The following is a 67,589-nucleotide window of genomic DNA, read 5'->3' on the forward strand; positions in this document are numbered from 1 at the left end:
ACTGAATAATATTCCATTGTGTATATGTACCAGATCTTCTTTATCCACTCATCTCCTGATGGACATTTAGGTTGCTTCAATTTCTAGGCTATTGTAAATAGTGCTGAGATAAACATACGGGTGCATCTGTCTTTTTCAAACTGGGCTGCTGCATCACTTAGGGTAAATTCCTACAAGTGGGATTCCTGGGTCACATGGGATTTCTATATTGATCTTTTTAACGAAGCTCCATACTGCTTTCACAATGGTTGAACTAATTTACATTCCTTCCAACAGTGTAGCAGGGTTCCCCTCTCTCCACAACCTTGCCAACATCTGTTGTGGTTTGTTGTTTGGATGGTGGCGATCCTTACTGGTGTGTGGTGATATCTCATTGTGGTTTTAATTAGCATTTCTCTGATGACAGGCGATGTGGTGCATCTTTTCATGTGTCTGTTGGGCACCTGAATTTCTTCTCTGGCCAACTGCCTGTTCAGCTCCCCTGCCCACATTTTTATTGCAATATTTCCTTTTTGTTTGTTGAGGTGTTTTAGCTCTTTATATATTCTGGATGTCAACCCTTTATCAGATCTGTCATTTAGGAATATATTCTCCCATACTGGAGGATGCCCTTTTGTTCTGTTGATGGTGCCCTTTACTGTAGAGTAGCTTTTAAGCTTGATATAGTCCCATTTGTTCATTTTTGCTTTTCTTCCCTGGAGAGATATGTTCACGAAGATGTCGCTCATGTTTATGGCCAAGACACTTTCCCCTGTCCTTCTCTAAGAGTTTTATGGTTTCATGGCTTCCATTCAGGGGTTCGACCAATTTTGAACTTACTTTTGTGTATGGGGTTAGACAGTGATCCATGTTTCCCCCTTTTTTGCAGCCATCAAGTCCGGCTTTGGAGCAGTGACCCAGAACACCAGCTGTGGGACCCGTGGTACATCAGGGTTTGGCAGCACCATCCCAGCGCCCTTGACATCCAGGGTGTCAGCAGGCCCCACTGGCAGTGGAGGCTTTGGGACGAGCGTGGCTGCCCCCCACAGCAGCTCCACCACTGGGGCACTTGGCACTGCCTCAGGACGGAGTGGGAGAACTGGACTCAAGAACCCTTTCTGGGGTGCCTTGGATCCAAGCTCCCTGGGTGCGGCTGGCGAGAGCACACCATCTGCCATCCATGTCGCCAGCACGCCTCAGAACACGCCCGGGTTTTCAGGTGAGGTTTGGAATGGGCTCAGTCTGCAGTGCCAGGCGCTGTCTTAAGTGCTGACACAGTCTCCGCATTCGGAGCTGTATGCTGTGGTGAAGATTTAGATGTTATCACAGAAGTTATCTGTAAACAGCGTCAGGTAGCAGTGTAAGCCATAAACGGAGAAGCTATTTAGGTAGTCAGCGGCAGCCTTTCTGAGACAATAGCAAACTGTTGCCATGGCCGCAGTTCCAGAGTTGGGAGCAGGGACAGAGGCGGGGGTGTGAGGACGTTGCAGGCACAGGAGCAAAGGCCCGAAGGCAGAGAAGAGCTTATGTTTTCATGAGCAGAGAAGAGCCAGGTGTGGCTAGCGGTTATAAAGGAAAGTGGAATAAAATGACATTAAGAGACACGCAGAAAGGAAGATCATTCACGGCCTTTAAAAAATTTTTTTTTTTTGGTATCTATCTACAATTACCTTAGGAACGTTATGTTTATTTGGCTCCCCTCTTCACCAAGTACCCCGCACAAACCCCATTAGAGTCACTGTCCATCAGCTTAGTAACATACTGTAGAATCACTACTCGTCTTCTCTGTGTAGCCTAGCCCTCCCCGTGCCCCACCACATTATACATGCTAATCATAATGCCCCCTTTCTTTTTCCCTGCCCTTATCCCTCCCTTCCCACCCATCTTCCTCAGTCCCTTTCTCTTTGGTAACTGTTAGTCCATTCTTGGGTTCTGTGATTCTGCTCCTGTTTATTTCCTTCAGTTTTTCCTTTGCTCTTATACTCCAGAGATGAGTGAAACCATTTGGTACTTGTCTTTCTCCGCCTCGCTTATTTCACTGAGCGTAATACCCTCTAGCTCCAAGCATGTTGTTGCAAATGGTAAGATTTGTGTTCTTCTTATGGCTGAATTATATTCCATTGTGCATACATTCATCTACTGATGGACACGTAGGTTGTTTCCATTTCTTGGCTGTTGTCAATAGTGCTGCGATAAACATAGGGGTACATCTGTCTTTTACAAAACGGGCTGCTCTATTCTTCGGGTCAATTCCCAGGAGTGGTGTTGCTGGGTCAAATGGTATTCCTACTTTGAGCTTTTTGAGGAACCTCCGTATTGCTTTCCACAATGGTTGAACGAATTTACGTTCCCACCAACAGTGTAGGAGGGTTCCCCTCTCTCCACAACCTTGCCAACATCTGTTGTGTTTTGTCGTTTGGATGGTGGCGATCCTTACTGGTGTGTGGTGATATCTCATTGTGGTTTTAATTAGCATTTCTCTGATGACAGGCGATGTGGTGCATCTTTTCATGTGTCTGTTGGGCACCTGAATTTCTTCTCTGGCCAACTGCCTGTTCAGCTCCCCTGCCCACATTTTTATTGCAATATTTCCTTTTTGTTTGTTGAGGTGTTTTAGCTCTTTATATATTCTGGATGTCAACCCTTTATCAGATCTGTCATTTAGGAATATATTCTCCCATACTGGAGGATGCCCTTTTGTTCTGTTGATGGTGCCCTTTACTGTAGAGTAGCTTTTAAGCTTGATATAGTCCCATTTGTTCATTTTTGCTTTTCTTCCCTGGAGAGATATGTTCACGAAGATGTCGCTCATGTTTATGGCCAAGACACTTTCGCCTGTCCTTCTCTAAGAGTTTTATGGTTTCGTGGCTTCCATTCAGGGGTTCGACCAATTTTGAACTTACTTTTGTGTATGGGGTTAGACAGTGATCCATGTTTCCCCCTTTTTTGCAGCCATCAAGTCCGGCTTTGGAGCAGTGACCCAGAACACCAGCTGTGGGACCCGTGGTACATCAGGGTTTGGCAGCACCATCCCAGCGCCCTTGACATCCAGGGTGTCAGCAGGCCCCACTGGCAGTGGAGGCTTTGGGACGAGCGTGGCTGCCCCCCACAGCAGCTCCACCACTGGGGCACTTGGCACTGCCTCAGGACGGAGTGGGAGAACTGGACTCAAGAACCCTTTCTGGGGTGCCTTGGATCCAAGCTCCCTGGGTGCGGCTGGCGAGAGCACACCATCTGCCGTCCATGTCGCCAGCACGCCTCAGAACACGCCCGGGTTTTCAGGTGAGGTTTGGAATGGGCTCAGTCTGCAGTGCCAGGCGCTGTCTTAAGTGCTGACACAGTCTCCGCATTCGGAGCTGTATGCTGTGGTGAAGATTTAGATGTTATCACAGAAGTTATCTGTAAACAGCGTCAGGTAGCAGTGTAAGCCATAAACGGAGAAGCTATTTAGGTAGTCAGCGGCAGCCTCTCTTAGACAATAGGAAACTGTTGCCATGGCCGCAGTTCCAGAGTTGGGAGCAGGGACAGAGGCGGGGGTGTGAGGACGTTGCAGGCACAGGAGCAAAGGCCCGAAGGCAGAGAAGAGCTTATGTTTTCATGAGCAGAGAAGAGCCAGGTGTGGCTAGCGGTTATAAAGGAAAGTGGAATAAAATGACATTAAGAGACACGCAGAAAGGAAGATCATTCACGGCCTTTAAAAAATTTTTTTTTTTTTGGTATCTATCTACAATTACCTTAGGAACGTTATGTTTATGTGGCTCCCCTCTTCACCACGTACCCCGCACAAACCCCATTAGAGTCACTGTCCATCAGCTTAGTAACATACTGTAGAATCACTACTCGTCTTCTCTGTGTAGCCTAGCCCTCCCCGTGCCCCACCACATTATACATGCTAATCATAATGCCCCCTTTCTTTTTCCCTGCCCTTATCCCTCCCTTCCCACCCATCTTCCTCAGTCCCTTTCTCTTTGGTAACTGTTAGTCCATTCTTGGGTTCTGTGATTCTGCTCCTGTTTATTTCCTTCAGTTTTTCCTTTGCTCTTATACTCCAGAGATGAGTGAAACCATTTGGTACTTGTCTTTCTCCGCCTCGCTTATTTCACTGAGCGTAATACCCTCTAGCTCCAAGCATGTTGTTGCAAATGGTAAGATTTGTGTTCTTCTTATGGCTGAATTATATTCCATTGTGCATACATTCATCTACTGATGGACACGTAGGTTGTTTCCATTTCTTGGCTGTTGTCAATAGTGCTGCGATAAACATAGGGGTACATCTGTCTTTTACAAAACGGGCTGCTCTATTCTTCGGGTCAATTCCCAGGAGTGGTGTTGCTGGGTCAAATGGTATTCCTACTTTGAGCTTTTTGAGGAACCTCCGTATTGCTTTCCACAATGGTTGAACGAATTTACGTTCCCACCAACAGTGTAGGAGGGTTCCCCTCTCTCCACAACCTTGCCAACATCTGTTGTGTTTTGTCGTTTGGATGGTGGCGATCCTTACTGGTGTGTGGTGATATCTCATTGTGGTTTTAATTAGCATTTCTCTGATGACAGGCGATGTGGTGCATCTTTTCATGTGTCTGTTGGGCACCTGAATTTCTTCTCTGGCCAACTGCCTGTTCAGCTCCCCTGCCCACATTTTTATTGCAATATTTCCTTTTTGTTTGTTGAGGTGTTTTAGCTCTTTATATATTCTGGATGTCAACCCTTTATCAGATCTGTCATTTAGGAATATATTCTCCCATACTGGAGGATGCCCTTTTGTTCTGTTGATGGTGCCCTTTACTGTAGAGTAGCTTTTAAGCTTGATATAGTCCCATTTGTTCATTTTTGCTTTTCTTCCCTGGAGAGATATGTTCACGAAGATGTCGCTCATGTTTATGGCCAAGACACTTTCCCCTGTCCTTCTCTAAGAGTTTTATGGTTTCGTGGCTTCCATTCAGGGGTTCGACCAATTTTGAACTTACTTTTGTGTATGGGGTTAGACAGTGATCCATGTTTCCCCCTTTTTTGCAGCCATCAAGTCCGGCTTTGGAGCAGTGACCCAGAACACCAGCTGTGGGACCCGTGGTACATCAGGGTTTGGCAGCACCATCCCAGCGCCCTTGACATCCAGGGTGTCAGCAGGCCCCACTGGCAGTGGAGGCTTTGGGACGAGCGTGGCTGCCCCCCACAGCAGCTCCACCACTGGGGCACTTGGCACTGCCTCAGGACGGAGTGGGAGAACTGGACTCAAGAACCCTTTCTGGGGTGCCTTGGATCCAAGCTCCCTGGGTGCGGCTGGCGAGAGCACACCATCTGCCGTCCATGTCGCCAGCACGCCTCAGAACACGCCCGGGTTTTCAGGTGAGGTTTGGAATGGGCTCAGTCTGCAGTGCCAGGCGCTGTCTTAAGTGCTGACACAGTCTCCGCATTCGGAGCTGTATGCTGTGGTGAAGATTTAGATGTTATCACAGAAGTTATCTGTAAACAGCGTCAGGTAGCAGTGTAAGCCATAAACGGAGAAGCTATTTAGGTAGTCAGCGGCAGCCTTTCTGAGACAATATCAAACTGTTGCCATGGCCGCAGTTCCAGAGTTGGGAGCAGGGACAGAGGCGGGGGTGTGAGGACGTTGCAGGCACAGGAGCAAAGGCCCGAAGGCAGAGAAGAGCTTATGTTTTCATGAGCAGAGAAGAGCCAGGTGTGGCTAGCGGTTATAAAGGAAAGTGGAATAAAATGACATTAAGAGACACGCAGAAAGGAAGATCATTCACGGCCTTTAAAAATTTTTTTTTTTTTTTGGTATCTATCTACAATTACCTTAGGAACGTTATGTTTATGTGGCTCCCCTCTTCACCACGTACCCCGCACAAACCCCATTAGAGTCACTGTCCATCAGCTTAGTAACATACTGTAGAATCACTACTCGTCTTCTCTGTGTAGCCTAGCCCTCCCCGTGCCCCACCACATTATACATGCTAATCATAATGCCCCCTTTCTTTTTCCCTGCCCTTATCCCTCCCTTCCCACCCATCTTCCTCAGTCCCTTTCTCTTTGGTAACTGTTAGTCCATTCTTGGGTTCTGTGATTCTGCTCCTGTTTATTTCCTTCAGTTTTTCCTTTGCTCTTATACTCCAGAGATGAGTGAAACCATTTGGTACTTGTCTTTCTCCGCCTCGCTTATTTCACTGAGCGTAATACCCTCTAGCTCCAAGCATGTTGTTGCAAATGGTAAGATTTGTGTTCTTCTTATGGCTGAATTATATTCCATTGTGCATACATTCATCTACTGATGGACACGTAGGTTGTTTCCATTTCTTGGCTGTTGTCAATAGTGCTGCGATAAACATAGGGGTACATCTGTCTTTTACAAAACGGGCTGCTCTATTCTTCGGGTCAATTCCCAGGAGTGGTGTTGCTGGGTCAAATGGTATTCCTACTTTGAGCTTTTTGAGGAACCTCCGTATTGCTTTCCACAATGGTTGAACGAATTTACGTTCCCACCAACAGTGTAGGAGGGTTCCCCTCTCTCCACAACCTTGCCAACATCTGTTGTGTTTTGTCGTTTGGATGGTGGCGATCCTTACTGGTGTGTGGTGATATCTCATTGTGGTTTTAATTAGCATTTCTCTGATGACAGGCGATGTGGTGCATCTTTTCATGTGTCTGTTGGGCACCTGAATTTCTTCTCTGGCCAACTGCCTGTTCAGCTCCCCTGCCCACATTTTTATTGCAATATTTCCTTTTTGTTTGTTGAGGTGTTTTAGCTCTTTATATATTCTGGATGTCAACCCTTTATCAGATCTGTCATTTAGGAATATATTCTCCCATACTGGAGGATGCCCTTTTGTTCTGTTGATGGTGCCCTTTACTGTAGAGTAGCTTTTAAGCTTGATATAGTCCCATTTGTTCATTTTTGCTTTTCTTCCCTGGAGAGATATGTTCACGAAGATGTCGCTCATGTTTATGGCCAAGACACTTTCCCCTGTCCTTCTCTAAGAGTTTTATGGTTTCGTGGCTTCCATTCAGGGGTTCGACCAATTTTGAACTTACTTTTGTGTATGGGGTTAGACAGTGATCCATGTTTCCCCCTTTTTTGCAGCCATCAAGTCCGGCTTTGGAGCAGTGACCCAGAACACCAGCTGTGGGACCCGTGGTACATCAGGGTTTGGCAGCACCATCCCAGCGCCCTTGACATCCAGGGTGTCAGCAGGCCCCACTGGCAGTGGAGGCTTTGGGACGAGCGTGGCTGCCCCCCACAGCAGCTCCACCACTGGGGCACTTGGCACTGCCTCAGGACGGAGTGGGAGAACTGGACTCAAGAACCCTTTCTGGGGTGCCTTGGATCCAAGCTCCCTGGGTGCGGCTGGCGAGAGCACACCATCTGCCGTCCATGTCGCCAGCACGCCTCAGAACACGCCCGGGTTTTCAGGTGAGGTTTGGAATGGGCTCAGTCTGCAGTGCCAGGCGCTGTCTTAAGTGCTGACACAGTCTCCGCATTCGGAGCTGTATGCTGTGGTGAAGATTTAGATGTTATCACAGAAGTTATCTGTAAACAGCGTCAGGTAGCAGTGTAAGCCATAAACGGAGAAGCTATTTAGGTAGTCAGCGGCAGCCTTTCTGAGACAATATCAAACTGTTGCCATGGCCGCAGTTCCAGAGTTGGGAGCAGGGACAGAGGCGGGGGTGTGAGGACGTTGCAGGCACAGGAGCAAAGGCCCGAAGGCAGAGAAGAGCTTATGTTTTCATGAGCAGAGAAGAGCCAGGTGTGGCTAGCGGTTATAAAGGAAAGTGGAATAAAATGACATTAAGAGACACGCAGAAAGGAAGATCATTCACGGCCTTTAAAAAAATTTTTTTTTTTTGGTATCTATCTACAATTACCTTAGGAACGTTATGTTTATGTGGCTCCCCTCTTCACCACGTACCCCGCACAAACCCCATTAGAGTCACTGTCCATCAGCTTAGTAACATACTGTAGAATCACTACTCGTCTTCTCTGTGTAGCCTAGCCCTCCCCGTGCCCCACCACATTATACATGCTAATCATAATGCCCCCTTTCTTTTTCCCTGCCCTTATCCCTCCCTTCCCACCCATCTTCCTCAGTCCCTTTCTCTTTGGTAACTGTTAGTCCATTCTTGGGTTCTGTGATTCTGCTCCTGTTTATTTCCTTCAGTTTTTCCTTTGCTCTTATACTCCAGAGATGAGTGAAACCATTTGGTACTTGTCTTTCTCCGCCTCGCTTATTTCACTGAGCGTAATACCCTCTAGCTCCAAGCATGTTGTTGCAAATGGTAAGATTTGTGTTCTTCTTATGGCTGAATTATATTCCATTGTGCATACATTCATCTACTGATGGACACGTAGGTTGTTTCCATTTCTTGGCTGTTGTCAATAGTGCTGCGATAAACATAGGGGTACATCTGTCTTTTACAAAACGGGCTGCTCTATTCTTCGGGTCAATTCCCAGGAGTGGTGTTGCTGGGTCAAATGGTATTCCTACTTTGAGCTTTTTGAGGAACCTCCGTATTGCTTTCCACAATGGTTGAACGAATTTACGTTCCCACCAACAGTGTAGGAGGGTTCCCCTCTCTCCACAACCTTGCCAACATCTGTTGTGTTTTGTCGTTTGGATGGTGGCGATCCTTACTGGTGTGTGGTGATATCTCATTGTGGTTTTAATTAGCATTTCTCTGATGACAGGCGATGTGGTGCATCTTTTCATGTGTCTGTTGGGCACCTGAATTTCTTCTCTGGCCAACTGCCTGTTCAGCTCCCCTGCCCACATTTTTATTGCAATATTTCCTTTTTGTTTGTTGAGGTGTTTTAGCTCTTTATATATTCTGGATGTCAACCCTTTATCAGATCTGTCATTTAGGAATATATTCTCCCATACTGGAGGATGCCCTTTTGTTCTGTTGATGGTGCCCTTTACTGTAGAGTAGCTTTTAAGCTTGATATAGTCCCATTTGTTCATTTTTGCTTTTCTTCCCTGGAGAGATATGTTCACGAAGATGTCGCTCATGTTTATGGCCAAGACACTTTCCCCTGTCCTTCTCTAAGAGTTTTATGGTTTCGTGGCTTCCATTCAGGGGTTCGACCAATTTTGAACTTACTTTTGTGTATGGGGTTAGACAGTGATCCATGTTTCCCCCTTTTTTGCAGCCATCAAGTCCGGCTTTGGAGCAGTGACCCAGAACACCAGCTGTGGGACCCGTGGTACATCAGGGTTTGGCAGCACCATCCCAGCGCCCTTGACATCCAGGGTGTCAGCAGGCCCCACTGGCAGTGGAGGCTTTGGGACGAGCGTGGCTGCCCCCCACAGCAGCTCCACCACTGGGGCACTTGGCACTGCCTCAGGACGGAGTGGGAGAACTGGACTCAAGAACCCTTTCTGGGGTGCCTTGGATCCAAGCTCCCTGGGTGCGGCTGGCGAGAGCACACCATCTGCCGTCCATGTCGCCAGCACGCCTCAGAACACGCCCGGGTTTTCAGGTGAGGTTTGGAATGGGCTCAGTCTGCAGTGCCAGGCGCTGTCTTAAGTGCTGACACAGTCTCCGCATTCGGAGCTGTATGCTGTGGTGAAGATTTAGATGTTATCACAGAAGTTATCTGTAAACAGCGTCAGGTAGCAGTGTAAGCCATAAACGGAGAAGCTATTTAGGTAGTCAGCGGCAGCCTTTCTGAGACAATATCAAACTGTTGCCATGGCCGCAGTTCCAGAGTTGGGAGCAGGGACAGAGGCGGGGGTGTGAGGACGTTGCAGGCACAGGAGCAAAGGCCCGAAGGCAGAGAAGAGCTTATGTTTTCATGAGCAGAGAAGAGCCAGGTGTGGCTAGCGGTTATAAAGGAAAGTGGAATAAAATGACATTAAGAGACACGCAGAAAGGAAGATCATTCACGGCCTTTAAAAAAATTTTTTTTTTTGGTATCTATCTACAATTACCTTAGGAACGTTATGTTTATGTGGCTCCCCTCTTCACCACGTACCCCGCACAAACCCCATTAGAGTCACTGTCCATCAGCTTAGTAACATACTGTAGAATCACTACTCGTCTTCTCTGTGTAGCCTAGCCCTCCCCGTGCCCCACCACATTATACATGCTAATCATAATGCCCCCTTTCTTTTTCCCTGCCCTTATCCCTCCCTTCCCACCCATCTTCCTCAGTCCCTTTCTCTTTGGTAACTGTTAGTCCATTCTTGGGTTCTGTGATTCTGCTCCTGTTTATTTCCTTCAGTTTTTCCTTTGCTCTTATACTCCAGAGATGAGTGAAACCATTTGGTACTTGTCTTTCTCCGCCTCGCTTATTTCACTGAGCGTAATACCCTCTAGCTCCAAGCATGTTGTTGCAAATGGTAAGATTTGTGTTCTTCTTATGGCTGAATTATATTCCATTGTGCATACATTCATCTACTGATGGACACGTAGGTTGTTTCCATTTCTTGGCTGTTGTCAATAGTGCTGCGATAAACATAGGGGTACATCTGTCTTTTACAAAACGGGCTGCTCTATTCTTCGGGTCAATTCCCAGGAGTGGTGTTGCTGGGTCAAATGGTATTCCTACTTTGAGCTTTTTGAGGAACCTCCGTATTGCTTTCCACAATGGTTGAACGAATTTACGTTCCCACCAACAGTGTAGGAGGGTTCCCCTCTCTCCACAACCTTGCCAACATCTGTTGTGTTTTGTCGTTTGGATGGTGGCGATCCTTACTGGTGTGTGGTGATATCTCATTGTGGTTTTAATTAGCATTTCTCTGATGACAGGCGATGTGGTGCATCTTTTCATGTGTCTGTTGGGCACCTGAATTTCTTCTCTGGCCAACTGCCTGTTCAGCTCCCCTGCCCACATTTTTATTGCAATATTTCCTTTTTGTTTGTTGAGGTGTTTTAGCTCTTTATATATTCTGGATGTCAACCCTTTATCAGATCTGTCATTTAGGAATATATTCTCCCATACTGGAGGATGCCCTTTTGTTCTGTTGATGGTGCCCTTTACTGTAGAGTAGCTTTTAAGCTTGATATAGTCCCATTTGTTCATTTTTGCTTTTCTTCCCTGGAGAGATATGTTCACGAAGATGTCGCTCATGTTTATGGCCAAGACACTTTCCCCTGTCCTTCTCTAAGAGTTTTATGGTTTCGTGGCTTCCATTCAGGGGTTCGACCAATTTTGAACTTACTTTTGTGTATGGGGTTAGACAGTGATCCATGTTTCCCCCTTTTTTGCAGCCATCAAGTCCGGCTTTGGAGCAGTGACCCAGAACACCAGCTGTGGGACCCGTGGTACATCAGGGTTTGGCAGCACCATCCCAGCGCCCTTGACATCCAGGGTGTCAGCAGGCCCCACTGGCAGTGGAGGCTTTGGGACGAGCGTGGCTGCCCCCCACAGCAGCTCCACCACTGGGGCACTTGGCACTGCCTCAGGACGGAGTGGGAGAACTGGACTCAAGAACCCTTTCTGGGGTGCCTTGGATCCAAGCTCCCTGGGTGCGGCTGGCGAGAGCACACCATCTGCCGTCCATGTCGCCAGCACGCCTCAGAACACGCCCGGGTTTTCAGGTGAGGTTTGGAATGGGCTCAGTCTGCAGTGCCAGGCGCTGTCTTAAGTGCTGACACAGTCTCCGCATTCGGAGCTGTATGCTGTGGTGAAGATTTAGATGTTATCACAGAAGTTATCTGTAAACAGCGTCAGGTAGCAGTGTAAGCCATAAACGGAGAAGCTATTTAGGTAGTCAGCGGCAGCCTTTCTGAGACAATATCAAACTGTTGCCATGGCCGCAGTTCCAGAGTTGGGAGCAGGGACAGAGGCGGGGGTGTGAGGACGTTGCAGGCACAGGAGCAAAGGCCCGAAGGCAGAGAAGAGCTTATGTTTTCATGAGCAGAGAAGAGCCAGGTGTGGCTAGCGGTTATAAAGGAAAGTGGAATAAAATGACATTAAGAGACACGCAGAAAGGAAGATCATTCACGGCCTTTAAAAAAATTTTTTTTTTTTGGTATCTATCTACAATTACCTTAGGAACGTTATGTTTATGTGGCTCCCCTCTTCACCACGTACCCCGCACAAACCCCATTAGAGTCACTGTCCATCAGCTTAGTAACATACTGTAGAATCACTACTCGTCTTCTCTGTGTAGCCTAGCCCTCCCCGTGCCCCACCACATTATACATGCTAATCATAATGCCCCCTTTCTTTTTCCCTGCCCTTATCCCTCCCTTCCCACCCATCTTCCTCAGTCCCTTTCTCTTTGGTAACTGTTAGTCCATTCTTGGGTTCTGTGATTCTGCTCCTGTTTATTTCCTTCAGTTTTTCCTTTGCTCTTATACTCCAGAGATGAGTGAAACCATTTGGTACTTGTCTTTCTCCGCCTCGCTTATTTCACTGAGCGTAATACCCTCTAGCTCCAAGCATGTTGTTGCAAATGGTAAGATTTGTGTTCTTCTTATGGCTGAATTATATTCCATTGTGCATACATTCATCTACTGATGGACACGTAGGTTGTTTCCATTTCTTGGCTGTTGTCAATAGTGCTGCGATAAACATAGGGGTACATCTGTCTTTTACAAAACGGGCTGCTCTATTCTTCGGGTCAATTCCCAGGAGTGGTGTTGCTGGGTCAAATGGTATTCCTACTTTGAGCTTTTTGAGGAACCTCCGTATTGCTTTCCACAATGGTTGAACGAATTTACGTTCCCACCAACAGTGTAGGAGGGTTCCCCTCTCTCCACAACCTTGCCAACATCTGTTGTGTTTTGTCGTTTGGATGGTGGCGATCCTTACTGGTGTGTGGTGATATCTCATTGTGGTTTTAATTAGCATTTCTCTGATGACAGGCGATGTGGTGCATCTTTTCATGTGTCTGTTGGGCACCTGAATTTCTTCTCTGGCCAACTGCCTGTTCAGCTCCCCTGCCCACATTTTTATTGCAATATTTCCTTTTTGTTTGTTGAGGTGTTTTAGCTCTTTATATATTCTGGATGTCAACCCTTTATCAGATCTGTCATTTAGGAATATATTCTCCCATACTGGAGGATGCCCTTTTGTTCTGTTGATGGTGCCCTTTACTGTAGAGTAGCTTTTAAGCTTGATATAGTCCCATTTGTTCATTTTTGCTTTTCTTCCCTGGAGAGATATGTTCACGAAGATGTCGCTCATGTTTATGGCCAAGACACTTTCCCCTGTCCTTCTCTAAGAGTTTTATGGTTTCGTGGCTTCCATTCAGGGGTTCGACCAATTTTGAACTTACTTTTGTGTATGGGGTTAGACAGTGATCCATGTTTCCCCCTTTTTTGCAGCCATCAAGTCCGGCTTTGGAGCAGTGACCCAGAACACCAGCTGTGGGACCCGTGGTACATCAGGGTTTGGCAGCACCATCCCAGCGCCCTTGACATCCAGGGTGTCAGCAGGCCCCACTGGCAGTGGAGGCTTTGGGACGAGCGTGGCTGCCCCCCACAGCAGCTCCACCACTGGGGCACTTGGCACTGCCTCAGGACGGAGTGGGAGAACTGGACTCAAGAACCCTTTCTGGGGTGCCTTGGATCCAAGCTCCCTGGGTGCGGCTGGCGAGAGCACACCATCTGCCGTCCATGTCGCCAGCACGCCTCAGAACACGCCCGGGTTTTCAGGTGAGGTTTGGAATGGGCTCAGTCTGCAGTGCCAGGCGCTGTCTTAAGTGCTGACACAGTCTCCGCATTCGGAGCTGTATGCTGTGGTGAAGATTTAGATGTTATCACAGAAGTTATCTGTAAACAGCGTCAGGTAGCAGTGTAAGCCATAAACGGAGAAGCTATTTAGGTAGTCAGCGGCAGCCTTTCTGAGACAATATCAAACTGTTGCCATGGCCGCAGTTCCAGAGTTGGGAGCAGGGACAGAGGCGGGGGTGTGAGGACGTTGCAGGCACAGGAGCAAAGGCCCGAAGGCAGAGAAGAGCTTATGTTTTCATGAGCAGAGAAGAGCCAGGTGTGGCTAGCGGTTATAAAGGAAAGTGGAATAAAATGACATTAAGAGACACGCAGAAAGGAAGATCATTCACGGCCTTTAAAAAAATTTTTTTTTTTTGGTATCTATCTACAATTACCTTAGGAACGTTATGTTTATGTGGCTCCCCTCTTCACCACGTACCCCGCACAAACCCCATTAGAGTCACTGTCCATCAGCTTAGTAACATACTGTAGAATCACTACTCGTCTTCTCTGTGTAGCCTAGCCCTCCCCGTGCCCCACCACATTATACATGCTAATCATAATGCCCCCTTTCTTTTTCCCTGCCCTTATCCCTCCCTTCCCACCCATCTTCCTCAGTCCCTTTCTCTTTGGTAACTGTTAGTCCATTCTTGGGTTCTGTGATTCTGCTCCTGTTTATTTCCTTCAGTTTTTCCTTTGCTCTTATACTCCAGAGATGAGTGAAACCATTTGGTACTTGTCTTTCTCCGCCTCGCTTATTTCACTGAGCGTAATACCCTCTAGCTCCAAGCATGTTGTTGCAAATGGTAAGATTTGTGTTCTTCTTATGGCTGAATTATATTCCATTGTGCATACATTCATCTACTGATGGACACGTAGGTTGTTTCCATTTCTTGGCTGTTGTCAATAGTGCTGCGATAAACATAGGGGTACATCTGTCTTTTACAAAACGGGCTGCTCTATTCTTCGGGTCAATTCCCAGGAGTGGTGTTGCTGGGTCAAATGGTATTCCTACTTTGAGCTTTTTGAGGAACCTCCGTATTGCTTTCCACAATGGTTGAACGAATTTACGTTCCCACCAACAGTGTAGGAGGGTTCCCCTCTCTCCACAACCTTGCCAACATCTGTTGTGTTTTGTCGTTTGGATGGTGGCGATCCTTACTGGTGTGTGGTGATATCTCATTGTGGTTTTAATTAGCATTTCTCTGATGACAGGCGATGTGGTGCATCTTTTCATGTGTCTGTTGGGCACCTGAATTTCTTCTCTGGCCAACTGCCTGTTCAGCTCCCCTGCCCACATTTTTATTGCAATATTTCCTTTTTGTTTGTTGAGGTGTTTTAGCTCTTTATATATTCTGGATGTCAACCCTTTATCAGATCTGTCATTTAGGAATATATTCTCCCATACTGGAGGATGCCCTTTTGTTCTGTTGATGGTGCCCTTTACTGTAGAGTAGCTTTTAAGCTTGATATAGTCCCATTTGTTCATTTTTGCTTTTCTTCCCTGGAGAGATATGTTCACGAAGATGTCGCTCATGTTTATGGCCAAGACACTTTCCCCTGTCCTTCTCTAAGAGTTTTATGGTTTCGTGGCTTCCATTCAGGGGTTCGACCAATTTTGAACTTACTTTTGTGTATGGGGTTAGACAGTGATCCATGTTTCCCCCTTTTTTGCAGCCATCAAGTCCGGCTTTGGAGCAGTGACCCAGAACACCAGCTGTGGGACCCGTGGTACATCAGGGTTTGGCAGCACCATCCCAGCGCCCTTGACATCCAGGGTGTCAGCAGGCCCCACTGGCAGTGGAGGCTTTGGGACGAGCGTGGCTGCCCCCCACAGCAGCTCCACCACTGGGGCACTTGGCACTGCCTCAGGACGGAGTGGGAGAACTGGACTCAAGAACCCTTTCTGGGGTGCCTTGGATCCAAGCTCCCTGGGTGCGGCTGGCGAGAGCACACCATCTGCCGTCCATGTCGCCAGCACGCCTCAGAACACGCCCGGGTTTTCAGGTGAGGTTTGGAATGGGCTCAGTCTGCAGTGCCAGGCGCTGTCTTAAGTGCTGACACAGTCTCCGCATTCGGAGCTGTATGCTGTGGTGAAGATTTAGATGTTATCACAGAAGTTATCTGTAAACAGCGTCAGGTAGCAGTGTAAGCCATAAACGGAGAAGCTATTTAGGTAGTCAGCGGCAGCCTTTCTGAGACAATATCAAACTGTTGCCATGGCCGCAGTTCCAGAGTTGGGAGCAGGGACAGAGGCGGGGGTGTGAGGACGTTGCAGGCACAGGAGCAAAGGCCCGAAGGCAGAGAAGAGCTTATGTTTTCATGAGCAGAGAAGAGCCAGGTGTGGCTAGCGGTTATAAAGGAAAGTGGAATAAAATGACATTAAGAGACACGCAGAAAGGAAGATCATTCACGGCCTTTAAAAAAATTTTTTTTTTTTGGTATCTATCTACAATTACCTTAGGAACGTTATGTTTATGTGGCTCCCCTCTTCACCACGTACCCCGCACAAACCCCATTAGAGTCACTGTCCATCAGCTTAGTAACATACTGTAGAATCACTACTCGTCTTCTCTGTGTAGCCTAGCCCTCCCCGTGCCCCACCACATTATACATGCTAATCATAATGCCCCCTTTCTTTTTCCCTGCCCTTATCCCTCCCTTCCCACCCATCTTCCTCAGTCCCTTTCTCTTTGGTAACTGTTAGTCCATTCTTGGGTTCTGTGATTCTGCTCCTGTTTATTTCCTTCAGTTTTTCCTTTGCTCTTATACTCCAGAGATGAGTGAAACCATTTGGTACTTGTCTTTCTCCGCCTCGCTTATTTCACTGAGCGTAATACCCTCTAGCTCCAAGCATGTTGTTGCAAATGGTAAGATTTGTGTTCTTCTTATGGCTGAATTATATTCCATTGTGCATACATTCATCTACTGATGGACACGTAGGTTGTTTCCATTTCTTGGCTGTTGTCAATAGTGCTGCGATAAACATAGGGGTACATCTGTCTTTTACAAAACGGGCTGCTCTATTCTTCGGGTCAATTCCCAGGAGTGGTGTTGCTGGGTCAAATGGTATTCCTACTTTGAGCTTTTTGAGGAACCTCCGTATTGCTTTCCACAATGGTTGAACGAATTTACGTTCCCACCAACAGTGTAGGAGGGTTCCCCTCTCTCCACAACCTTGCCAACATCTGTTGTGTTTTGTCGTTTGGATGGTGGCGATCCTTACTGGTGTGTGGTGATATCTCATTGTGGTTTTAATTAGCATTTCTCTGATGACAGGCGATGTGGTGCATCTTTTCATGTGTCTGTTGGGCACCTGAATTTCTTCTCTGGCCAACTGCCTGTTCAGCTCCCCTGCCCACATTTTTATTGCAATATTTCCTTTTTGTTTGTTGAGGTGTTTTAGCTCTTTATATATTCTGGATGTCAACCCTTTATCAGATCTGTCATTTAGGAATATATTCTCCCATACTGGAGGATGCCCTTTTGTTCTGTTGATGGTGCCCTTTACTGTAGAGTAGCTTTTAAGCTTGATATAGTCCCATTTGTTCATTTTTGCTTTTCTTCCCTGGAGAGATATGTTCACGAAGATGTCGCTCATGTTTATGGCCAAGACACTTTCCCCTGTCCTTCTCTAAGAGTTTTATGGTTTCGTGGCTTCCATTCAGGGGTTCGACCAATTTTGAACTTACTTTTGTGTATGGGGTTAGACAGTGATCCATGTTTCCCCCTTTTTTGCAGCCATCAAGTCCGGCTTTGGAGCAGTGACCCAGAACACCAGCTGTGGGACCCGTGGTACATCAGGGTTTGGCAGCACCATCCCAGCGCCCTTGACATCCAGGGTGTCAGCAGGCCCCACTGGCAGTGGAGGCTTTGGGACGAGCGTGGCTGCCCCCCACAGCAGCTCCACCACTGGGGCACTTGGCACTGCCTCAGGACGGAGTGGGAGAACTGGACTCAAGAACCCTTTCTGGGGTGCCTTGGATCCAAGCTCCCTGGGTGCGGCTGGCGAGAGCACACCATCTGCCGTCCATGTCGCCAGCACGCCTCAGAACACGCCCGGGTTTTCAGGTGAGGTTTGGAATGGGCTCAGTCTGCAGTGCCAGGCGCTGTCTTAAGTGCTGACACAGTCTCCGCATTCGGAGCTGTATGCTGTGGTGAAGATTTAGATGTTATCACAGAAGTTATCTGTAAACAGCGTCAGGTAGCAGTGTAAGCCATAAACGGAGAAGCTATTTAGGTAGTCAGCGGCAGCCTTTCTGAGACAATATCAAACTGTTGCCATGGCCGCAGTTCCAGAGTTGGGAGCAGGGACAGAGGCGGGGGTGTGAGGACGTTGCAGGCACAGGAGCAAAGGCCCGAAGGCAGAGAAGAGCTTATGTTTTCATGAGCAGAGAAGAGCCAGGTGTGGCTAGCGGTTATAAAGGAAAGTGGAATAAAATGACATTAAGAGACACGCAGAAAGGAAGATCATTCACGGCCTTTAAAAAAATTTTTTTTTTTTGGTATCTATCTACAATTACCTTAGGAACGTTATGTTTATGTGGCTCCCCTCTTCACCACGTACCCCGCACAAACCCCATTAGAGTCACTGTCCATCAGCTTAGTAACATACTGTAGAATCACTACTCGTCTTCTCTGTGTAGCCTAGCCCTCCCCGTGCCCCACCACATTATACATGCTAATCATAATGCCCCCTTTCTTTTTCCCTGCCCTTATCCCTCCCTTCCCACCCATCTTCCTCAGTCCCTTTCTCTTTGGTAACTGTTAGTCCATTCTTGGGTTCTGTGATTCTGCTCCTGTTTATTTCCTTCAGTTTTTCCTTTGCTCTTATACTCCAGAGATGAGTGAAACCATTTGGTACTTGTCTTTCTCCGCCTCGCTTATTTCACTGAGCGTAATACCCTCTAGCTCCAAGCATGTTGTTGCAAATGGTAAGATTTGTGTTCTTCTTATGGCTGAATTATATTCCATTGTGCATACATTCATCTACTGATGGACACGTAGGTTGTTTCCATTTCTTGGCTGTTGTCAATAGTGCTGCGATAAACATAGGGGTACATCTGTCTTTTACAAAACGGGCTGCTCTATTCTTCGGGTCAATTCCCAGGAGTGGTGTTGCTGGGTCAAATGGTATTCCTACTTTGAGCTTTTTGAGGAACCTCCGTATTGCTTTCCACAATGGTTGAACGAATTTACGTTCCCACCAACAGTGTAGGAGGGTTCCCCTCTCTCCACAACCTTGCCAACATCTGTTGTGTTTTGTCGTTTGGATGGTGGCGATCCTTACTGGTGTGTGGTGATATCTCATTGTGGTTTTAATTAGCATTTCTCTGATGACAGGCGATGTGGTGCATCTTTTCATGTGTCTGTTGGGCACCTGAATTTCTTCTCTGGCCAACTGCCTGTTCAGCTCCCCTGCCCACATTTTTATTGCAATATTTCCTTTTTGTTTGTTGAGGTGTTTTAGCTCTTTATATATTCTGGATGTCAACCCTTTATCAGATCTGTCATTTAGGAATATATTCTCCCATACTGGAGGATGCCCTTTTGTTCTGTTGATGGTGCCCTTTACTGTAGAGTAGCTTTTAAGCTTGATATAGTCCCATTTGTTCATTTTTGCTTTTCTTCCCTGGAGAGATATGTTCACGAAGATGTCGCTCATGTTTATGGCCAAGACACTTTCCCCTGTCCTTCTCTAAGAGTTTTATGGTTTCGTGGCTTCCATTCAGGGGTTCGACCAATTTTGAACTTACTTTTGTGTATGGGGTTAGACAGTGATCCATGTTTCCCCCTTTTTTGCAGCCATCAAGTCCGGCTTTGGAGCAGTGACCCAGAACACCAGCTGTGGGACCCGTGGTACATCAGGGTTTGGCAGCACCATCCCAGCGCCCTTGACATCCAGGGTGTCAGCAGGCCCCACTGGCAGTGGAGGCTTTGGGACGAGCGTGGCTGCCCCCCACAGCAGCTCCACCACTGGGGCACTTGGCACTGCCTCAGGACGGAGTGGGAGAACTGGACTCAAGAACCCTTTCTGGGGTGCCTTGGATCCAAGCTCCCTGGGTGCGGCTGGCGAGAGCACACCATCTGCCGTCCATGTCGCCAGCACGCCTCAGAACACGCCCGGGTTTTCAGGTGAGGTTTGGAATGGGCTCAGTCTGCAGTGCCAGGCGCTGTCTTAAGTGCTGACACAGTCTCCGCATTCGGAGCTGTATGCTGTGGTGAAGATTTAGATGTTATCACAGAAGTTATCTGTAAACAGCGTCAGGTAGCAGTGTAAGCCATAAACGGAGAAGCTATTTAGGTAGTCAGCGGCAGCCTTTCTGAGACAATAGCAAACTGTTGCCATGGCCGCAGTTCCAGAGTTGGGAGCAGGGACAGAGGCGGGGGTGTGAGGACGTTGCAGGCACAGGAGCAAAGGCCCGAAGGCAGAGAAGAGCTTATGTTTTCATGAGCAGAGAAGAGCCAGGTGTGGCTAGCGGTTATAAAGGAAAGTGGAATAAAATGACATTAAGAGACACGCAGAAAGGAAGATCATTCACGGCCTTTAAAAAAATTTTTTTTTTTGGTATCTATCTACAATTACCTTAGGAACGTTATGTTTATGTGGCTCCCCTCTTCACCAAGTACCCCGCACAAACCCCATTAGAGTCACTGTCCATCAGCTTAGTAACATACTGTAGAATCACTACTCGTCTTCTCTGTGTAGCCTAGCCCTCCCCGTGCCCCACCACATTATACATGCTAATCATAATGCCCCCTTTCTTTTTCCCTGCCCTTATCCCTCCCTTCCCACCCATCTTCCTCAGTCCCTTTCTCTTTGGTAACTGTTAGTCCATTCTTGGGTTCTGTGATTCTGCTCCTGTTTATTTCCTTCAGTTTTTCCTTTGCTCTTATACTCCAGAGATGAGTGAAACCATTTGGTACTTGTCTTTCTCCGCCTCGCTTATTTCACTGAGCGTAATACCCTCTAGCTCCAAGCATGTTGTTGCAAATGGTAAGATTTGTGTTCTTCTTATGGCTGAATTATATTCCATTGTGCATACATTCATCTACTGATGGACACGTAGGTTGTTTCCATTTCTTGGCTGTTGTCAATAGTGCTGCGATAAACATAGGGGTACATCTGTCTTTTACAAAACGGGCTGCTCTATTCTTCGGGTCAATTCCCAGGAGTGGTGTTGCTGGGTCAAATGGTATTCCTACTTTGAGCTTTTTGAGGAACCTCCGTATTGCTTTCCACAATGGTTGAACGAATTTACGTTCCCACCAACAGTGTAGGAGGGTTCCCCTCTCTCCACAACCTTGCCAACATCTGTTGTGTTTTGTCGTTTGGATGGTGGCGATCCTTACTGGTGTGTGGTGATATCTCATTGTGGTTTTAATTAGCATTTCTCTGATGACAGGCGATGTGGTGCATCTTTTCATGTGTCTGTTGGGCACCTGAATTTCTTCTCTGGCCAACTGCCTGTTCAGCTCCCCTGCCCACATTTTTATTGCAATATTTCCTTTTTGTTTGTTGAGGTGTTTTAGCTCTTTATATATTCTGGATGTCAACCCTTTATCAGATCTGTCATTTAGGAATATATTCTCCCATACTGGAGGATGCCCTTTTGTTCTGTTGATGGTGCCCTTTACTGTAGAGTAGCTTTTAAGCTTGATATAGTCCCATTTGTTCATTTTTGCTTTTCTTCCCTGGAGAGATATGTTCACGAAGATGTCGCTCATGTTTATGGCCAAGACACTTTCCCCTGTCCTTCTCTAAGAGTTTTATGGTTTCGTGGCTTCCATTCAGGGGTTCGACCAATTTTGAACTTACTTTTGTGTATGGGGTTAGACAGTGATCCATGTTTCCCCCTTTTTTGCAGCCATCAAGTCCGGCTTTGGAGCAGTGACCCAGAACACCAGCTGTGGGACCCGTGGTACATCAGGGTTTGGCAGCACCATCCCAGCGCCCTTGACATCCAGGGTGTCAGCAGGCCCCACTGGCAGTGGAGGCTTTGGGACGAGCGTGGCTGCCCCCCACAGCAGCTCCACCACTGGGGCACTTGGCACTGCCTCAGGACGGAGTGGGAGAACTGGACTCAAGAACCCTTTCTGGGGTGCCTTGGATCCAAGCTCCCTGGGTGCGGCTGGCGAGAGCACACCATCTGCCGTCCATGTCGCCAGCACGCCTCAGAACACGCCCGGGTTTTCAGGTGAGGTTTGGAATGGGCTCAGTCTGCAGTGCCAGGCGCTGTCTTAAGTGCTGACACAGTCTCCGCATTCGGAGCTGTATGCTGTGGTGAAGATTTAGATGTTATCACAGAAGTTATCTGTAAACAGCGTCAGGTAGCAGTGTAAGCCATAAACGGAGAAGCTATTTAGGTAGTCAGCGGCAGCCTTTCTGAGACAATATCAAACTGTTGCCATGGCCGCAGTTCCAGAGTTGGGAGCAGGGACAGAGGCGGGGGTGTGAGGACGTTGCAGGCACAGGAGCAAAGGCCCGAAGGCAGAGAAGAGCTTATGTTTTCATGAGCAGAGAAGAGCCAGGTGTGGCTAGCGGTTATAAAGGAAAGTGGAATAAAATGACATTAAGAGACACGCAGAAAGGAAGATCATTCACGGCCTTTAAAAAAATTTTTTTTTTTGGTATCTATCTACAATTACCTTAGGAACGTTATGTTTATTTGGCTCCCCTCTTCACCAAGTACCCCGCACAAACCCCATTAGAGTCACTGTCCATCAGCTTAGTAACATACTGTAGAATCACTACTCGTCTTCTCTGTGTAGCCTAGCCCTCCCCGTGCCCCACCACATTATACATGCTAATCATAATGCCCCCTTTCTTTTTCCCTGCCCTTATCCCTCCCTTCCCACCCATCTTCCTCAGTCCCTTTCTCTTTGGTAACTGTTAGTCCATTCTTGGGTTCTGTGATTCTGCTCCTGTTTATTTCCTTCAGTTTTTCCTTTGCTCTTATACTCCAGAGATGAGTGAAACCATTTGGTACTTGTCTTTCTCCGCCTCGCTTATTTCACTGAGCGTAATACCCTCTAGCTCCAAGCATGTTGTTGCAAATGGTAAGATTTGTGTTCTTCTTATGGCTGAATTATATTCCATTGTGCATACATTCATCTACTGATGGACACGTAGGTTGTTTCCATTTCTTGGCTGTTGTCAATAGTTCTGCGATAAACATAGGGGTACATCTGTCTTTTACAAAACGGGCTGCTCTCTTCTTCGGGTCAATTCCCACGAGTGGTGTTTCTGGGTCAAATGGTATTCCTACTTTGAGCTTTTTGAGGAACCTCCGTATTGCTTTCCACAATGGTTGAACGAATTTACGTTCCCACCAACAGTGTAGGAGGGTTCCCCTCTCTCCACAACCTTGCCAACATCCATTGTGGTTTGTCGTTTGGATGGTGGCGATCCTTACTGGTGTGTGGTGATATCTCATTGTGGTTTTAATTAGCATTTCTCTGATGACAGGCGATGTGGTGCATCTTTTCATGTGTCTGTTGGGCACCTGAATTTCTTCTCTGGCTGTTTCGCTCCCCTTCCCACATTTTTATTGCAATATTTCCTTTTTGTTTGTTGAGGTGTTTTAGCTCTTTATATATTCTGGATGTCAACCCTTTATCAGATCTGTCATTTAGGAATATATTCTCCCATACTGGAGGATGCCCTTTTGTTCTGTTGATGGTGCCCTTTACTGCAGAGTAGCTTTTAAGCTTGATATAGTCCCATTTGTTCATTTTTGCTTTTCTTCCCTGGAGAGATATGTTCACGAAGATGTCGCTCATGTTTATGGCCAAGACACTTTCGCCTGTCCTTCTCTAAGAGTTTTATGGTTTCATGGCTTCCATTCAGGGGTTCGACCAATTTTGAATATACATTTGTGTATGGGGTTAGACAGTGATCCATGTTTCCCCCTTTTTTGCAGCCATCAAGTCCGGCTTTGGAGCAGTGACCCAGAACACCAGCTGTGGGACCCGTAGTACATCAGGGTTTGGCAGCACCATCCCAGCGCCCTTGACATCCAGGGTGTCAGCAGGCCCCACTGGCAGTGGAGGCTTTGGGACGAGCATGGCTGCCCCCCACAGCAGCTCCACCGCTGGGGCACTTGGCACTGGACTCAAGAGAACTGGACTCAAGAACCCTTTCTGGGGAGCCTTGGATCCAAGCTCCCTGGGTGCGGCTGGTCAGAGCACAACCTCTCCCGTCCACATGGCCCAGTCACCTCAGAACACATCTGGGATTGCAGGTGCGGTTTGGAATGGGCTGTGTGTGGAGTGCCAGTTTCTGTTTTAAGTGCTGAGAGTGTCTCCGCTTTTGGAGCTGTATGCTCTTCTGCACAGTTAGATGTTTTTATATAGTTTATCTCTAAAGAGCTTCAGGTGTCAGTGTACCTCATCACCAGAGGAGCTCTTTTTGGTAGTTAGTCGCAGCCTTTATGAAACAGTAGCGAACTGAGACAATGGCCGCAATTCCAGAGTTGGGAGTTGAAACATCGGCTGGGGTTGAGGACTTCGTCGGCACAGCAGCAAAGGCGCGACGGCAGAGACGAGTTCATATTTTCATGAGCAGAGAAGTGCCAGTGTGGCTAGAGGTTTAAAAAGGAAAGTGAGATAAAATGACATTAAGTGACAAGCAGAAAGGAAGATCATTCGTGGCCTTTTAAATTGTTTTTTTTTTAACAATCTACAATTACCTTAAGAACATTATGTTTATTTGGCTCCCCCCTTCACCAAGTACCTCGCACAGACCCCATTAGAGTTACTGTCCATCAGCATAGTAACATACTGTAGAATCACTACTTCTATGCATAGCCTAGCCCTTCCCGTGCCCTCCCCACATTATATATGCTAATCATAATGTCCTGTTTCTTTTTCCCTGCCCTAATCCCTCCCTTCCCATCCATCCTCCTCAGTCCCTTTCACTTTGTAACTCTTAGTACATTCTTGGGTTCTGTGATTGTGCTTCTGTTTTGTTCCTTCAGTTTTTCCTTTGCTCTTATGCTCCAGAGATGAGTGAAATCATTTGGTACTTGTCTTTCTCCGCCTTGCTTATTTCACTGAGCATAATACCCTCTAGCTCCATCCATGTTGTTGCAAATGGTAGAATTTGTTTTCTTCTTATAGGTGAATTATATTCCATTGTGCATATGTATCAAATCTTTCTTATCCATTCGTCTACTGATGGACACTTAGTTTGTTTCCATTTCATGGCTGTTGTCAATAGTGCTGCAATAACTATAGTGGTGCATCTGTCTTTTTTCAAACTGGACAGCTGTATTCTTAGCATAAATTAGTTGGTTTGGAATTCCTGGGTCAAATGGTATTTCTATTTTGAGCTTTTTGAGTAACCTCCATATTGCTTTTCACAAAAGTTAAATGAATTTACATTCCCAACAAAAGTGTAGAAGGATTTCCCTTTCTCCACAACCTCTCCTACATTTGTTGTTGTTTGTGTTTTGGATGGCGGCGATCCTTACTGGTGTGAGGCGATATCTTATTGTGGTCGTATGACGTGGTACAGCCATGCCAAGTCGAGCAGGTCCTGAAGTGCGGAAGGGGGGGCGAAGAAAGGAAAGAAAGACAGAAAGTGCTGGGAGGGCTGACGCTCCCGTGTGTCGCCAGCAAAACTTTATTGAAGGTCCAGGGTTTATATAATGCAGTGGGGTTACATGATTCCAGGACATAGCATTATCCAATAGACAATCAAGCAGAGTATTGACATCAGCGGTAGCCAGGCAAAGGTAGGCTCAGCAGGGGTCCAGTTAGTTGCTCATGGAATGCGTAAGCAGTATGTTCTTTGTTCTCCATTAACCGCCACATCAGCAAGTGGGGGAAGGGCATAGCCAGAAGCAGGGGCGCTGTTTCCACACATCTTCCAGGTCTCCCTATTTTCAGAGTGAGGAGTCTTGGCTCACCTTCAAAGACAAGATATGTTTTTGTGGACAGGTAACTTCCAAGGACTGCACCAGTTGTTCTCAAGCTTGTGCTTTCCCGTCCTGCATTCAGATGTGGGGGAAGGTGCTTTCCCATTCTGCCTACAAACATGTGAGAAGACAAAGTAAAGAACACCATCAGTCCCCAGCAGTCTTAATTGGCCTTTCTCTGATGATAAGCAATATGATGCATGATTTCATGTGTCTATTGGCCATCTGAATTTCTTCTTTCGAGAACTGTCTGTTTAGCTCCTGTGCCCATTTTTTAATTGGAATATTTGCTTTTTGTTTGTTAAGCTGTTAGCTCATTATATATTTTGGATGTCAACCCTTAACCAGATCTGTCATTTATGAATATATTCTCCCATACTCTAGGATGTCCTTTTGTTCTGTTGATGGTGTTCTTTACTTTTCAGAAGCTTTTAACCTTGATATAGTCCCATTTGTTCATTTTTGCTTTTGTTTCCGTTGCCTGAGGAGATACATTCAAGAAGATGATGCGGATGTTTATGTCTAAGAGATTTTTGCTGTCTTTGTCTAAACGTTTTATACTTTCATGGCTTACATTCAGGTCTTTGATCCATTTCAAATTTACTTTTGTCTATGGGTTTAGACAATGATCCATGTTTCCTCCTATTTTGCAGCAATCACCTCGGCCTTTGCAGCTATGACCCTGACCACCAGCAGCGGGACCAGTATGTCAGTGTTCAGCGGCACTACCTTATCACCATTTACATCCAGGGTGTCAGCAGGTCCCGCTGGCAGTGGAGGTTTTGTGATCAGTGTGGCTGCGGCCCACAGTAGCTCCACCACTGGGTCATTCGGACTTGGGTCACGACGGAGTAAGACAACTGTTCTCAAGAACCCTTTCTGGGGAAGGTTGAATCCAAACTCCCTGGGTGCAGCTCGCCAGAGCACACTCTCGACTTGCCACGTGACCAGGACACCTCAGGACACGTCTGAGATTGCAGGTGAGATTTGGAATGGGCTCAGTCCGCAGTGCAAGGCGCTATTTTAAGTGCTGACCCAGTCTCTGCTTTGGTAGCTGTATGCTGTGGTGAAGATTTAGATGTTATCACAGAAGTTATTCATAAACAGTACCAGGTAGCAGTGTAACACATGACTGGAGGAGCTATGTAGGTAGACAGCAGCAGCCATTTAGAGACAGTAGAAAACTGAGGCCATCACCGCAGTTCCAGAGTTGGGAGCAGGGAAAGCGGCTGGGGGTGAGGATATTACAGGCACAAGAGCAAAGGACTGAAGGCAGAGACGAGCTTATGTTTTCATGAGCAGAGAAGAGACCAGTGTGGCTAGAGGTTAACAAAGGAAAGTGGGATAAAATGACATTAAGCGATAGGCAGAAAGGAAGATCATTCACGGCCTGTAAAATTTTTTTTCTTTTTTTGGTATCTATCTACAATTACCGGAAAAACAGTATGTTTACTTGGTTCCCCCATTCACCAAGTACCCCGCACAAACCCCATTAGTGTCCCTGTCCGTCAGCCTAATATGATGCTGTACAATCACTCCTTGTCTTCTCTGTGTAGCCTAGCCCTCCCCATTCACCCCATTATGTATGTGAATCATAATGCCCCCTTTCTTTGTCTCTGCCCTTATCCCTCCCTTCCCACCCATCCTCCTCCTCAGTCCCTTTCCCTTTGGTAACTGTTAGTCCATTCTTGGGTTCTGTGATTCTGCTGCTGTTTTTTCCTTCAGTTTTTCCTTTGCTCTTATACTCTAGAGATGAGTGAAATCATTTGGTACTTGTCTTTCTCTGCTTGGCTTATTTCACTGAGCATATTACCCTCCAGCTCCATCTATGTTGTTTTAAATGGTAGAATTTTTCTTCTTATGGCTGAATTATATTCCATTGTGCATATGTATCACATCTTTTTTATCCATTCATCTACTGGTAGACACGTACATTTTTTCCTTTTCTTGGCTGTTGTAAACACTACTGCGATAAACATAGGGGTGCATCTTTCTTTTTCAAACTGGGCTGCTGTATTCTTAGGGTAAATTCCTTGGAGTGATATTCCTGGGTCAACTGGTATTTCCTTTTTGAGCTTTGAGGTACCTCCATATTGCTTTCCACAACGGTAGAACAAACTTACATTCCCACCAACAGTGTAGGAGGGTTCTCCTTTCTCCACAAACTGACCAACATTTCTTGTTGCTTGTCTTTTGGATGGTAGCTTTCCTTACTGGTGTGAGGTGATATCTCATTGTGGTTTTAATTTACATTTCTCTGATGAGAAGCAATGTGGCCCATCTTTTCATGTGTCTATTGGCCATCTGAATTTCTTCTTTGGAAACTGTTCAGCTCCCCTGCCCATTTTTTGATTGGATTATTTGCTTTTTGTTTGTTGAGGTGTGTTAGCTCTTTATATATTTTGGATGTCAACCCTTTATCGGATCTGTCATTTATGAATATATTCTCCAATACTGTAGGATGCCCTTTTCTTCTGTTGATGGTGTCCTTTACTGCACAGAAGCTTTAAAGCTTCATACAGTCTCATTTGTTCATTTTCGCTTTCCTTTCCCTTGCCTGGGAAGATATGTTCATGAAGAAGCCGCTCATGTTTGTGTCCAAGAGATTTTTTCCTGTTGTTTTCTAAGTGTTTTCTGGTTTCATGACATACATTCAGGTCTTTGATCCATTTCAAATTTACTTTTGTCCGTGGGGATAGACAATGATCCATGTTTTCTCCTTTTTTGCAGCCATTACTTCGGCCTTTGCAGCTATGACCCTGACCACCAGCAGTGGGACCTGTAGCTCCATGTTTGGCAGCAACACCTCATCACCATTCCCGTCTGGGTTGTGAGCAGGTCCCACTGGCAGAGGGGGCTTTAGGATGAGCATGGCTGCCCCCCACAGCAACTCCACCACTGGGGCACTTGGATCTGCATCAGGACGGAGTGGGAGAACTGGTCTCAAGAACCCTTTCTGGGGAGGGTTGAATCCGAACTTCCTGTGTGTAGCTGGCCAGAGCACACCACTTCCCTTCCACGTGGCCAGCACACATCAGAACACGTCTGGGATTGCAGGTGAGATTTGCAATTGTCTCGGTCTGCAGTGCAAGGCACTGTTTTAAGTGCTGACCCAGTCTCTGCTTTGGGAGCTGTATGCTGTGGTGAAGATTTAGATGTTGTGACAGAAGTTATTCATAAACAGCAGCAGGTAGCAGTGTAACTCATGACTGGTGGAGCTATTTAGGTAGACAGTGGCCGCCTTTCTGAGACAATAGCAAACCGAGGCCATGGCCGCAGTACCAGAGTTGGGAGCAAGGACAGCGGCTGGGGGTGAGGACGTTGCAGGCACAAGAGCAAAGACCCGAAGGCAGAGATTAGCTTATGTTTTCATGAGCAGAGAAGAGGCCAGTGTGGCTAGAGGTTTACAAAGGAAAGTGGGATAAAATGACATTAAGAGACAGGCAGAAAGGAAGATCATTCATGGCCTTTAAAATTTTTTTTTCTTTCTAGGTATCTATCTACAATTACCTGAAAAACACTAAGTTTACTTGGTTCCCCCCTTCACCAAGTACCCTGCACAAACCGCATTAGTGTCCCTGTCTGTCAGCCTAGTAAGATGCTGTACAATCACTCCTTGTCTTCTCTGTGTAGCCTAGCCCTCTCCATTCACCCCCACATTATGTATGCTAATCATAATGCCCCCTTTCTTTTTCTCTGCCCTTATCCCTCCCTTCCCACCCATCCTCCTCCTCAGTCCCTTTCCCTTTGGTAACTGTTAGTCCATTCTTGGGTTCTGTGATTCTGCTCTGTTTTTTCCTTCAGTTTTTCCTTTGCTCTTATACTCCAGAGATGAGTGAAATCATTTGGTACTTGTCTTTCTCTGCTTGGCTTATTTCACTGAGCATATTACCCTCCAGCTCCATCTATGTTGTTTCAAATGGTAGGATTTTTCTTCTTATGGCTGAATTATATTCCATTGTGCATATGTATCACATCTTTTTTATCCATTCATCTACTGGTAGACATGTACGTTTTTTCCTTTTCTTGGCTGTTGTAAACACTACTGCGATAAACATAGGGGTGCATCTTTCTTTTTCAAACTGGGCTGCTGTATTCTTAGGGTAAATTCCTTGGAGTGATATTCCTGGGTCAAATGGTATTTCCTTTTTGAGCTTTTTGAGGTACCTCCATATTGCTTTCCACAATGGTAGAACAAATTTACATTCCCACCAACAGTGTAGGAGGGTTGTCCTTTCTCCACAACCTCGCCAACATTTCTTGTTGCTTGTCTTTTGGATGGTAGCTTTCCTTACTAGTGTGAGGTGATATCTCATTGTGGTTTTAATTTACATTTCTCTGATGAGAAGCAATGTGGCCCATCTTTTCATGTGTCTATTGGCCATCTGAATTTCTTCTTTGGAAACTGTTCAGCTCCCCTGCCCATTTTTTGATTGGATTATTTGCTTTTTGTTTGTTGAGGTGTGTTAGCTCTTTATATATTTTGGATGTCAACCCTTTATCAGATCTGTCATTTATGAATATATTCTCCCATACTGTAGGATGCCCTTTTCTTCTGTTGATGGTGTCCTTTACTGTACAGAAGCTTTAAAGCTTCATATGGTCCCATTTGTTCATTTCACTTTCCTTTCCCTTGCCTGGGAAGATATGTTCATGAAGAACTCGCTCATATTTGTGTCCAAGAGATTTTTTCCTGTTGTTTTCTAAGTGTTTTATGGTTTCATGACTTACATTCAGGTCTGATCCATTTCAAATTTACTTTTGTCTGTGGGGTTAGACAATGATCCATGTTTCCTCCTTTTTTGCAGCCATCACCTCGGCCTTTGCAGCTATGACCCTGACCACCAGCAGTGGGACCTGTAGCTCCATTTTTGGCGGCAACACCTCATCACCCTTCACGTCTGGGTTGTGAGCAAGTCCCACTGGCAGTGGGGGCTTTAGGATGAGCATGGCTGCCCCCCACAGCAATTCCACCACTGGGGCACTTGGATCTGCATCAGGACGGAGTGGGAGAACTGGTCTCAAGAACCCTTTCTGGGGAGGGTTGAATCCGAACTCCCTGTGTGTAGCTGGCCAGAGCACACCACTTCCCTTCCACGTGGCCAGCACACATCAGAACACGTCTGGGATTGCAGGTGAGATTTGCAATTGTCTCGGTCTGCAGTGCAAGGCACTGTTTTAAGTGCTGACCCAGTCTCTGCTTTGGGAGCTGTATGCTGTGGTGAAGATTTAGATGTTGTGACAGAAGTTATTCATAAACAGCAGCAGGTAGCAGTGTAACTCATGACCGGTGGAGCTATTTAGGTAGCACTGGCCACCTTTCTGAGACAATAGCAAACCGAGGCCATGGCCGTAGTACCAGAGTTGGGAGCAGGGACAGCGGCTGGGGGTAAGGACGTTACAGGCACAAGAGCAAAGGCCCGAAGGCAGAGATTAGCTTATGTCTTCATGAGCAGAGAAGAGGCTCGTGTGGCTAGAGGTTTACAAAGGAAAGTGGGATAAAATGACATTATGAGACAGGCAGAAAGGAAGATCATTCATGGCCTTTAAATTTTTTTTTCTTTTTAGGTATCTATCTACAATTACCTGACAAACACTAAGTTTACTTAGTTCCCCCCTTCACCAAGTACCCTGCATAAACCCTATTAGTGTCCCTGTCCGTCAGCCTAGTAAGATACTGTACAATCACTCCTTGTCTTCTCTGTGTAGCCTAGCCCTCCCCATTCACCCCCACATTATGTATGTTAATCATAATGCCCCCTTTCTTTTTCTCTGCCCTTATCCCTCCCTTCCCACCCATCCTCCTCCTCAGTCCCTTTCCCTTTGGTAACTGTTAGTCCATTCTTGGGTTCTGTGATTCTGCTGCTGTTTTGTTCCTTCAGTTTTTCCTTTGTTCTTATAGTCCAGAGATGAGTGAAATCATTTGGTACTTGTCTTTCTCCCCCTGGCTTATTTCACTGAGCATATTACCGTCCAGCTCCATCCATGTTGTTGCAAATTGTAGGACTAGTTTTCTTTCTATGGCTAAATTAGATCCCATTGTGCATATGTATCACATCTTTTTTATCCATTCATGTACTGATGGACACTTAGGTTCCTTCCATTTCTTGGCTATTGTAAATAATGCTGTGAGAAACATAGGGGTTCATTTTTCTTTTTCAGGTTTTTGCCTGTTTTTTTTAAGAGTTTTATGGTTTCATGACTTACATTCAGGTCTTTTATCCATTTTGTATGTACTTTTGTGTATGTGTTAGACTGTGATCCATGTTTCCTCCTTTTTTGCAGCCACCACCTCGGGCTTTGGAGCTATGACCCAGACCACCAGCAGTGGGACCAGTAGTTCAGTGTTTGGCAGCACTACCTCATCGCCCTTCACGTCTGGGGTGTCAGCGGGCCCTGCTCACAGTGGGGGCTTTGGGATTAGCATGGGTACCCCCCACAACAGCTCCACCACTGGGGCGTTCGGCTTTGGGGAGGACAGAGTGGGAGCCCTGGAGGCACGACCTCTTTCTGGGGCGGATTGAGTAAGAACTCCCTGGGTGCAGCTGGCCAGAGCACACCCATTCCCTTCCATGTGGCCAGCATGCCTCAGAACACGTCTGTGTTTGCACATTAGATTTGGAATGGGCTCGGTGCCGGAGTCCACCTCCAGCTGAGGTGTGGGTCACGAAGGAAAGGACAGCGTCGGCGAGTGCGATCAATGAGGAGACGAAACACCCAATGAAAGTTCTAACATCAAGAGGCAGGGTCTTTATTTTTGTATCTTTTTACAGTTTACATAATTTTGAACATTTTTTAAAATTATGAATAATACAATCCTTTTTCTGTCAGTTTACATAATTTCAGCTTATTACCCTTAAGGAAATATCACCATTTCTTCTAATAGTAGCCATTTAACATTTAATTTTTACTTTCCCCTAGTCTATTGTGATTAGTAATTCATGTAAGCTACGTGCTAGGTGTTAAACAGAAAATGGCGTAAGACAGTGTGTCAGTTAAGCATGTGGGGTATGATTTTTATTTTAAGCATGTAAGATTATATAGACTTTGAGATATGTGTCTAAGGTATGTGTCTAAGGCTATATAAAGTTTAAGCAGGTTATATAAAATGCAAGCTGTATGCCTTTTGGTTATTAAGTGTAACTATATTATTAATTAAATGCTATCCGACATGTGGGTTGAGGCTTACATCTAAAATCTAGGGCTGGTACTCCTGTCACCCATTCCTTAACATTCCTATGAATACAATAAAAACACCTTATTCTTTTATAATATTCATTCCACAATTTCAGATGTTTACACCTTTCCTCCTGCATCTACAGGCACCAGGGCCTTGCAGTCAGTCCTCTTTATCCTTTATATAATAACATTAAATCTGCTCTTACTACCTTACTATTAATATAGTAGTATTTTATAAATTTATCATAAACTTTTATATATGGGATATTTATAAATATAAATTTTATTTTGCTCATAAATTCTTTCTATGAGGGGGTTACCAGAGGTGTCTTTTAATATTATAAGCAACATAAGGGGGGCTCTGGGCAGTGGAGACTATTAATCTTTATTACTTTGCTGTTTCATATAAGTTTCTTAGGAGAATGGGTTTTTCCATGGCCTACGTTCCAATAACTCCTTCTCTGCCAATATTCTAAAGAAATCCCGGTTAGTCATGTTTGAATTGTTACAAAGGGGAAGACAAACTGCATCTAGGTTTAAGAGAGGCCTGGGCTGTTCTGCCTCACTTATTTGTGGCAGTATGCCTGGAACAATTGGTCCTGTAACAGTGCTTTCATTTCCAGAATTGCTGCTTTGATCAATATTTTGGGTTATGTTATTTACTAAAGATGAATAATCTTAAGTACATAAGATTTCCCATATATGAGCCCAATCACCAACATCATAACTGCAAAAATAAGTGCAGGAATTAGCAGGGGCCAGCTATGAGGTTTCCTGTTTTCAGGATTCCTCCTCATGCCTGGACCTTGTCAAACACTGCACCAGCTCGGTCTACAGTGCCAGGTGCTGTTTTAAGTGCCGACACAGTCTCCGCTCTAGGAGCTGTAAGCTGTGGTGAAGAGAGAGATGTTATCACAGATGTTATCTGTAAACAGTTTCAGGTAGCGGTATAACTGATGACCGGAGGAGCTATTTACGTAGTCAGCAGCAGCCTTTCTGAGACAATAGAAAACAGAGGCCATGGCCATAGTTCCAGAGTTGGGAGCAGGGACAGCGGGTGGGGGTGAGGATGTTGCAGGCACAGGAGCAAAGGCCCAAAGGCAGACACAAGCCTAATGTTTTCATGAGCAGAGAAGAGCCAGCTGTGGTCAGAAGCTTAAAAAGGAAAGTGGGATAAAATGACATTAAAAGACAGCAGAAAGGAAGATCTTTCATGACCTTTTAAAATGTTTTTCTTACAGTACTAATGGAAGTCACTATAGAATTTCAGGCAGAAGGAAGTGATTTTATTTGCCATGTGGAAGATGCATGATGAGTACTTTGGGCCCTGGTAGCTTCCATTTTCCTCACTGAATGTAAGAGCTCCTTGGTGTGGGTTAGGGGGAGATGTATACCAAGGAGGGCCTCTCAGTAGTCATTTTGGAGAGGGGGAGAAAACGCCGTGTGAGAGCTGTGCCGGGCAGTTCTGACGTCTGGGAAATTGTGGTTAGGAATTTGAAGCAAGGCTGGTCAGCACAGTTGTGTCTGCCCAGCAACATTCAGTCTTGAGGTATGGACCTAAAATCAGTGGATAGAGAGTAAACCCAACCTGGTTAAATGGCACAGGGAGCAGGAGGGGCAGGGGGCTGACTACAGGCCCTGATGAGGCAGAGGATCTGGAGTGGGTGCGGTTGGCACGGGAGCAGGGACAGCACTGTGTTCGCAGCTGAGATCTGGGGGCAAGAGCAGTTGCTGGTTGCGATAAGGTGTGACCCCCAGAGGTTGGGTGTGGGGGAAGATTACAGGCAAGGTCAGCACCTCGAGGGGCACCCTCCCCACCTCAGGCCTAGACAGATACAGTTACATGTGAGAGGATCTTCCCAGAGAGCCGCTGTGGAGGGTAGCCCAGCACTGGGCAGGAGCCTCCATGAGGGCAAGCATGTGCAGGAGACCGAGTTCAACTGGGCCTGTGGGAGGATGGGGGCTGACTGTGGGGTGGGGCTAAGGTGAAGTAGAGGAGAGGTGGCAGGCAAATGGGGAGGAGACATAACATTAGTCCTGAGAGAAGAGAGGTCCCCTCAGTGTCCCCCTCAGCTGCATTGTGGTGCCCAAGGCAGTGCAAAGGTTCTCCTCAGGTGCCCAAAGGACAGCTCAGGCTGTACTGCAGTGGGGGGTGGGGGGGTGGGCAGGCTCACCTGGAGCACAGAGGTTAGGACACAGTCACCTTGTGTGCGTCCTTACCAAAGGGTGAGTGGGATAGCGGTGTGGGCTAAGGGATCCTGTGGGGATGCGTTTGCAAGCAGGCCTCCCCCCAGTCCATTACCACCTGCTTGACACCTTTTGCTTTTGGGCCTAGTTTCCAGTTCTTTGCAGTCTCTCCATTCTAGGCACATTCACACCCACCTTTGGTCAGAACACCCCTGGAGTAGGTGCATCGGGCAGCAGCCTCTCCTCTGTGGTGTCCCCAGCACCTGCCCAGGGCTTTGCTGGACATGGAACCTTTGGTAAGCTGCAAGTCTCTCTAGGCAGGGTGACCTGCATATTCCTTGAAGATGGGATAGGGTTGTTGGGGAAGCACTGTCTATTTTCCTTGGTCCTTGTCCCCACCGCAAAAAAGAATCAAAAGGCAGAGACACAGTAGTGAAGCAGAGGAAAAGTTTTATTTAAAGTTACTTACAGAAAAAGTGCATGCAACTTCAGAGAGAGACAGCACCCTGAAAGGTTGAAAAGAAAGTTTAAAGTGAAAAGGTTATGCACTTAGGAAGTGCAGGCGACCTCAGGGAGAGGAGTGCCCTGAGAGCTTGGGGGTTCCCCCTTTTAAGGATTCTTCAGGAATGTGACTAAGGGCTGGGGTTGCAGACCTGTTAGGTGGTCTCTGAATAATACTTAGAACTAACTTAACACAAGCAACTTCCTGCTGTGATTTCTCCCTGGGAGCCAGAGCCTTCTTGGTCTGGGAGCATATCAAACAAGACTGCTTCCCCTGCCCCCGAGGGTGGGCTGAGTTATTGTCTGTTTGCTAAAGAGTAAGTTAAGAATCTTCTCAACTTCCTGGGTATTAAAACACAATCTTATTTTTAAGATGAAATCCTTCCTGCCTGTGACTATGTTGTTTATGCTGGGCTTACTTGCCATTATTAATTGCCCAGAATGCAAACTACTTGATTAGGGCCAAAGGAGAAAAAAAAAAAACAGCATGTAGGTTAAGTCAAAAAAATAAGCTGGGCCTGCATGATTAACACAATAAAGCCATGGGCTATGCTGACATATCCTCCTTTCTCTGGGGAATATTCAAACATTCCAGGCCAAGTTGCTCCAGGCTTTTTGAGTTTTAACTGATCCACTCTGGGTCATTTTTAGTGGGCTTTTTCCTGGCCTTATTCTCTTTCCATCCCACTCATATCTATTTTCATGCCTAACAGGGTGTGGTCCCTTCCTCTCTGGGAAAAAAACAGGCTAATAAGCACAAGAAAGATGTGACCTCACTGGCAGTCAGGTGCCACTGAGGAGCCATTTCTGGCAGAATTTCTCCCAAGCCACTGGAAAGCCAGGTGGCCTCCTGCATCCCAAGGAACCCAGCCTGGGAAGCCCTGTTGAAGCACCCAGTGTTCTGTTGGCCTGGCCCTCCACAGGGTATGGCACCCAGAGAAGCAGTCTCTGGTAGTAGCCTCCCTGATGAAGTCCTTTTCCATTGGTGTAGGATCAGGGACCGAAGAATTCCAACAGAAAACACAAGCGATAAGCACATTGGCAAGAGGTAGCCTACATCCCTTGCCCCCATCCTGGACCCCTTACCTGGATAGGGAGTTCGGAATAAAAATCATCAACATTCTAATGGAGGTATGGAAAGACATTCAAGAACTCAGGAATGAATTCAGGTCAGAGATCCAACCGTTGAAGAGCACAATGGAGGGTACTAAAAGCAGGTTGGATATGGTGGAGGAGACAATGAATGAAATAGAAACTAGAGAAGAGGAATACAAAGAAGCTGAGGCACAGAGAGAAAAAAGAATCTCTAAGAATGAAAGAATATTGAGAGAACTGTGTGACCAATCCAAGCAGAACAATATTCGCATTATAGGGATACCAGAAAAAGAGAGAGACAAAGGGATAGAAAGTGTCTTTGAGGAGGTAGTTGCTGAAAACTTGCCCAATCTGGGGAAGGAGATAGTCTCTCAGGCCATGGAGATCCACAGATCTCCCAACACAAGGGACCCAAGGAAGACAACACCAAGACACATAGTAATTAAAATGGGAACGATCAAGGATAAGGACAGACTGTTAAAAGCAGTCAGAGGCAGAAATAAGATCACATACAAAGGACCCATCAGGCTAACATCAGACTTCTCAGCAGAAACCTTACAGGCCAGAAGGGAGTGGCATGATGTATTTAATGCTATGAAGCAGAAGGGCCTGGAACCAAGATTACTTTATACAGCAAGATTATCATTTAAATTTGAAGGAGGGATTAAACAATTTCCAGATAAGCAAAAGCTGAGAGTTTACCTCCCACAAACCATCTCTGCAGTCTATTTTGGAGGGACTGCTATAGATGAAAGTGTTCCTAGGGTTGGATAGCTGTCACCAGAGGTAGTAAAACCACGGTAGGGAGGGTGGAGCAGCTGATAGCTAGGCAAATGCAAAATTAAAATGACTATCCCCAATGTCAATCAAGGGATAGACAAAAAGTACAGAATTTGATACCTAATATATAAAGAATGAAGGAGGAAGAAAAAGGAGGAGAAATAGAAAAGAACTTTTAGATTGTGTTTGTAACAGCATACTAAGTGAGTTAAGTTAGACTCTTAGATAGTAAGGAAACTAACCTGGAACCTTTGATAACCACAATCTAAAGCCAGGGTATTATGCTCAGTGAAATAAGCCAAGCGGAGAAAGACAAATACCAAATGATTTCACTCATCTGTGGATTATAAGAACAAAGGAAAAACTGAAGGAACAAAACAGCAGCAGAATCACAGAACCCAAGAACGGACTAACAGTTACCAAAGGGAAAGAGACTGGGGAGAATGGAAGGGTAGGGAGGGTTAAGGGCGGGGAAGAGGGGGTATTATGATTAGCATGTATAATGTGAGGGGTGGGGGAAAGGGGAGGGCTGTGCAACACAGAGAAGACAAGTAGTGATTCTACAACATCTTACTATGCTGATGGACAGTGACTGTAACGGGGTTTGTGGGGGGACTTGGGGTAGCGGAGAGCCTAGTAAACATAATGTTCTTCATGTAATTGTAGATTAATGATAACAAAACAAAAAAGAAATGGGTCTAATTTAGGAGGGATTAAAAATGAAAGGCCTTATCCTACAGTAGGGGAGAATATATTTGTAAATGACCCATCTGATAAAGTGTTAACATCCAAAATATATGAACTCATGTGCCTCAATACCCAAAAAACAATAACCCAATTAAAAATTGGGGGGGGGACATGAACAGACACTTCTCCAAAGTAGAAATACAAAGGACCAACAGGCACATGCAAAGATCCACATCACTAATCATAAGGGAAATGCAAATTAAAACCACACTGAGTATCACCTCACACCAGCCAGGATGGTCACTATCTGAAGACAAGAAATAACAAATGCTGGTGAGGATGTGGAGAAAGGAGAACCCTCCTACACTTTGGTGGGAATGTAAATTGGTGCAAGTGCTGTGGAAAACAGTATGGAGGTTCCTCAAAAAACTGAAAATAGAAATACCATTTGACCCAGTAATTTACCCCCCCCCCAAAAAAACAAAATCCCTGATTTGGAAAGACATATGCACCCCTATGTTTATTGCTGCACTATTTGCAATAACCAAGGTACAGAAGCAACCTAAGTGTCCATCAATAAAATAAAAGATAGATAAATTTAAATAGAATAAAGGATAGATAAATTTATCTATAGGATAAAGAAGATGTAGTACAAATACATAATGAAATATTATTCAGCCATAGAAAGAAAAGAAATACTGCCATTTCCAACAACATGGATGGATCTCGAAGGTATTATGCTCAGGGAAACAAGCCAAAGACAAATACTGTATGATTTCACTTATTTGTGGAATATAAAAACAAAGCAAAACAGAAGGAATAAAACAGCAGTAGACTCAGACACTGAGAAGTCACTAGTGGTTACCAAGCTAGTGGGGAAAGAGGCTGAGGGGGATAAAAGGACACAATAATTCACAATCACAATATAATTTGGTCAGAATAGTACAGCATGGAGAACATAGTCAATGATTCTGTAACATTTTTCTACATTGATCGACAGTAATCACACTACAGGGGGTAAGGATTTAATCATATGCAAAACTGTGGAACCACTGTGTTGTATATTTGAAACTAAAAGACTGTATATCAGTTATACTTCAATTAAAAAAAAAAGAAAAGCCTTTTAATTAAAAAGATTTTTCAGTATTAGAATACATTACTAAAGGTCAACCATGGTGTTTCCATATCTTCTAATCTTAGCATGTTAGCCAACCACCTATCTTTGATTATAAATTTAAGGAGTTGATGGATTAGAAAAAAACTTTCCCCCATGCACCTAATTCAAGAACTGCTTTTCATTACTCCCAAGAAAATTATACTCAAAGCAGACTGACATTTCCTATGATCTAGGATTCTGTATTAGTTTTTATTAAAAAATCTAAAACACAGCTTTCATATATCCATTTATGTTCCTGGTGGTGATGACAGAAGATTTTAGAGAAGACCTAAATTCCATCAGAAAATACTAACAATGATCACCCTGCAAAAATTACTTAACATCAGCTTTCCCTACAAGTAATGTCATTTTATTATTAATTTTTCTTAAGTTGGGTAACCTGTTTTATCTTCTTTGTGTGAATGTTTGCAGTGCCCAAAATATTCCATTAAATTCACTCTATTATTTAACAGAAAATACTTACATTATTTGTACTTACTTACAATACTTGCCAGCATCTAAAAGTAATCATCAACAATGTGTAAACCAGGTGTAAAAGACAAAAACCCCAAATAGCAACAATTAAATACACCAACAACTGAAGGCATCATTTAGCTGATATAATTACATCTTGCAACAGCCACTGAAATGATAGGAATTTGGGGCACACGCTCTGGCTAGTTACCTTCTTCTTCGTAAAATGAAGCTGCTAAGATCCCCTGCAGTTCAACAATGACTGAGAACTGCTTTACTGATAAAGAAATGAATTTTTGGACAGATTCCTCCCTGACCGTTAGCTTAGAGCACAGCAACCACAGAATATAAATCACCCCAGCAGAGCCTCAGTGGACAGCAAGAGCAGAGCAGGACTGAGAGCTCCATTTAGGTGGCCAGCCTGCCTTTCACTCTTAGCAGATACAGGTGTGCTTTTACAAATTTCAAAAGGGTCCTCGCTACTGAAAAAGAAGAGGGGAAGCCAGAGATCAAGAGAAGAAAAAAGGACACATAATCCTGTATTTTCCTTTCAAAATTTTGGGAGTAAGTCAGACAGAGAACACCTGAATAAATAAAATAGGGTTTTGTTTTGTGCTAAACCAGCAACCTGACTAGCATGCAGAACTCACTCCAATTAATTTCTCACATTATGCAAAATCAAACTACTTAGTAAAGTCAATCCTATAAAGTTAATAGAATAACTGAAGTTCACACACAAAAAATAGGCACATTTTCTAGAATGTTAATAAATGTCATAATATGCTGAGCCATCATCAGTGGTCTAGAGACCAATTATGCATCATACAAATATCCTGTAGCTTATTTTCTTCCAGCTTCTATTCCATTATACAACTGTTAATCGGCCCAACCTTCAAGTTAAAAGTCAAGACATTTAGATCAATTCCAGTTTCACTAAACATCTCCAAGTAGCCAAGTAGGATGTTCTGTTTGTTGTACACAGTAACTCTGGTCATTTCTTATTGCTGTGAACGCAACTTACCTACATGCCCGATGAATACTACATTTACATGTTCCTTCTTAGGAGCACCTGGTGGTGTAACCACAGATTTGGGTTTTGGTATCTCCTCTTCCTCCTCCATCAACTCCTGGGCACTTTCCTCTGGGGGCCTTCCACCTCCCAAGGAGCCACCCACTGGCTCTGCTTCACTGATTTCTTCTTTGTGTTCCCATGATTCTTCTGGGGACATTTCTGTCTCCCCATTTTCTACTTAAATAAGGTATTTTAACTCAGTATTCTGGTAAAAAATTTAGAGTCTATACTTTAAAACACAGATGCTTTTAAACAACAAATAGAACTTTGCATATTTAGTTCCAGTTTCCAATGTCTAGTGACACATAGGAAAGTAGCATACACAGATTAGATTAATGATTTTGCTCAACAAAGACACATTACTTCTCTAGTTTCTCTTGGTAGCTGTAGTCAAAGAAGGCTATGATTAGCCCTTTTAAAATTCTATAATCATACATGTTTTACCATCAAGATCCTTGAATAAATTCTATTTGATACCAATAAAGTAAAAAGGACATTCGTATAAAGTCCCTGAAATGTGAATGGGCCCTTGCAACATCTCAGAAAAGATGATTAAAATGACACTGGCTTTGTCTCTCTACTAGAATTCTAAGATCTAGCAACAATCCACTTTCCACAATTGTCACACTGAAAATCTACTTATGATATCACTGAAAGAGATGTATGAGAAATATATACTGACACTTAAATGTTTAAGTTTCTTTTTATATCTGAAAGCCTAATGATACTCTGGTATGAAAGTGACCTTGCTTTAAAGAATCTCCAAGATGCAAAAAAGACACAACAATTTGAAGTCACATAAATCCTGCACACCAATAAACACTGAATTGATAATCTGCCAAAGTTATATTTAAAATCACTTCCCTGGAGTGTTAAGACATGTAAGCTAAAGTTTTCAGCCCAATCTTCTATAACATGCAGTAGTGAAGAAAGGAGTTTCTTGCCCCTGAAAGGTAAAGGGCAACCAAGATCTCTTGAGAAGTGACATGCTTAGTGTCACTGCTGCAGATGATCCCATACAGTGGCATTTGGATGACCTTAGAATGGAAAGACACCTCAGCCAGCAACACCAGCATGGCTCCCACCACGGCACAGTGCAGCTGGAGAGGAGAGGCTAAGCACAGAGATAACAGGGGCAACACCGGACAGGTGCAGGAAGGTAGAGTGAACGGTCTAAGACACCCCAACCTATGCGATTAGCAGGATGTTAACAGAAATGGAAAAAGGATTTGAACTAGTTTTGGAAGGAACAGTAATTGTACTTCACAAAAATTTTTTTTTCACTTCCTATTTCAAAGAAAAGTTTACGGGTATAGTAAGGAAAAATTACTCAACTTCCAGAGAAAGTCAGGCAGTGCTAGGTGATCAGGCTGACATGCCAACCTCAGGATGGAGGAAGTGCAGACACTGGTGCTGAGAGGCCAGCACTGGGCTGACTCCTGGCTTTAAAGCCTAGAGTGCCACGTACAAGTGGTGAGAGGCAATTATTTCACTGAATCATGGAAATGACATGCCAGCTGCCTGACAGGATTGCTCAGAGCACTGAATGAGAGTATGCATTTGTTTAGTTGCAATTAAAGAACTCCTCGCACCTAGGAGATATTCAACAAGTGACTCCCCACTCCCTAATATGAAATGAGCCGTCAGTTCAATTCTATCAACTAACATATACTGCACATCTATTATGGGCCAGACAGGGATAGAAACACTCACAAATCCACACAGTGCTGGAGGCAGGGTTGGAGGTTGTGGCAAGTTACCCTAAATCCACTTAAATTTTTATTGCGCCCTCATGTGCTGATTGCTATCTTATTTAACCACCCCCCCAACCCTATGAAGTAAGCGGTAACTTACCTAACACTCTGACATATTAGAATGGGCTTCTCCAAGTTACACAAATGCCACCTTGCCCTTCCTCACACAGCCCCTGCTGAAAATCCCTTAGTAAAAGTAAACCAAGTAAGTGACGACACCGGATGGTCAAGCATTGTAAGGCAAGGAAGACTGAGACAATCAGTATGGGGGGCTCTCTCATCACTTATAAGACATGCCAAACTGCAAATGGGCTTTATAAGACCCAACAGTACACACACCTCAACACCTGGTTCTACAACCAACTCTTAGATTTACAAATACACAATACATGCCTCAGGCTGTAAGGCACCTCTCAGGACAGTGACATCAGTCATAAGACTACCTCTATGGCTGCATAATGCAGCATAATAAAAATCTGTTCATGGTTTTTTCAAAACACCCTACATTTATAACACATTTGTCTTCAGTTTGTACAGCTTACAGAGGCAGAGACAGGGTCAAGTACAACCAGCAATTAAGTTATTAATATACACATAATGATGACATTAAAGGGCCTCAAAAATCAGAAGCTGACAATAGTTACCCCAGGATGGAAGAAAAAAAGCTTATCCTTGCATTCAAACCACGGATCACATTACAATTCAAATAGCAATGGTGGCAACATCTGCGAACTGATGTTTTTTGAACAATGAACCAGAAAAATCACAGATACAGCAACATGTTCTTTACACTGAAACTTGTCAGTGTATTTGTACCCAGTCTCTTCTCTCACACACATACGCATTCACACACATCTCCAACCCTTTCTCATTCTACTCCTATTATTCATAATATACATCACATCCAGATTTACTGGCTACTAATGCGCATAGGCTTGTAATTCTACCAGGTCCAAAAGTCACTTTTTCATGGCTGGCAAACATACCCATTGGGGCTTGATTTCCAAGTCCTGCACGCTTCGTATCTGCTAGTCACGGAGAAGTTAGTAAACCTCCCAAGGAATGAAAGCAGTTTCATATTTTCTAATGGCATCTCCATGTGCAGAAGACACATCCTCATCAGGAGCACACCCTCATTCAAAAAAGAACAATTCTAATTAGGTGGGAAAGTTTATCAGAAGTGTTCTAGTTAATAAAACTGCCATACCTCATATTAAAAGAAACTAATGCTATTCTTTATGATAAGGGAAGATTAATGAACTGGCTATGATACAAGGTATATTACCTAAAATTTTAAAACAAGTGAAAGATTTTACCAAAAGACAGTCAGGCAACAGAACTGCCTATGGTTTAACACAAATGATAATGTGAATCCTGAAACTGTTACTTAAAATTTGATAATGGTGCAATAAGCCAGACACAAAAGATCACATGTGCAATTCCATTCACATGAAATATTCAGAATAGGTAAATTCATACACATAGAAATTAGATTGGTGGTTGCCAAAAGTTGGGAAAAGGGGAGTGTTAAATGACTGCTTAAAGAGTATGATTTCCTTTGGAGGCGATGAGAATGTTTGAAACCTTGAGGTAGTAAGCTGCACAACGCTGTGAATGTACCAAATGCCACTGAACTGTTCACTTTCAAGTGGCTAATTTCATGTCATATGGATTTCACCTCAATTTATGGATCACCTTGATTATGGATCAAAGGACTTTAACACAGAGACTCTTACTTGGCCAGTTCATGGGTACAGTGAAGGCCACACTAGTGGTGGGCTGTGAAAGCCAGGTTTCAATTCAAGTTATATTTTAAATATAACGTCTGGCCAACTCTTAAGGTGCTTAATCCACATAGTCCATAAATCAGCAATTTAAGTGTGTACTGCTTTAGATATATAAAACTAATCTTTCATCTCTTTACACACAAAACAACAATATGTAAAAGTCATCCTACTCAAATTTCTTAGTCCTGTTAGCTAAATGGTGTTCACTATTAATGAATAAAAACTGCAGTGCCCATCGCAAACGTCACAAGTGTCTCACACTACACTGAAGTAAGAAACTGTGTGACAAAATTCTGTCCAACACAAACTTCTGCAATGATGGAAATGTTCTGTTTCTGTGCAGTGATATGACCGTCACTTAGCCACATGTGGCTATTAGGCACTTGAAAGGTGGCTGTGACCAAGGAACTGACTTTTAAATTGAAACATTTAGTTTTACTTAAAGAGCCATAAGTGCACAGTTCTAGATCCTCTTAAGGATTCTCCTCAATTGTAACACAAAACCTTCCACTTTTATCCCACCCCCCACACACCCCATTACCCAGCTTAGGATGGTTCTTCTGAGCTTCCTCTAGGGTAGGACACTTCTTGCAGCTGTAAGCACACCTACACACAGATCTCAGTTCTGGTTCCCTAAGACATTAGAAACTTCCAGAATGACTGTGGTTTTCTGAAAGACAGAGCCTTTTCCCACCTCCTGTAAAGTCTCCACAGGCTGAAACGGTGTACATACCGAGTAAGTATGTAATTCATTGGGCCTGGACTGCAGCCGTTTCTTTTGGTTTTCATAGGTCACTAGTTCCTTATAGTCTTATCACTTCAGTTTTCTCACCATCTGTAGCAGTCCACCTATATATTTACTGCATTTCCTTCAGGGTTCAATAGACTAAAAACAACTTTGTATGTGTCAGTTTTCCAAGAAGGGGTTAGAGAAACAATACTGAAGAGATGCTCAAGTACAATTTGCGTAAGGAACTAAAAATTCTCTAGCAGCCAGATGACCATACACTCCCAACCAAATCCGCCTGCCTGAGGTATTTCTCTCCCACAGACAATACTGAGAACCAGTAAAGGCAGACATCACAGCCAAATGCCCACACAACACATGAAATGTCCATGGTTTTGCCTTAACTACCTATGCTCTCAAAATAAAAAGGTACAATGCTATAGCGGTGAACAGAGCTGTTTCAAATGATCTCACATTATTTCCTAAAATGTAGGAAGAAGTAATTTCAAAGTAGAGCATTGCCTACTTATCACAATGTCACCCTGCTACTACTGAGACAGAACAGGGAGGCGGTGCCATAGGCCACAATCTCATGGACTCAGTTTCTGAAAAAGTGTCTCAGCCAAAAAGACCTTTTCATAGCAAATAAGAGGGAGAAGACTACCTGTGTTATTACTACTAGAATAAGCTTTGAAATCAGATGTAGAGTCTATCCCTGGCTCCTCCACTTACTAGGAGATGTCAGCTCATTTATTTAGCTTTTCTGAGCCTTATTTTCTTATCTACAAAAGGGCTCAACATAACCTCAAGAGATTGTTGTGAAGATAAAAGCATATGAAGCAGGTAACTGCTCAATAAGTTTATTATTACAAGCTTTTCAAAGCCCCATATTAACAAAACTTTTGAAGAATAAACACAAGAAAGGCAAATTCTAGGGCCTCTCTCAGGAAATCCATGCTGGTTGGTGGTCAAGATGTTAGCCCCAGGGATGCCCTTCTCCCCAGTCAACAGCACAGTGTAATGGAAAGGGCACTAAGCTAGCAGTTGGCAAACAAATTCCAGACTCCACTGTCACTGAATCAGTCACTGAGTATCTGTACGCTTCAGTTTCTTTCTCTGACAAGACTGTACTACTGCCAGGGTCACTTTCAGCCCTAACATTCTACAAACTATTCATTCACTAAAAGCAATGACACACATCCACCTGAGTGGGCTTTCTGTAGGGTAACTGAGATCCAATATGTTTTTCAAACAACCGTAAAACATAGGTTTATTTATAACTTATACCCCATTTACTTCAAAAATACTGTAGGTGAACTTAAAATACTTTGCAGACAACCAACCATCCAAAGGAGCTGGACACACCACTGAGCAGTACAGTGGCCCACTGTGCTTCTATAGAAACGGTCAACCCAGAAGCTGCCCCAACGACATTCTAAGGCATGCACTTTCTGCTTGTTTCAAGGCGAGTGGCTTACAATTACCGGGCTGGAATGTGGTTTGGATTGGGTGTAACCACTCTTTGGTTAGGCTGGTGAAAGATGCTCAAGAAATCCTTACTGTTTCTCTCACCTAGAAAGCAGAATTAAGATGGGGAACTGGCTCCACTTGGAGTACTGTGACAACTAGATTTCCTAAAACAAAGTCACTTAGAAAAAAATACACCTACAGCATAGCCTGCTTTGTTATAAACCACTGAAAACAAGGACACCACTTTTAAGAAGCTTTGGTATGAATCCACAAATGACAGCTTAAAAAGAAGCCTAAGGATGTCAGAATAATCAAGAACTTTCACCTAGTGGCCATATTCTTGCTTCCCAATAATTTAAGAACTGTGAATTTAATGATGAAATTCTTAATTAACATGCCCAATAGACATACCAGTAAAGAAAAGCTGCTCCAAAGAGTGTCTATTCTCAATCAAAATTTCATAATGGCAGTAACTCACTGTTAGGTATGAGCACCAAGCAGTGTAAAAAGGTAACTGATGCTCTACTCCAGCAATTTCCTAGCAAGCTGAAATAAAATACCGAAACACAAGAAACGTAAATTTTATGTGAATTATATCTGAACTTAAAAAACACTTATGGTATTAACAAAGAACAGTACCAGAAAATGTATCTCTAGGTTTATGATTAGGACAAGATTGAAATGAGTTACAAAGGGCACCTATGAACAACTCCTCTGCTCAGCTTTGAAACCCTCTCAACCATGTTATGTCTTCCAGTAGAGTAAATTGGGGGTCTGACCTCTTTCTAGACTCCAGGACCACGATTAATTCATCTTGTGGTGTCACTTCAAGTGCCCAGCACAGTATCCTGCGTTCTGTAAACACAAAAATGTTTGTTCATTAATTGCTATACATCATTCTGAGCACAAACTAGACTTACATCTCAAAAAATTCCATTCTAATACTGCCAACTCACCACAAAAGACTATCGAATCCTTTTCATTCCTTTCTCTTCGACTAGAAAAACATTAATATTTTAACACTTTAAGACATTTCCTCCCCAGCAAACAAAAACAAAACAAGGCTTAAAATTTGTCATCTTCTCTACTTCCCTAACTCGCCCTCAGAAATTTTAATCACTATCATTTCTTGCAGTACAATTCCAGAGAAGGTGAAAAACAAGGGACAGAACAAAGCCATGTTCAAAACCTGCAGTAAATAAAAGCTGCTCCAAAGAGGGTCTATTCTCAATCAAAGTTTTTTACCAGTTCAAATCGCTGCTCACAAGGAAAGCACTGGTTCATGTAATGCCTTCACTTACTCCCTAAATCCTCACGCTGGAGCCATAGCAAGCATGTAAAGTCAGGAAATAGGAGCCCAAATCTAATAATTGGTTAAGTCAAGGTAAGAAATAACTAGCTAGAAAATGAGGAGGGAAAAGAAATAACACTCCTGGAACAATATTTTCCCCTCACCTTCTCTGCCTACTTTACTTACTGTCCCACTGAAGACTTTGTTACTGCAGGGATTTCAGTCTCATGGGAAAGGGAAAATCCAGTCAAGAACGTCATCTATCTTCTGTCTAAACTTATCTCTCAGTCAACAGGTATCATTTAAAATCATAATAAAGCCCAAGAGCCCTTCTGAACAAAACAATTATGTAAGATTCTGCACTCTACTCTTGTGACCGTGAGGTCACCTTTGAGACTACTCAGTGATTAACAAGCATCCACCACGTTCTAGTGACGGTTGCATTAACTTTGTGCATATACTAAGAACCACTGAATCATACACTTAATGGTGAATTCTGTGATATGTGAATTATATGTCTGTCACTAAAAAAAGAAGAAAATCCCTTCCCCATAAAAAGACATCCATCAAAAACCAAGTACTATGAAACAACATTTCTCTTTAAAATTCAGATTCCATAATACAATGTGCTACGTTTTGGAGATAGTTCCTCCTCTGAGGACTGCTGGTTTTATTCTATACTCACTTTTTACTGGCAGAGTTCTGAGAGATGCTAAGGGTGGGATGGTGGAAAGGACACCACACCATTACTAGAGAAGCCTGGATGTTCTACAAGTCCAAGTTCTATGCTCTAAAACTTTTGTGTCCCCCTCAAAAATTCATGTGTTGAAATTCTAATGCCCCATGTATTGGACTTAGGTGGGGTTTTTTGGGGGCCGTAAGTCATAACAGCAGAGCCCTCACATATGCATTTCACAAACAGCTCCTTTATAAAAGGCCCCTGGGAGCTCCCTTGCCCCATCTGCCATGTGAGAACAAGAAGCCAGCAATCTGACCTGAGAGAGGAAAGGAGGCCCTCATCTGACCAGGCTGGCACCCTGATCACGGTCTTCCAGCCTCCTGAGCTGTGACAGATAAATTTTGTTGTTTACAAGCTACCCAGTCTGTGGTACTGTACTACACAGCAGCCCAAATGGACTAAGACACCAAGTAATCCTAAATTATATCACTAAACTTACTTCTCCTTCAACAATAAAAAAGAATGAACTGTGTGCAAATTGAAACTCAAAATAAGTACATTCTAGCATAGAAAATGTTTGTTCTCTTACACACAACCCTTGTCTTCCACATTTTCATTCATTTCAGGACCTCTACTTTAAAGAGTATCACGTAGTCAATTTACTTGGATCCACAGAGAATTGAACTTAAATTACACTTTTTTACACTTAATTTGTATTCTACTTAATCATTCTGTTGGAAACCTGTATTACTTTTTCAGAGAGCTAAGATCAACACTGAATCCCAAGTTTTTACTTGGGAGGCTGGAAACAGGCATAACCACCCAGCAGCCTTCTACTTAAGGTGGATGACGCTGTGCAAAAACTTTTATGGTGACTGGTTGCTCAAGGAACCACCAGAAAAATCCAACTAGCGTGTTTTCAGGAGACACAACAGATATTCACCCTGGACAGGAACAGTTAGGAAGTCATTCAGTGTTCTACCTCTAGACTTCCTCCTTCAAGAGCTCTTCCTCCTAATCAGCTTAACAACAGGGACCCACAACAAATCTCAACAAGGGCTTAACAACCAAAGAAAAGATGCTCCCCTTCTGTTCATTTCCTCACTATAAAAAAACTTGCAACTTTTATGGCTCCCCCTTTGTCAATTTCTAAGCGCTAGTTCCAATTTTTTCCTCTGCTTCTTCCACGCATAGTTGTCTGCTATGATGGTGGTACTTTATGGACCTGAATGGGTTCAAACATGCAATCCAACAGTCCCACATCTCTCTGGACCTGAATTTAGAAACCATTCTTTTCCAAATAGACAACCCTAAAGAGGACACTTTTAAAAATATGAACTGGCATTTTGTAGAAGCAGTTGACAAAGTCAGGATCACCAAAATAGTTTGATAAAACTGAAAAAAACTGACCACCAAGTAACAAAGAAAGTACTTTTCTTATAACCACTTCCTTACATATTTTTACATCTCCACTTCTAACAGTGTCACAGAGAGAAGGATTAAGAAGAAACCAGCAAGTTGGCACATGCCAGTAAGAGGAAAGACAGCTCTCCTACCTAACAGGTAAAGCCTAGTCACCCAACAATGCCTACTCCAGATCACTGCTCTGAGGATGGCTGTCCCTTCCTGACTCACTGGCTGATGGGTGGACAAGCTGGAAATGGAGTTCCAAGTCTAGCCAGAGTGGTGCTGGTGGCTCCAGAGTGAGGAGGGACGTCCAAAAAAGAAACAAGAAAATGGCTGGATAAAAGGAATCTGCATGATAAGGTATGGGGAACCGCGCACTTTTAGGGGCTGGTAAGTGAACTTTATTTAAGTAGGCCAAACTGCTTGATCTAAGCAAAGAAATAAAAACAAAGTTTCCTTGTTCAAAGGCAAAACATCAAGAAAATCAAACAACCAAATTAAAAGTGTGCTCACATATGTACTTACTTCACAGAAGTACTTCTCCAAACTCTCTGCCTCTACACAGAAAACTGTAGCAAGTTTCTGAAGAAGCTAAACTCCCAGAGCACTTTCATGATGTCCACTTATCTAGGAAATACAACGTGGAACTTCAAAGAGAAATCAACAATCTATTCTCACGAATTGCTAGGAACATCTGTGATCCGGTTCACCAATACCCTGGCTCACCAAGGTACATTCCTTTCTCTCTTTAAGCCAATATTGACAGTTCCGAAAATAAGCACTTTTTTATACAGGGGAGAATAGTTAACTTCACTCATTAGACATTCCCAGAAGATCAGTACCCGAAAGCCTGTCATCCTATCACTTAAGCAGCCCCTAAATACAGAAAGCTTTTTAAAGAACAAAACTGACTTGAAAGCACACAACACATGCTACAAGCTATGGTCAGAATGGCATGTGACAACTATTAAGCTATAATACCAAGTATCTGAACAGACTAATTACTGACACGTGAACATAAAGAGTGACTTACAATACTAAGCAGCCTGAATAAGGTATCCGATTTTGAAACATTTAAAATTCTAAACGCGTCATTAAGGCGAGAAGTCCCACTTAAGAAAAAGTGAAAACAAATCAATGTAGTTTCCTATACACATTACGGGAGGAACTCTTACTTTTGACACTGTGAACTTCACAAGCTTACACAATGCTGAGGACTAAAAGATCTCTGAAGTGATGGCCAACAGTTTCTGCGGGATCACAAGACTGCAATGCATCTTGGGATTCCTTCAGGACACTTCGGTGCCAGATACCCAAAACGTTAATTACAGTTTCAAAAATAGAAGTTGGAGCAAGAGACGCTCTCTCGCCTAGGCATAAGGTGAAGGGAAAACTCCGGCGCTCGTCCTCCCAGCTCCTCGGGTCTGGCTCGCTCAATGCCCACCCACCTCCTGGTTCCAGTTCTCCCACGTCTGGGCCTCGTGGCACTGATGGCCACGGGCCCTGTCTGTCCCATACGGTTCTCAGTTCTGGTGGGTAACTGCGGCCCCCGAGGAGGGGACGAGCCCCAGATCCCTCCCGTGTCACCGACACCCGGCTACGGCTCCTCCAGGCCCTCCGCCGCGCCCGGGCGGCCCCACCCAGGGCTGCCCGCGCCCAGCGCCGCTGTCAGCGCCCCGCGTGCCGCCGGGCTTCGAGGCCGCGCGTCCCCCGCCCTGCGAGGCGAGCCGCAGACCCGTCCCCCCACCCCACCAAGGTGGGCTCCGGCCTCCCGCTCGGCTGCTCCCGCGTCCCGGCCCCTTTACCCGAAGGGCCTCCCGCGCCACTGCCGGCTCCGTGGTGGTTGGCGCCGGCGCCAGCCGGGGGTGGCGACGGCTCGGCCGGGCCACGCAGGAAGGACGGCACGAACTCGGCGGCGTGGACGTTGGGGACGAAGGGTTTGGCGCTGACGTGGAGGTGCCGGCTGAAGGCCGCGCTGAGGTGCTCACGGTGGGCCTCGGCGGCCGCCGCCGCACAGGCCCGACCCGGGGGCTTCCATGTCCGCCTGTTCCCAGCAGTCGGGCGCTGAGTCGCTGCTGCTTCCGTCGCCGCCGCCGCCGCCGGCACTGCCCGGATCCACGATCGGGGGACGGGGGCCGCGCGTGTGATGAAGAGAGGGCGGGAAATGGACGAGGGGGCAACAAGCCGGGGAGGAGCAGGCTGCACTGACCTCGGGAAGTGGGAGGCAGAAGGGCTGGGGGCTAGCGACAGAGTCCCCGGAGTCGCTGCGGCAGCAGCTCCAGTCCCCACTCCGCACTCGCGACAACGGCGGCGGCGGCAGCAGCTCAACCCTGCTCGTGTGGGCCAGCCGATGTCCTTCCACCCAACCCAGGCACCTCCAACTGCCTCACCGGCCACCCAACGCCCGGCGCAGATTGACCCCTCACCGCCTCCCGTACCTTCGCCTCGGTAGTTCTCAGCCCCGTTCGTCCCCGCTTCCGGCTATAAAGCACGGCCAAAGACGGAACTACGAGTTCCGACAGGGCCCGCGCGACCCCGCTGCGGTTTTCCCGGGGGCCGATGGGAGTCGGAGTTCCGTGGTCCGGAGCAACCGGAAGAGGTTCCGGCTCCCGGCAGGCAGAGCAAAGAGGCGGGAACCTGGTCGCCCTCGCGGCTCCGCCTGTCACCGGGTGGGGCAGCGGCAGGGTTGAATCTTGGCGCGGTTCCGTGCGGCGCCTCCGATCCAGAGCCTTTCAGCCCTCGGGGGCGGTCCACTCTGTCCTGTGAGGCACAGGATGAGGGAAAACCGACAGCAGTTCTACGGGGGGGATAAAGCTTTCAACCCCTGGACATCCCTTCCTTCCCTTTTACCAGCCTCTGAGCGTTCTCTGTCGCACAGTCTCCCTACCTTCATTTTCTTCCCACCTTTCTTCTCCCCGCCTTGAGCAAGATTTTGTCCTACATTAAGACGCCCAACTTAGAGCGTCTCTCATTTCATGTATTCATTTGGTAGAAGAGACAATAAACCGTAAGACATTATAACAACCTACAATGTGGCTAGTAAGGCGCTCGGGTCCAGGCTGAGCGCCAACAGAGGGCATTATTAACTGGAAACCCTTGACGATTCACTGTCTGTTTGACGAGTCTTCCAAACTTTTCCATCCCATCCTCCTCCCGTCCAGGGCTTTGCAAATTAAACAGGATTGCCATATTCCATGACGTACCCAGCTGTACCCAACTATTAGGGTGAGTTTGGTGCGTCTAGCTTCTTTATGCACCATTACATGAAGTGGTTTTCTTTTGAATGAATAGATTTGCTCTAAGTATAACCGCAGTACTTCACTGACTGCATCTCACCGTGACTGGGTTCATTTAGGTAAATATGGGAAAAGCACGAATGAAAGACAAAGATAAATACTTAGACCCAACTGCATGAAGTAGGAAAATAACGTTTCCCTGAGCATCTGTTGTTTTCCTGTAATTCGCTCATGTGGAGTCCAAATCAGATAAAAACATTGTCGAGATTTTTCTGCAAGGAATCTAGACAGAGTGCAACTAACCTTCTAAGAATTACAGAGCAAAGGCTTGGACACATGGAAAAGATGGTTCTTAACTTTATGTTAAGGTCCAGATCTCGATTTAGAGGTGAATTTTATTTTTTAATATCTGTATTTTAAAGATAAAAGGGAATTCAGCTTAATGAGGTAGGTCAAAAATGAAGCTGTCAGGTATGCATTAAAATAAGTCTTACACTAAAGTGGTTTGAAATTGTGTTTAACATTAAACCGGCAATTTTATGGATACTTTAAAAAATACACAACACTTAGGCAACTGTAACTGTAAAGAAACCTCTTTCATAATAGCAAAGCTGACTTTCAGTGTCTCCTCAGGCCTGTGGTCCATAATCCCTGGAATCTGGACATTGATTTTTCCCACCAATAATAGATAATGTATTCCTCTGATTAATACAAAGTTCTGGTTACAGCTTATTAATATAGTTCTCTGAAGACCCAATAGAATCTTTCCTAAGAGTGTCCCACTTTCAAATGATTGTCCTCAGATGTACAGAAACATATTAACAATTGACATAAAAATCAGACCTTCATATATGGGAAACCTGCTTTACTCTTGAATTAGTTAATATTTTTATCTTACATTCACAACAAAAATAAAATACGGTGTGTTTAAAATAAAGCACCTTCTCACTCAAGGTTTGCACCCCATAACCTACTCCTAAGAAAATTTCAACGCAAGCAGTTTACTCAAATAGTGAACCACACTGTAGGATGCCATACCTCAAGATATATCCCCCAAAGGGCTCCATATGATCATGTTGATAGGTTAGTTCTTCACCTCTAATTAAATTAGCAGTGTTTCTTTGTGCCTGGTACTTTTTCTAGGGACTAGGACAGAAACTGCTAAGCCTGCAGATGAGAAAAGCAGTAGATGTCATTAATTTCCCTGTCCCTGAATAGAATAATTATGGATATTCAGGAAAGAATCCACTCCATTGGTTTTCAAATGCTTTGACCTGCCAGGGTTGAGGCACTGCTCCAGCAGGAAAGTGAGAAGCTCTTCTTGATAATTACTGTCGTGCTAAAACTGAGCAACTCGAGGTCAGGGGCTTTTCTTCATCTTCTTTATGTTTCCAATGCCCTATAGAATGCCTTGCATAGAAAACATGCTTAGTAAGTGTTTAATGAATGAACGGGTGAATCAATAGGGAGTTTAGGAGGACACTGCCCTTCTATACTCATCTAGGGCTGTTGAGACACAGGATGATCAACTTTAAGAGAGTTTTTCCAAGGACATCCTGCTATTTTCTGTGAATGTGCACAGGGGGTTAGCTTAACAACAGCTTTACTTTGGAAAGCTATGCTTATTCATGGTCAGAGGCATTTTACGACACATCATTCCCATTGCCAAGTGCAAATTCCACCACCTGGCATTCCTAGTAGTTACTCTTGTTCTATGTGGTTTTCCTCTCCTCCCTTAGCTATTCTACCTTTAAATTTAATCAGGGTCTCAGCATTTGTAACTTTCAGTCAACTGCACAGTATTTTGTTTGTTTTTAAAATCTTTTTATCTTTTTTTTTAAGCAGAGTAAATGTTTCATGTAAAATTGGTTGCTTAACAAGAGAAAATGTGCAGGCGACCTCAAGGAGGACAGGCGCCTTAAAAGGTTTAAGTTTTATTTGAAGAAAGAAAGTGCACACTCAGAGAAAGGGGAATGTGGGCTACTTCAGGGAGAGAGATACGCTGAAACATTGGGAAAAAGTTAAAAGTGTGGGTGGCCTCAGAGAGAGAAGCCAATCTTTTTTCTCTTTTAAAAAGTCTTTTTCTCTTTTATACTTCTGAACACAAGGCCAAATGAAGGCCACAGCCGTTCCAGGGTTTAGTGGGTGAAAACGCATTCACGTGAATGGACCCTGGTGCAGCAGTCCCGACTCCTGGAAATGTTTTCTATGCCCAAGGGTGAAAAGCTATCCTTTCCAGCATGTTTGCAGTAGCTCCAAACTTGAAACAACCTAAATGTCCCTCAACAGGGAAATGATTAGCTAAGTAATAGTATATCAATATTATGGAATAATATGCAGCTATTAAAGGAGTGAAAGAGACAAGGTGCCAACATAGAAATACATTTATAATATATGGTAAAGCAGGGAAAGAACAATGACGTAGTCGTGGAAGAAACAGTAAATCAATCTCTCTCATACAATCCTATTTCTTTAAAAGTATCTAGTTTTCCCCTCTCTGGAATGCTCTTTCCCTAGATCTTCACCTCTCCAGTTCATGCACATTCAACTCAGACACTGTGCCCTCAGCTCAGAGGCCTCTCCTAGCCACCCTGGCCCTCCACCAACCCATGTCACTCTCTACCTTCTTACCTAGTTTTATTTTTTCACAGCACTTACACAATCTGAAATTTCTACTGGTTCCCATGCTTACTGCCCTTCTCCTCCTACCAGAAAATTAATCCCATCAGACTGTGCATCATTGCCTGGCATGGATAAAGTGCTCAGTAAAGTTTGGGAGAGAAAGAGACACATGCATCATAAACCTTTTAGAAATGTGGACAGTTAAATATTAAACAGTTAATCGAAGGTGTATTAATGGAGTGGGATTGGATGTGGAGAGGAGAGCAGCTGGGAGAAGAAAGTGCAATTTTGTACTTATACTATTATATTTGGGTTTTCCTACAATAAGCAAATTGCTTTTTTCAAAAAGTTTTTAATGAGGTGAAATTTATATAACATAAAATTAACCACTTTAAAGTGAACAAGTCAGTGGTATTTAGTGTAATCACAGTGTTTGTACAGCTACCACCTTCATCTAGTTCCCCAACATTTTCACCGTGGCACAAGGGCGCCCGTAATCATTATATGAATGCTCCCCATTCCCATGGGAACACGCTCCCCTTTCTCCTGTCCTCCTTGTCCCCATATCCACCAATCTCGTTTCTAACTCTAGGATTCACCCATTCCAGTCATTTCATACTAATGGAATCATACAATAGATAAACTTTTGTGTCTGGCTGCCTTCACCAGCATCATATTTTCATGGTTCATCCATGTTGTAACAAGTGTAAGAGCTTCATTCCTTTTTATGGCCAAATAATATTCCATGGATGTACCACTTCTTATTTATCCATTCTTCCGTTGATGAGCAACTTGCTTTTGTAAGTTAAAGACATTAAAAATAAAAGAAAGGATAAACAGGTAAATCACAGTAAGGCATACAGTCTACTTAATTGTATCAGGGCAATGTCAATTTCTTGGTATTGATAGTGTATTATAGTTACATAAGGTGTTACCATAGGGGAAAGTAGGGTGATGGGGGACCTCTTGTAATATTTTTGCAATTTTGGGGGAGTCTTTAATTATTTCCAAATAAAAAGTTGGAATGTTAAAAATGCTCATACAACAAAAAAGAGAAGTTTCTGAATAAGTAAAGCCCACTTGTAATTAAACTGACTTTAGCCTTGATTCCTATGTCTTTATTGAAGGTTTTTTTCTGCCTTCCTGAGTTAAATTTGTTTGGGCCATGGATAGCCCTGGGGAAAGGATCTTTTCACTTTGAGAATTTGTAAATATAGAACAGTATCAGGAATCACAAACACATACCTATGTAGAATCCCCAGATTGTCCATTGTTAACATCTGATCACCTTGTTTTATGTTTTAAGATTAGGAATAAAATAGTCCTAATACATATGTTGCCTCTTTTACTCCCATCCCAGTCAAATTCTACCCTCCCCAACAGGCTATCATGTATGAAATGTGATCCATTTAATGTATTTAGAAACATTCACATATACAACATATAAATCAATGAAAATCACCTTATTGTTTTAAAATTCATATATCATACATAACACCTGTTTTCATGCCATGTGTTTCTCTCTTAACTGTATTAGAGTAACTCCATCAATGTTTATACCTCTTCTTTATTCACCCATTTCCCTTTTAGGCTTTTAGGTTATTTCCAAATTTTTGTTATACCCACAGTACTTGTACAAGTGTCTGGATACTGTCAGAAGCAAGTTACAGAAATTTAACTGGATTTAATCAGAAGAAATGTATTATCTTACATAACCATGTTAAAAAACAAAATTCAAGTGAATAAATTTTAAATACCTTGTTGTCGCTATTCAACAATTCATGAATCGGGCAGCATCCAATGGAGCAGATAGAATGGAGCTCTAGGGGGTTAAACCAAAGGAAGGACTTTTATGGGCAGAAGGGAGCAAGAACAAAGCAGTTACACTAGCAACAGGTGGATTGGTGTGGCAAGGTTTATGCCCTCAGGGGATGGCAGGGGTCTATCAGGCAGGGTATACCAGTAGTGTTGACCAGGTGAGCCCTGACTGACTGGTTTCAGATCGTATTTCTGGGGGAGCTGAAACTGTAACTAAGTTTCAGTTTGGTTATGTGGGGCTTAGCATAAATGACTCCATTTTGGACCTAATGTCCTGTTTCTAAAAACCATAAGCCCTTAGATAAGACTGACTTGAGTCCCTTGTATCGGAGCTTAATGACCTCAAGGACTTACACCTTTCCATCTGTCTGCTGCCCTGCATGTTGGCTTCATCCTCAGGCTGGTTCCCAGATGGCTAGAGTCCTAGATGTTAGGTCTGGAGAAGCAAGGGAGTGCATCTCATCCTGCAGCTGTCTTCTAGGATCAGGAAACTTTTCTCAGAAGCCCACCAAGAGCTATCTCCCCCCATGTCATTGGCCTGAATTGAGTCACATACCCAATTTTGAAAAGGAGATCTCTCTCTCCTTATTGTGGTTAAATATACATGACATCATATTGTTTCCTCATTGGCTGTACCATTACACATTCTCACCAGCAACATTATTATCCATTTTGCACAAGTGTTCCAATTTCTCCACATCCTCTCCAGTACTTGTTATTTCCTGTTTTGTTTGTTTTTAGTAATAGTCATCCTAATGGATGTGAAGTGGTATCTCCCTGTGCAAAGGGGATCTCTTGGTGGTTGTACATTAAAATTGCCCCAGGAAATTTTACACCGAACCCACCTCTAGACTCTGATTTAACGGGTATTGGTTAGGACCTAGGCATTGATACATTTGAAATCCACCCCACTGTAGGGCCTCTGATTGAGGCCAAGCTTGAGAACCACTAGCCAGAGACAAATCTTCCAGCAAAAAAGGGATGTTGGGGAATCAATTGCAGTGTTCAATACTACTCAGAAGTAAAATTGCTGAGTCCTCAGTTGGATTTCTGTACTTACTTTGTAGATCCAAGTCCGAATTATTCCTAGAAATTTAGAACCAGAAGTAAGTAGCCTGTTAACCCAGGTAAGCATCAGGGACAGAAAATACACTGCTTGCTGCTTAATTTCCTCACCTAGCAAACTTTGTTTTTGTCTGAATTGGCAGCAAATTAATACATTTCTTTACTTCAGTGGTTCCACTGGTGAGGCTAGACAGAATCCAAGAAACATCTGTAATATGGTTCGCTTTACTTCCCCAACTCGTTTAGTGTATAAGCTTCATCAGGCGGCCTCCCTCTCCCCACCTGCCAGAGCCGTCTTCACTGGAGGGTGCCAGGTCCAGCTCTGGCCCACCTGCAGCAGCTCTGATGTGCATCTGATGGGGTCGGGGAAGTGGTTTATCCCTGAAGCTTTACCGTGCTGGGCTAGCAACTGGTTTTCCTCTGGTCCCTTAAGGGGACTTTTGTTTCTCCATTTCTTGCTGCTTTGCTCCTCACTGGGTCCTTGCAGGATCTCTCTTTAAATAATCTTGAATCTGACTTTGCCTTGGAGACCTGTGTGGGTGGTGCCACCTGTGCTGTTCTGCTTCCTCCTGCCAAGGCCAAGTCAGTGTTTTGCCCCAACCCTCTGCCAGTTTGGCCCCTAAAAGCTTGGTGGTTCAAGACTGTTAGCCTGGCAGATCCTGGGGCAATGCCTCGATCCAAGGAGGGAAGAAGCCCTTGGGGCAGGCAGGGTGCCCGCTGCCACTTTCAGCTACTGCCTGGCCCTCCTTGCCACAGGCCTCACCAGGCTCAGCTGCCTCCCCGGATTGTATGTGTAAACCTTTGTCCTGGTACTTTGTCTCATGCTTGTCTATTGCTCTTTAAATTGAGTTTACAGGAAGTATCAAATGGTGTGAGTGGCAGCATGTTGGTAACGCTGGACTTAACTGTTTCAAGTTTCTGGGGCCTAGAATTCAAAGTGGACAGTAGCACCACTTTACAGCTATTAAATGGTGTTTTGACTTTAAGGGCTGGCAGCCCAAGAGAATGGGGCTGAGGGGACACAAAGACCTCTTCCCTCTGCTGTTTCTCCCACCTACCTGAACTCACTCTAGGCCAGATGGCCCCGAGTATGTGTTAGGAAACCACACTTAAAAATTCTTAAGTTTTTTTCCCTGTAGGGCCTCCAGCCCTTCCCCATTCTTCCATCATTCCAAAACCACACATCCCGGGCCCAGGAGCCATGCTGCCATGCCTAACCTCTTCGGGAGAAGTATGAATGCATGTGTCTTAAGTTAATAAAAGAATATTTAAACATTGTTTAACAAAATAAAATTTTATTTTTGTATTTAAGCTAAATTTCCTTTTAAATTCCTTCAAGCTTGGTTCACTGAGGTGGTTAAGTACAAATGCTACTGACTAGGAATTACCTATATAGTTAAGCTATGCCTGTGTGAAGAGGCTCGAATGCTGTCCCTGGCAGCTTTCCTCACGGACTAGAGCTCCTTCTGGACATACATAGTGTCATTCTTACTTTATAAATAATGTGGTGTAGACGTAGCCAGTCTCCCCCGCCCCCACTGTGTGACAGAGGCAGACTGTTGTGGTGGGGATGACGACTCCCATCCCCACAACCTTCTGTACATGCTTAAGACTGGCACTGAGGAGGGAGGTGAACCTCAAGTCCCAAATACCTGCTCGGGTCTGAGGGGTGGGAGCTGGGCACAGGTCTAGCAATCAAGCTTCTAGTTATACCCTACGTAAGGCAGAGCCTCTTAGTTTAGTGCTCAGAGCTTGTTTACCTCAGTTTCCAGGTAGTGAGACAGGGACCATAGACGTAGTCAGAGTAGGGTAAGGGCCTCCAGAGGAGGCAGGGTGGGATATTTGCAGTCAGAGCAATGTAACTACATGCAAGGAAACACCCCCTACTAAAACTCTATGTTAAACAGTAAGATCTAGAATCATTCTTCAGTGAGATCAGTTAATGCTCCCCAGATAAAGAAGAGTAGCACATGTTTTATGATGCTAATCATTTGTAACCCTGTGTAAGATTCCCTTTCGCACACTAAAAGGCCCAGGCCTATGTGCTGTCTTTCCTCCTTCATATCTAAGGAGGTGATTCTGCAAACTGAGCAACTAACTTAGCTGCAGACCTAGCTGTAGATGGTATGGTAAAGGGCAGGAAGAATTCCATCTTCAAGATAAGATTACATTTTAACAGCCAGGAAGTTCAAGAGGCAAGATTCTTTAGCAAATAGACAATACCTCAGCCCACCTTGGGGACTGGGCAGGCAGCCTTTTGATGTGCTCCCAGACCAAGGCGCCGGCATCCCAGAGAGAAATTAAGGCAGGAAATTCCTTATGTTAATTTTTAATATTCAGGAACCACTTAACAAGTCCACACCCTAAACTCTTTCACATTCCCAAATATCCCCCTAGACAACGCACCACTACAGACTCTCTTGTCCCCTCCTGGCGTGAGTCAGGAGCTCTGTTCTTTCACTTCATCTCTAAATAAAAGCCTGTACCTTGCTCTCCTACCTTGACTGTGAAGCTCACTCTTCGGCTTCATGAACAAGAACCCCAGCATCAGTAGGATGGCTGGTCCAGGAGCTGCCAGGAAAGGTGTTCTGGCCCAGCCTGAGTGTGAGTATGAGTGTGTGTGTACATGTGTGTGCACTGGACAGGAACGGGAGGCTGGGACTTTCCATTAAAAACTTAATTTCTGTGAGTCTAGTTGGAATTTTCAGTATGAATGTGACATTTTTCTCCTTGCTTACGTCATTAAGAATAAAAAAACTGTGACCTATTGTAGACCATGTCGTGCCTTTTATTTTTGTGGGCAGCAGAATTCTCTCATCATTATGAATGTGACCCATGGAAGGGACCCAAAGGACAAAGAAATCCACACCTTTCCAGCTGGAGGAACAGGGTGTAAGTCTAGGGAAAGGAAATCCTGGGGCAAAATACCTTTAAAAACCGAAATCAGTCAAAGGGAGAAATAAAGTTTAAAATCCGTTTATTGCTTACAAAACTGCAGTTCAGCCCATTTGTCTCCTGCTCAAGCAGCAGCAAAAACCGGCCCTCCCCTTCACCTCTCAGGTACAGATAAGCCCTCCCTTGCCCAGGTAATTACCCACTGATATGGAGATGGAGATGAAGTTCTCTCCACCCAGGAGGAATAACGCAAATGCACTAAAGCCAGACTTCTTTCCACCTCTGAACGCCTATTGATATGCAGATGTACCAAAGCCTGGTGGGATATTCTGGAAATATTACCATTTTACCCACATCCTCAGTGCAACTCTATGAAACGTGTATGTGAAGACTGAGCAAAGGTTACAGAGGGAGGCCGACCTAAACTAGGGTTTCGTTTGGCTGGGAGATTCAGACACATCACTCTTTAATTACAATAACAAAGTAACAATTGTAAAATATAATCCTGAAAATGGGAAAAAGCACCCCATCAACCAAACACACAAGTATTTTCATTTTGACATTGTCTCAACCCTAACACATGGCCACGTTCTGGGGCAATTGTAATCATGGTGGACACACTATTTTGCATGGGGCTTCCTTAATGTATTATCATTGGCCTTCCCTGCGTTTCCATCATCGTTATAATTAGGATTTTCAAACTACTACAAGAAATCCCTTCCTTGTGAAGAGGGCCATGATTTGCTTAGCTAATTCTCTGTAGTGGAGTTTTGGTGCTTTCCACTTTTTCACTATTATAAATGACACGGCAGAGCATCTTTCTCCAAAGAGCTCTGGACTTCTGCTGAGTTCAACAGACAAATTCCTAGGAGCCAGAGATTTCATGCTGAAAGGCAATGTGGTAGAAAACTATGAAGCTGTGGGTTACACTGAACTGGGCTGGAATTCTGGCTCCATTCCCCCGTGGGGGGGGTGCTCCTCCATTCTGTGTTCAACTGTGGATCAAGACTTAGTGGATCAATCATTTTCGTTAGCATTAGAAAGAAAGAAAAGTAGAAGAGAGTATATTACCTACAGAAGTGCTTTGTTAAAGGTCTCCTAAAATGTGTGTACTGGTTGTGATTTTTTTTTTCTTTCTTGGAGTTGCAGGCGAACAGGTTGGGAGAATGTTCCTTTTATCTTTTCTGGGTCCCATTTTCCCAATCTGTAAAATGAGGCAGTACCCTGGACTTCCCGAAGATTAGTGTGAACACGTATTCTCAGGCGATCCATCCACCCCATCTCCATGCCACCACCAGCCAGGCTTCAGGCACTGTTACTTCCCGCTGGTCAGCAGACAGCAATGGCCCCTTCACTCTGCGCCACTACAATTCATTCTCAACCCAGGAAGAGTAACGGTCTTTAAAACCTAATTTAGATTGTGTCACTTTGCTTAAATTGCTGCAACGGTTTTTCTTTTCCTTACCTACTGAGAGTTGGTAGAACAGTCCAAATATGGTAAGGGGTTACCATGGCCTGCAAGGCCCTTCGCTACCTCTTCAAGCTCCTCTCACCACCCTTTCCTCTCTCACGCTCTCTCCAGTCACCCCCTCCAGGCAGGGTCTTTGCACCTGCTGCTCCTTCTGGAACCCCTTTCCTGCGGATCTTCCGGAGCCGTCTCCTTCTCATCCAGATCTAAGCCCAAAAGTCGTCTCCTTCGAGTCGCCCTTCGGGGCTGCCCGCCTCCTTGTCCCGACGTTCTGGCCCACGACTCGATTTCCCTTCTCGGCATCCGGCGTTCTGGAGCGATGTGGTCCCATTCCTCGAGGCCTGGCTCACGGTCTCCGACGGCTGTGGGAACCCGCCCGGCGGGGAGGCGTCCTGTTTGGCCGGCCGCCTCCTGACGCTCCGGGGGCTCTCCCACAGGTGGGCCCACAAGCTAGGACCCCGCGGCTTCGCTGAACGCCAGGAACCGCAGCCCCGGGGCCTCCAGGGCGCCCGCATCTACGTTCCGCGTCGGGGGGCGGAGCCGCGGCGGCGGCCCTCAACTTCCGGGGCGGGGCGGGGCGCGCTGTCTCCCGGCCTGTCTGGAGCTCCGCGGCGGCAGTGGCGGCAGTGGCGGCGCGCGGGGGAGGCACCGGCCCGGGGAGCGGCACCATGAGCGGTGAGTGGCGGCGGCGCAGCTGTGACCCGCCCCGGGCGCCTCGGCTCGGCTGCTCCAGCCGCGCGGTCCGGCTCCGGGGTCCCCGCGTCCCGCTCTCCGCAGACCCCCGTTGCAAAGCTCCCGGTTCCCTGATGCCAGGCACGCCCAGTTCCTGGCCCCGGACACCCGCAGTTCTCAGGCGTCCCGAGTCCAGGCACGCTCTAGTCCCTCACTCTTGCCCATCACTTACAACCAGCTCCTAGACATCTGCCCCCCGTTTTCCTGCCTCTGCCAATGCGCCGACCTCTCTGCCCCGTTACCAGACCCCCAGCCCTCAGACCTCCAGTGTCTCAGTCCCTCTTAACCCCTAAAACTACTGAGACCCAGTTCCGGCCACCCCCCCTGCTCCCCAGTCATTCCCACCACCAAGGCCTCTTGTACCCATTAACTCCAGTCTCCGTACAGGCAGAGTGTCATCTCTGGAGACTTAGCCTGCTGATTCCTGAGCCCCGTGACCTCCTAGCTCTCAGTCCCCAGAGGTCTCTGAGTTCTCCAGCCACTTCGTCTCCCCTGTCCCTTCTATTCTCTTGTATCCTGTCCCCCGGTGCTTTGCTGTTCCAGTCACCAGTTGTTCAGCCTGAGTTTCCCTTTCTGGTCCTTGCCTCTTATGTTTTGGTTATTTTTTCATTCTCCAGCCCCTTCTAGTTCTTTTCCTAGCTTATTTGAGGTCTCCCTTGTCCATGCCTGCAAATCTTCCCTTCTTGTCCAGTGCTGAGCCCATCTGGGGACCATCCTTTGGTTTTCCCAGTCCGCCCCTCTCCCTCCCATCAGTGAGGGATGTAGTTTTGGTGGGGAGGTTGGGAGGGACAGGGAAGTGCTTGTGGACAGCTTGTCCTCAGTGTATTTGAAGTTTAGTTCCTGGACTTGGTGGTATTCTCAGTCCTTTCCTCTGAAGAGGTCTCTTGGTGTTGTGGTGCTAAGTCATTCCTGGGTGTTGTATGTGGAGGTGGGAGTGACTCAGGGAAGCCTCTCAGCTTGCCCACCTGGGATCTGGATTTACTTAGGAGGACCCACCTACCCTCACCATCTGTTTTCTCCTCTCTGTGGAATCGCCTCTGAAGAGTCCTTGTGTCCAGCCCCCTTGGCCCTAGCCTTTAAGCCAGGAGTTTCTGGAGGTCAGAGGGATCTGTCTCTCTTCATTTTTCACTTTCTGGTTATCTGGATCATGTTTTTACAAGTTGTGTGCCTTTTGTTTTGCTAGTCAAGAACAAGATTTGTGAAATTGATGGTCCTAATGAGGGAGCAGCCAAGGGGGTTTCTAGAGAGGTAGTCCAGCTTCTGTTGCCAGAGTGAATGATTTTTGGCCTAATTAAAGTTTTTGGTCCTTGAACATTATTGATACCACAAAAATGTAGATGTAAACAAATTGGCAGGAGCAAGGATACTTGCCACATGTGGTGGCTGTATTAGGGGGGTAGTGGTCAAGATTTATTTTTGTTTTCTTAAAGAATTCAGTAGGTGGGAATCCTTGATTACCAGTGCTGCAAGATAAGGAATTCTGATTTTCATATAATGATTTTATTCTTACTGGAAAAGTAGACCTTGTAAGGACAGAAAGTCATTGTGATTCTTAGCACTGTCTTTTGTAAGGTCCTCAGTGCTCACTTCCATTAGTAATTATCCTGTCAAGAATCCTTCTTAAGTTAGAAAGACACTGAAATCCAAATTTCAAGAATGGGGAAACCAGGCCCTGAGAAGTCAGATAATTTGTGGAAAAGACAAGCTCTAAGGGTCTGATACACCAGAGTTTGGGGCTCTGTGGGTAATTTGCTGCTGTTTCTTGCTTGATGTTTATGTACATTTTGGCAATTTTTTTCTTATTTTTCTGGAATGTTGAAGGTCATGCTTTTCTCTTTGTCATTGACTGGGTCATCTCCAGCAGTGGTCTGTAGTTGGCATAAAGAATTGGCTGCAATGAGCGAATGAAAAAGAATATTTGTGGTTTTCATTCAAAGCAGAAAAAGTGATAATAAAGCCTAAAAGATTTAACATTTTGCTCTTTAAAGAAATGTTCCCTGACTCCTGCTCCAGAGTAAATTCTTTGCCCATTTATGACCCTGCTGTCGACTCAGTCTTTGATCTTAGACATCACAGAGCCACTTGAATGGTTGGAGCCTTGAAGCAGAGCCTGTCTCTCTCCATTGTGCCGTGGTGGACAGTGTGTCCTTTTGTTCGCACCCGGCTGTGCCACTTTTCCGCACAGTCCTGGGAGCCAGCACCCTGACTTTGGGGAAGAATGACGTCCATTTCATCGGTTTGTGTGCTAATGCCGGAGCAGACGGAACTGCCGCTTCACTCAGTGTTACACACGCCAGCTGCCCCCCAGTCCTGGTGCGTTCTGGTTCTCTCTGTTCAAGGCAGCCCTGGAGTCTTGGTTCAACGACTTGAGTTCCTTCTGGGAGCAGGGTTGCTTTAGGGCTCAGTTTCCTTCCCTGAGAAGGCTCACAACCCAGGGGAGATGCCAGGAGCAGGGTCATGGTTCCTGCAGTCCTTCCCGTCTTAGAGACTGTGTCAGGGCCATGGTGTGGCTGGAGGGCTGTGGGAACACCATTTAGAGGACGGTTTATCCTGCCTGTGGTGGGAAGGCCACTCAGAGAAGGTGACATCTGAGCCAGCCGTGGGAGGTTGGTTTGTCTTTGGTCGTGCTTTGCAGTGGGATCTGTTTTTCTGTGCAGAAGCTGAGCTGCTCAAGAGGTTAGCGTGGTCTTGTGGAGATTGGAAAGCATGGACTTTGGGACAGTGTTGGGTCTGTCTCGGAGCCGTTCCTTGGGCAAGTGATCAGTGTTGCCCAGTCTCAGTACCTTAATCTGTTACAACAGGGCTGCCAGCACCCGCCTTGCAGGTGGTTGTGAAGGTTTAGTGTATATCTCAGAATGGAAGATGGGTAGCAGATCTGGCCGCGAGGCATGTTGTGTTTGGTTCTTGCAGAGCTGGCTGAAACACTGTTCTACAAAGAGTGTAATTAGGTGTTACCTAGTTAACATGAAAATCTGAATTTTCAGCTTTTCTTGGAAAAAACAGAAGTTGGGGCAACCCTGTGCTGCTGTAGCTGTGAGGCTGTGAGGCGCCCTCCGCAACGGTCATCTCTAAGGGCATCTGCCTTGGTTCCCACAGGCTCTGCCTCACCCCTTTTCTGCCTCCCCTCCTCCCGCTGTTCTCCACCTGACCCTGTGGGCGTTGGAAGGCTCTGATCTTGGTCTTGCACATGCCTCTGGCCTGTATTGGGCTACCCTTTCTTCCCCTCTCCTCCTCCACTTATACTTTCTTTCCATTTCTTTATTCGAAATGGCAGTGGATTTTTGGGGGTGGTGGAAGTCAAGCAACAAAAATAGCACTAAACTCACCACTGGCCTGAGTGCACCAACCCTCCCAGATGCCTGCAGATGGGACTATAAATTCTAGTCCCTTGCAAGGCTCTGATGTAGGGTGTTGTTCTAGGATCAGGGAAGATGGGAAATGATTAAGATGTGGCCTGGTCTGCAGCCTGCTGGGCACCCTTGACATGCAACTGTCATACTGCTTACTGGGTAGCTGTGAAGTCTGGAAACATAGGCACTATTTAAATTTTTAAAGTCCTCCTCTGATTAATTCTGCTAGGGCAGTGGGTTGACAAACCATGGGCTGTGGAGTAAATCCAGCCCAAGCCTGTTTTTGTAAAAAGCTACTCTCATTTATTAATGTGCTGTCTATGGATGCTTTCGAGGTGCAAGAACAGAGTCAAGTAGTTGTGACTGTATAACCCGCAAAGCCTAAAATATTTCTTGTTTGGCTTTTTACAGGAAAAGTTTGCTGAACCCCTGTTCTATGATATGTTAAAGGTGCAGGTTTATTCAGTGAAAACTGGAAACACGTTTTCTGAGACGGCACACTGTGTGTCTATGTGGGGCTTTATAGAAGTGCAGTGCACCATGTGTTTATGCGGGGCTTGAAAGAAGTGCAGTGCACCACGAGTCTATGTGGGGCTTG

At 45.1% G+C, this 67,589-nt stretch overlaps 1 protein-coding gene and 1 long non-coding RNA gene across 2 annotated transcripts; both read right to left on the reverse strand.

Moving 5' to 3' along the window:
- Positions 1-25,223: 25,223 nt before the first annotated feature.
- Positions 25,224-53,156, reverse strand: LOC140843838 (uncharacterized). The gene is made up of 5 exons (XM_073214249.1): positions 53,142-53,156; positions 52,326-52,565; positions 51,611-52,286; positions 47,208-47,283; positions 25,224-25,520 (listed from the first exon to the last, which is right to left on the reverse strand). The coding sequence occupies exons 1-5, from the start codon at positions 53,154-53,156 to the stop codon at positions 25,406-25,408; spliced, it is 1,122 nt and encodes a 373-aa protein (XP_073070350.1). The 3' UTR covers positions 25,224-25,405.
- A 2,432-nt stretch (positions 53,157-55,588) lies between these two features.
- On the reverse strand, positions 55,589-58,170 carry LOC140843715 (uncharacterized). The gene is made up of 3 exons (XR_012121712.1): positions 57,836-58,170; positions 57,421-57,485; positions 55,589-56,458 (listed from the first exon to the last, which is right to left on the reverse strand). It is a non-coding gene; the product is annotated as an uncharacterized lncRNA (long non-coding RNA).
- Between the last annotated feature and the right edge of the window lie 9,419 nt (positions 58,171-67,589).

The sequence above is a fragment of the Manis javanica genome, chromosome 10 (genome assembly GCF_040802235.1).
Source record: "Manis javanica isolate MJ-LG chromosome 10, MJ_LKY, whole genome shotgun sequence".
NCBI lineage: Eukaryota > Metazoa > Chordata > Mammalia > Pholidota > Manidae > Manis > Manis javanica.

Coding starts and splice junctions, on each gene's coding strand:
- LOC140843838 (XM_073214249.1), bottom strand. Junction 52,287..52,325: donor AGCGGGGTCGCGCGGGCCCT/GTCGGAACTCGT, acceptor CGTGCTTTATAG/CCGGAAGCGGGGACGAACGG. Junction 25,521..47,207: donor GTCCTGGAGTCTAGAAAGAG/GTCAGACCCCCA, acceptor CTCTGAAAATAG/GGAGACCTGGAAGATGTGTG.